Source organism: Dermacentor andersoni, chromosome 2, assembly GCF_023375885.2.
Source record: "Dermacentor andersoni chromosome 2, qqDerAnde1_hic_scaffold, whole genome shotgun sequence".
Classification (NCBI taxonomy): Eukaryota; Metazoa; Arthropoda; class Arachnida; order Ixodida; family Ixodidae; genus Dermacentor; species Dermacentor andersoni.
The window spans coordinates 246,754,695-246,826,061 of NC_092815.1; the positions used below are offsets into that span (position 1 = coordinate 246,754,695).

General features: G+C 47.8%; 2 non-coding genes across 2 annotated transcripts; both read right to left on the reverse strand.

Moving 5' to 3' along the window:
* Window positions 1–6,482: 6,482 nt before the first annotated feature.
* On the reverse strand, window positions 6,483–6,620 carry LOC126540013 (U4 spliceosomal RNA). The gene has a single exon (XR_011892965.1). It is a non-coding gene; the product is annotated as a U4 spliceosomal RNA (small nuclear RNA).
* Window positions 6,621–28,307: 21,687 nt separating this feature from the next.
* On the reverse strand, window positions 28,308–28,453 carry LOC126540012 (U4 spliceosomal RNA). The gene has a single exon (XR_007601448.2). It is a non-coding gene; the product is annotated as a U4 spliceosomal RNA (small nuclear RNA).
* Window positions 28,454–71,367: the final 42,914 nt, after the last annotated feature.

Sequence of the window (71,367 nt, forward strand, 5' to 3'; positions counted from 1 at the left end):
TATGGCAGCTTTAACTTCCCATTTGGAAATGTCCTCATCTAGTGTAGGATTGGGGCCGCCGTTGTAAGTAGGGAGCGGGGTAGGTGGAGTTGTGGCAAGGTAATGTGCTTTAAGAGCGTCTAACAAGACGTCATCCTGCAGAGGGAGCCTGTGCAGAATGCGGTTGACATTTTTCCTTTGCGCTGCTTTTGTGCCTCCTGGGTCGAGCAAGCAATGAAGAAATGTCCACGTGTCTCTGAGGCCGAGGTTGCCGCTCATACGATCGCACAGCTGGCCCCATTGCTGGTGTGCCAGTTGGCTTGCATGTGCTTCAATCTCCTTTACGAGAGCGGCTATGCGCCGCTTAAGTTGCCGATTGTGTTTGTGAGCGAGCCACCTTTTTTGAAGGCTGGTATGCGCTTCCCAAAGATGTAGTAAGCGACTATCTGCCGTCTCTGCATTTGGGGTGTTAGGGATTGTGGATGTGGCCCCAGCCACTGTCCTTTGTGAGGGTGTGTGTCCAGGTGTCCAGATGTGTGATGGTGACTGGGACGTCTCATCGGATTTGACGGAACTTGTCCCAGTCCACCACCTCCAGGCGCTGTTTTCTAACCTGGGCCAAGGTTGTGAGGTTGAGATCGGTGCTGAGTATATAGTGATCACTACGGAACGAGTGCTGCGTGTTGGTCCAATGACTGTTGGGGAGGTGTTTTGAGAGGGTTAAGTCCGGGCTGATGTTGTGTTGAATACTTGTTCCGATCCTTGTGGGTTGATCTATGTCGTTGAGCAGGGATAAGCCTTCGTTCTGGATGAAAGTCCAAAGCTAGGTGCCTTTACGACAGTTTTTACGGTAGCCCCAACTGGTGTGGTTGGCGTTAAAGTCTCCTATTATCAGAATGGGGTGGTCCGCACTGATCGTGAGTGCCTTGCGCATTGCTGCAATGAGAGGTGCCGGAGGGGCTTTTGGCGGGCTATATACGTTCAGCATGAAGAGGCTGCTGCCCTTGCGTGTGCGGGGTAAGAGTTCTACTAGAAGGCCGTCTATGTCATCAAGCTCTAAAGCGTGCTCAATTGCGGTAAAGTTACGGTGAACCAGTGTCGCTACTCGCGTTCGCGGCAGCACGCTGGTTGACTCATGAACTGTGTAGTTTCGAAGCTTGACATTACAGAGACTTTCTTGCAATGCTATAACAGTAGGTATCTCGTCTGCTGAGAGATTTTGGAGGAGAAGTTGCAGGTTGTTGCGCAACGCTCGGAAGCTCCTGCAATTCCACTGCCACACTCGAATGCAGCTACGTTGTGCAGCCATGTTGGGGGGCAACTGACGGGTCTATGAGATTTGGGCCGTGTGATGAATGTTCCTTGTATGTGGGGCTGCATTTGAGCCATAGAGGCCGCATGTGCGCCTTGACGTCGCTCGAGGGCAGTCATCCGGCCTGCAATGTTTGTCATCCATTCTGCAGTATCAGTGCGTAGGGCGTTCATGTTTTAGGTTAGCTGAGTGAGCGCAGCTCTGTCTACTGAGCTGGGGGGGGGGTCATATTCAGCTTGCGCCTAGCGCTTAACTGGGGGGTTGCGAGTAGGTGACGCAGCGCGTGAGGAGGAGGTGGAGGCTGAGGAAGGAGTGAGTTGCTTAGGTGTGATAGCTTGTACTGGGTTGGGGAGGACAGAATTCTTTGTAGGCTGTTCTCTCCTGAGAAGTAGTTGTAATTGTTGGCGGAGCTCTGCAATTTCTAAACTCTGCTGTCTGAGTTGTACTCTAAGCTCTTCATTCTCTTTAGCGAGCGAGGGAGGTCCCGGCTTCCAGCTCACCTGTTTATCCATGGGCTGGGCTTTTGGTCCCGGTAGTGGCGGGAAGGAGCCGGACCGGCTCCTGTGCTGGCTTTTCCGTGAGACGGACCTGGAACCGGTTCTGGAGTTGTTCCGAAGTCGGCTGCGTGATGACCGGGACTGATGAGCCGTGCTCTCGGTGGATGAAGACTCGGCGGGATTGTCTGTGGTGGTTGTAGCATTGGTGTTGGATTTCGGGTTGCCATCCCAGTCGAACCGGACTTTGCATTTTTTGGACCACGTGAAGTGGGAGCCACCGCACAGGATACATTTGGAGTCGCACGTGGGAGTTGAAGTTGCCGGATGGGTGTCGCCGCATCCTGTGACATCGGTTGCTGACAGCTTGCGGGCAGACGTTCGATCGGTGGTCCGGTCTCCAGCAGTTAAAAGAGGCCTCTACCTTGGCTTTGAAGGGGTGGCAGTTATAGACGGCTCCGTAGAAGTTGAGCTGTTTGGGAATCTCCTTGATTTTGACGAAGGTGATCAGGATTGATTTAGTGCGGCCCAAAGGGCGCGCGTCTGCTAGTGTGTAGTGTCGGCTAGGGTTTAGTGTGACGAGGTCGTTGAATATGTCTTCTTGGGTTTGGTTGTAGATTGCGTTGTAGAGAATTCCACGTACGGCCTTGTCGGGAGCGGCGATGTCAGCCTTTACCGGGAATTGCTTGTCGTTGAGTTGGAGCGTCTGCAGCTGCACGTAGTTTTTGGCACGCACCTCGGCAGGGGTGCTGATTGTGAATGAGTTATTGTGCGGGTTAACTCTGAGTCGGTCGTGCTGCCGGGCGTTATGGTAGTTGAGCTTCACAGCCGCGCACACAATAGGCAGCAGCGTGCCGCCGCTACATTGTCGAAGATCCAATCCGCCACCAGGTCGGAAAATTACTTTCAGATCCGTAGCCGGGAGTTTTGGTAGTGGAGCATGACGTTTAAGTTTTGTAGAAATAGTCTTGCCTTGATTGGGCGACGCCGACGTGGCCGGACCGGCGGGTGGGTGAGCTTGGGAAGCCTTCAGAGCCGGATTCGAAGTGGCTAGGGTAGGGAAGATCACATTGCGGGCTTCGATTGCTCCCGACCAGCGCGGGTCGTTAGTGAAGTCTTCGGCGCTGATTTCGTCGCCTTCTACGCTGTAAACCATCGCTGCCGGGGCCAATACGCAGTCTAGACGAGTCTAGACGAGTCTAGACGCAGTCTAGATGTCTAGACGAGTCGATGCGAGTCTAGACGCACCGGTGGCCGTAGGCCTAACCGGCGGGGGCCCTTGTTGTGCTAGGTACAACGCGAGTCCTAGCGTTCCGCGCCTGGCTCGGAGCGGTAGAGTCCTTTTCGGGCAAAAATGATCGGAATTGCACAGAAAATGGTGGGAACGGGTGCCGAACTTCTTCACTGACCGATTATGGGTTGTATCAGTCCATTTCACGTCGAAAACCCGCCGTCCCGAGTGAAAATCCACGGAGCCGAGGTGAGGTGCGTCCGCTCGCTCCGCCGGCCACCTGGCGGTCCCGGCCTACGACCTTTCAGAACTACAAAACAGCTTTGCTCGGGACCAAGATTAACTACCTGGAACAGTGCCAGGTTCCCGTTGCACATTCGGGAAGAGCCAAGCACGGGTGGAGACAATAGTTCGAAGTGCGGCGCATGAGGTGGGGTTCACCAACTTGTCCGACTGGTCCGGGAACGTGGTAGACGCGCCCCTGCGCACAAGAATTGGAATGCCACGGTGATTGGATGCGGTCGGGGAACTTGAGTGATGCCAGGAAAAGGGCCAGTATCCAACATTAGGCATCTCAACGTCTTTCTGGAGGGGGAAGACGATGAAGTCGAAGATTGTGGACGTGCTTCGCATGGGCTCCCGCTTTGAGACCGTTTTTCGGTGGAACTCCCTGTGCTGTGGACTTGCTTTTGGTGGGATTGTCCACAGGAAGTTGCCCTCTCCCTGCGGACACCTAATTTCGGCAAGTTTGCCCTCTTTTTAGGGGTTTTTCCACGCTTTTCGTGCTCAACCCCCGCGCGGCAATGTTAGGCCTCATCATTAGGCCGAGCCGCCGCCGACGGCACCGGGCTCCGGGGCAGTGACTTGTGGTTGTGGGCCTCTGTGAGGCTGAAGACAATGGAGTACTCCGTTGAGGGAGAGACTATAACGCCCGAAGAGTTCGAGGCGGGAGAATGGGCCTGGGTTTTGCGGGCTCAAGATAGATTCAAGAAATCTGTATACGGGAACCATCCCGAGAGTAGGCCTAGCGAGAAGCAGGCGGGCAGCGACGGGCGCCAGACGCACGGAGCAGAACAAGTCAAGCGCGGGAAAGCGCCGGTGTGGAAGAAACGGGGACCGTTTCTGAAGATGCCAGCCAAGGACTTCAAGGTTGTGTGCCGACCCAAGAATTGGGACTTGAGTATGGTGACGTCGAGGGAACTCGGATATGCCTTGAGAGCGGCAGCGGAGCTGACGAATGCGACTGCGGCGGAGGAAGACCTCGTGCGGGTCAACGAGACAAATAACACGATGACGGTGAGCACGCCGTGTATGCATCGCTGTGGGGCATATGCGAATGTAAAGACGCTCAAGCTGAGCGGTCATGACCTTGAGATTTCGGCGTACGTGGCGGCGCCGGAGAACTCTGTGCGCGGAGTCATTTACAACGCGTACAACGGATGCCCACTGGCAGAAGTTCGGGCGGGATTCTTGAAGAGGAATGACGGCATATAAATTTTGGATGCCAGACCTTTGGGAAAGTCGAAGGCGATTCAGATAACGTTCGGGGGGAAGCATGTTCCCTGGCAGGTTATTTACTGGAACTGTTTGTACGCGGTGATTCCGTACAGAGAGTTAGTCGAGACCTGCTATAACTGCAGACGAGTGGGACATCGGGCGGACGTTTGTTATCGTCCGAAGACTAATCTGTGTCGCCGTTGCGGAAAGGATCATCCTGCGCCACCGGAAGGAGAGCCGCTGACCTGCACTCCGGACTGCATCGTGTGCCATGGGGCGCACAACACGGGGAGCCGGAACTGCAAGTTTCGTCTAGCCCGTAAGCAGCCGACGGGCCTGCAGCAGGGCAGTGAGGACAACGGCCAAAGTGACAAGGAGGAGCGGCGCTCGAGGCCCAGGAAGCGGTCATCCAGCGGTGCGAGAGACGATAACAAGAGCAGGGACCGGTCCACTTCCTTCCCACCACTGCCCGGACCCGAGCGTGGCAAAGGAGAACAAGGTTCCAGTCATGAAAGAAGTCCCAGTGCCACGAGAAAAAAGGTGAGCTGGCCCTACGTGGCCTCCCAGAGTGAGACTGCTCGAGAGAAGGAGCTACAAAGGCAGGTGCAGCAGCAGGCTGAGACGATTAAAAAGATGGAAGTCAGGATGGCAGAGATGGAACGCGCGCTTAAAAGCGACAAAGGACAAAGGGTACAGACGCCGGTGGTCCAGGCCCCACTGAAAGCGGCACAGGCGACTGCTTCTCGCGAGAGCGAGAGCACAGCTATGGAGGTGGAGAATCGGCGGATGAGGGAGCTAATGCAAAAAGAGTGGCAGAAACTTCAACGGCGGACATGCCGCAGCCAGTCGTTAAAGTCACTAGTCTTAGGGGGGAAATGTCTGCCCTTGCGGACAGAATAGGAAAACTGGAGGAAAGACAGGATAGGTTGGAAGCTCGGGTTGACAGGATCGAAGCCAGACTAGACAAGATTGAGGAGCGTCTTGACGCCTTCACCAATGACATGCGGGCTTTCCAAACACAGGTTATGGGCATGTTTCAACAGCTCAATGCTACGCTACAGGCTAGATTGCCTCCCGTAGTCGGCCAAGCGCCGATGTTAGTGAACCTAGTGCCTAATCATGGCCCCTCGCCAGCAAATTGAGGTTTGGCAGTGGAACTGCAGGGGCTCCCGTCGCAAGTGGGGGAACCTGCAATTGCACATACAAAATCTGGACAGTAAGCCTGACATTAGAGCTTTGCAAGAGGCTAGTGGCTGGGTGAAATTACCGGGATTTAAGGCATTTACACCGCCAGAGATTGATCGGGGGGGTGTATCGAGCGTCTTCACGGCCGTGCTAGTCCATCGCAACGCCACGGTGGTTCAGCATACCATGGATAGCAGCAGAGGTGACTCCGTCCTGCTGGAGGTTCTGGGAACCCTGGGAACGAGGCGGCTCACATGAATGCTCGAGGTTTCGTCAGCCGAGCAGGTGAGCCGGACGTTCCAGGGAGGTCCACGAGAGATGGGCTTGTGTCCTTTCACGGCATTACTAACCATTACAAACTTGAGCGGAGAATTTAACCCTCCACCGGACAAGCAATTGGTGAAGGCGCAGGAAAGCGTCTGGCGAAGATTGCAGACGAGATCTTTCTATAACCCATACGTGTTAAACAAAATCTACCCGGACGTTCAGCCGGAATGCAAATGGTGCCAGGAACTGGCCACCTATGACCCCATATTATGGAGCTGTAGCATAGCGCCGCCACCGGCGGATATTATGCGTGATCCTTCTCTCGAGCAGTGGGAGGCCGTGCCGGCCAGCTCAGACCCGGTCGTCCAGACCAGGGCCGTGGAGTGGACCCCCCAGGTCGCCGTCAGCCATGAGCTGATGGCCATCTAGCACGGAATCGTCCGCACATGCGTTCTGACGAAAATAAAGTTTTTCCATCCATCCATCCATCAACGTCTTTCTTTGGTTTGATCACGAAGCCCCGTAGGGCCTTCCAAAAATTGCCAAGGCCGACGATATTTCACGTCGTCCCGGCGGGGTATTGGGAAAAGTTTTCAACTAGCAATAGTCGCCCCTCAGCACTTCATAGGGTACGACACCGCCTCTGCGCAAAGCTGACGTGAACACTGTTTCGATCTGATCCTATTGTAACACACCCTCTTAGATTGACAAGTTATTTGGGTGAAAGGATTGTGTTTTTCTGAGGAAATATTAAAATGACTGAAAATGAACTGGTTCCGATAGTTAATGTACTTACTGCGACCACTTCTTTTATCTAGAATAAATAGTTGATGTAAAACTATTTGGATAAACCCGTTATAGTGCTTACACAAGGCATTTCAACCACTTGATCTTGCTGCGACATGGGTATCGATCCTGTACTGAACTGAAACTGAACTGAACCATGCAGTGTCTGCACATGTGGCTCGACTATGTTCATTTCTAAACACTGCACTAGGTACAATGCACATATTGTAGAGAGAGAGAGCGAATGATAAATGAAAGGTAGGGAGGTTAACCAGGACTGAGCCCGGTTGGCTACCCAAAACTGGGGTAAGGGAAAAGGGAACGGAAAGATTAAAAGAAAAGAAAGTCCGCTGGGGATATTATTAGGTCTCTCAGTCCGGATCCCAGATGATGGCTCAATCCGGTAGCTTTCAAATATCGCAGCAGCGCTTTTGTGGCTTTCCGTAGCTGCGATATGCGAGGCGATGGTCCCAAGGTCTTGTTCAAGGTGAACACTTTTTTATCTAACTGATTGAGAGCTGTGCAGAGGTCATGTCTTTCATTTTCAAAAGATGGGCAGAATGCACAGTTGATGCTCTATAGTTTCCTCGACACCGCAGGCATTGCACTCGGCGCTATCAGCCATTCCAATAAAAACGTATATGCATTTGTGAATGCGACGCCAAAGCGTAAGCGGCACAGCGTTGTTTCCTCATTTCGCGGAAGCCCTGGTAACAGCCGCAGTTTCATAGAGGGGTTGACGAAATGCAATCGATCTTGGGTGAACTCAGGTGTGTGCCACTTCTCCAATGTCATACGGTGCGCTAGCTCGCTTAAGTGTTGGGCAGCGTCAAGCCGCGATAAAGGTACAGAAACAAAGGTTGCTTCTTCGTGTGCTTTCCTAGCAGCTTCGTCTGCACATATTTTAAGTACACTTGTTGCTGGGTAGAAGGCTACGTACTCCTTCACGAGGTGGAATGTGTCAGCTCCCTTACCCAAGTTGCACCTCAAACAGTGACCTGTAGATGTCTGGCCCACTATGACAAGAAGTCTTCCCTTTAAAAAAGAGTGCCAGCCTAACAGTTGTCAGAGCCGTTCCCGCTCTTACCTGAAAACGATGCTTCGTATTTTGTATATGTTATCGTGCTGGCGGAATTCTGCCGCGATTGTGACTCAGCGTTCGTATCATCTCTTGTTGAAACAAACTTTTTTTAAACACATTCCTTAAGCACACCTTGGTCGCTCGTTCCTCCGAAAGGATTCAGGGGTCGAATTCACAAAGCGTTTCGTGTTAAGGTGTTTAAGGTGTTATGAGCGCTGAAAGAAAGTGACACGTAGACACATTTAACAGTACACTAACACAAAGCTATGTTACTTTCTTACTTACAAGAGCACACACACACATATAAACAGAATGCACCAGCTTCTTGCATTTTCAGCCGACCGTCGCTCTGTTTGCACTCTGTGAAGTGTCCGTCGGCAGGTCGAAAGTGATTACATTGTACACGGAATCACACAGTCCAGGCAAAGTGTGACAGTGCAGTTAAACATGCCCGCGCAGTCGCTGTAGCACGATAGCTGGGTCACAGGGTACTAGTTGGGTATATCATGGCCTCGGAGATTACATCCGTGCAAGGTGCGCCGTTGAGATGTCGGAAGACACGAGTATATGGGGCTCGATCAGCGACCGGCCCGAGATTCGAGTTCTTCTTTCCTTATTTGTAGCCTCTTTCTCTCCGCTTGCTCGGCGTGCGAAATATATCGTCACAGAAAAAAAAAAATGAAGGCACGACATAGTTCGTGGAGAATAAAAAAATCACCGACGAATAAGATACTTACGATACTATTCGTGCCACTTGTGAAGTTTACAGAGAACAAAAAGTTAAATTTTTTCTGCTGCTGTAATACATGTTTGTGTCACTATTTGCGAGAAGAGCTCCGAAAAGAAGAAAAAGATTCACCGACGATTACGATACTCCCTAGGGCGAAATTTGAGCGCAGCTGTATACGTGTTTTCATTTCGCGATATATTGGCTGGCGCGGACAATGTCTCGTGCTGCACGTTGAAAACGGAGCTAAATGTCGCGAGACTGCCTCGCTTTTCAAGACATTGGGAGAGGCGGCGCTTGGGTGACGCGTGGGCGCGATTCACAGAAGCCGCCGCAGACAGACCTCCGCTCGTGTAATGCTTTGTTTAAATAAAGACGACGTGCTCTACTCTGGCGCCATCTCGTAGCCATCGTCGCCGCAAGGCACGTCTTACGCGGCACTACGTTTTTCTTCTCACGCTTTCGCCGTACCCTCTTCCGCCGTTTTCGACCGCATAGTTCCACTGCACCCTCCTCTGCCGCCTTCCTCCTCGCGCTCTCTTCGCTATCGCCGTCTTCCATCTCCCGCTGCGCTCCATGTTCGCTTTCATGCTTCGCTGTTTTCGCTCGCTTGGTTACGAGGGTCAACGCCGACGCTTGCCGCAGGAACGGGTGCGCTGCGCTCTAAAAACTGCTGAGCGAACGTTCTAGCGAGTACTGGCGTTAATGAATGTGAGTTGTGGTGCCATATTTGCCCGAATCTTAAATGTAGTGGGAGCAAAGAAGGATCCAATGACAAATATTTATTCAAGAGAAGGGAAAGAAATCCCAGTCTTCATTTCCTTCTGCACTGCGGAAGCAATTCTATGTCGCACTTTCTCATTACCTCAGTGGACTAGTCTGTCAGCGTTACTTGATGGCGGATGAGATTACTCCTGTCAGCGTTACTTGATGGCGGATGAGATTTGCCAGATGCTCTGGCTCCTGGTGCATGATGGCCGCAGTACGCCACCCAGAGTTGTGGGGTAGGGATATGACAGGTGTTCGAGCGGTCACAGCAGTGCTTTGCGAAGAAGAAGGATTTTCTATGATACCTCGGAAAAGGTAAGTGCGTGCTGCGGTGGGAACGGTGTCTGTCTGTGCCTTGCGGATGGTGGCGCCTTGTTGACGCGTGATGAGCACATGTGGGCCGAAGGCAGCTTCAGAACAGGCAACAACAACTGGAGTCGCACGACAAGCTATCACCCATTGCAGTTACGGTATAACGGCAATCATTCGTAATCGCCTCTCGCAGCCCTAAGCGGTACAGCACAGTTGCGCTGCGAAGCAACAACGTTAGCTAATGTATATTTAAGGCAAAGCTGGCGGGTTAAAGCGTACAAGTTGCGCGATATGGTCCGTCAGCCGTGTTCGTAGCAATCGATAAGGCGTTGCGCAAGAAATGTGTACACTGCCAGAGTGGTAGAACGCGAGCATCCAACATGACATTGTTATGCGATTTCTAGCATACGAGAGTTTCTGAAGAAAACACGAGCGTGCGCGGCTTGCGCATTGGCGGCGCTTTACACGAGGGTGCTTGAGTGCCGGTTGTTGCGGCTCGAGGTGGCGTTAGGGCAAGTAATCCGCCAAACCTATCGACGATTACTTCCGGTAGCAGGAATGAAAGAAAAGGAGTTTATTTTACATTAGTTTCGTGGCTCCAGTTACGGAAGCCCACTCCATGTAGGAGCATGTTGAACATCCGAGTTCACATCAGGACACGTCAGCCCCTCACTCTCACTGCACCAAAAGTATCCGCCTTTATTACCCTTGTCTTCCCTACGCGACTCGACTAGAGAATCTGATGACTATCGCCGCAAATCACAATACCACGATACCACGATACTACGCCCATGATATCGCATCGTTCCGCAGCATCCCCACCTCCGATGCTATGGTATGTGTGACAGGATAGCAACCTGGGAATCCAAGTTTGGCGCCGTTCTTCGGTAGCATTTGACGTTGGCCTTTTTCATCATTAGTTCAGGCTGTCAGGTAATGGTGGGGGTGCCTTTTTTGAACCCTTCAGCAGTCGGTGTCAACACTGCGTTGAATTCTTGGTAGGCGCGGAGAGATGGGTCTAATCAACGCCTATGGCAGTGTTGAGACGTAAGAAACACCTCCACCGCCAAGAGATTCGACCTGAGTGTGACCAGCTGTCAGGTTGCCCGAAGCGTCGATGTTTGGTCGCGGCTTCGGGGATTGTTCGAGACGAGGTGGCTGATGTCACGCAGCAGTTCGAGGGCCCAGCCCTCGCTTCGTTGTGTTTTTCTCCCTGAGAATACAAAGGCACGCACACAAACTGGTCGGCGTGCCCGAGCGACACGCCTATCAGACGCTATGATCCCCGCATCGCTTTACCATGTTCTGCCCCTCTCTATATCTCTCTCCTTTCTTGTCGCGGTCAGCTCTCGGCAAGACAAACAAAGGTTGCCTATCTCAATAACATCGCTAGCGATACGTACAAAACACGGTCCTAAAGAAAATTATCTAAATTCCTAAAGAATCTTATCTCTCTTTCCTATTCTTGACCTCGAAGTCATGTTCCTGCCAAATGAGACTATCCCAGCAGTCTCCCGTTCCTTTTTGACATTTGCTTCAGCCATGTGAGATGGCAATGGTCGCTCTCGACCGTGAATTTCATGCCTTCAATATAGCATCCTAGCTTTTATATTGCCCATGCTATGCAGAAATACTATTTCTCCCAGGTGCTAAACGCAACATCTCGCGGTGTCAGTTTTCGACTGAGTTACAGCACGGGATGCTTTTCACCGCTTTCGTTAATTTGGGCAAGGACGACACCTCGACCACGGTTGCTGGCGTCACAACACAGAAGCCATTATCTGCAAAAGTCAGGCGAGACAAGCATAGGCCGTCAAGACAAGGTTTTCCTCTCAAAACAATCCGCGTATTCCGAATAACCACCGCAAATCTTCCACTTTTGCACGGCTCACGCACTAACGCTTTGGTTCTCTGTGTCCGAGTGATCGAGATACCTTAAAGGAACAGTACTAATACTTCCTAAATTGTTCGGTTGAACAACGTCTCCGCTAAATAACGCGGCTTTATTTCAAAGAAAAAGAAAATCTTGCGACGACTTCCGGAAAGCGAATCTCAAGCGGGTTTCTAACGAATAACCCAGGCTTGACTAGGGTGGTTAGAACGGGGAGGTGTGAAGACCGGTCTCTGGAGGCTGGCCCAAAAATGCGATCCTGCCGCGTGACGGCGCTGCCGGCAGGATAGTGAGCGTCTACCTCATAATTACTTTGTTTAGCGCAAAACAACGGACACAAGAAAGACGACCAGGACAAGGCGCTACTGTCAACTGACATCATTTTATTGCGTCACTCCTTTATAGAAAGCAGAATCTAGAAGAACATGCGCAGTGAGCGCCATGTGCAGGAACCACCAACATCAAATCACCAGAGCGCACTCGTGCGACAGAATCAAAAGAACCATATTCAGTGCTGTACAATGTTAAAGAAGGCACACTAACGCACTGTGACCCCAATGACTTTATGAAGAAAGCTTCCGATAACTCTCGGGTGGTAGTATTGCTGTTGACGGTTGTTGTTTTGCGCTAAACAAAGCATGTATGGATTCGCACCAACTAGCCTGCCAACGCATTGTGCTGAGCTTCTATGTGTAATAACGACAGAAATGGGGAAAGAGAAACAACATGTTCTTAGGAAAGGAAAAAAAGAAACCGAAAAGGTGGTGGAACAAGAAGATACGAGAAGCGATCGTCAAACAACAGAAAGCATCCCGTGAGCACAGGCAGGCAAAGAAGCCGCCGTTGCCGCAGGATGAAGTAGCCAGTAAATGGGAAAGATACCGGGAGAAAAAATCTTATGGTTCAAATACTGGTGCAAGAAAAGATAAAAGGTGAAAGGGAACATTGGTTGTCAGAAATACGTGAGAAAAAGAAGGCCGCACCTAGAATCTTTTGGAACCACAAAGAATTATTAGGCAGGAAATCAACAACAATACAACAACATATCCTAGACGAAAATGGAAACAAACTGGAAGGGGACGCGGCATTAAATTACATCTGAAAAGTAGCAGCCAAACTTTTCCAAGGCAATGGCGAGGTTGTATTTGAAGAAAAAAAAAGAGCATGAAAGAGAACCAGATGGAAAAGGAGCTGGTGCTGACATATTTCAACTGGAAGAAAGCCGAAGAGAAAATTCCTAAGCGCACAGCCACAGGGCTAGACAAGGTTCCGGTTTGGCTGATTAACGAACTCAGAACCAAAGAGTGAAGACTGGGGAAAGCAGTGGAAAAAAACTTTAAAAGATAGACGAATACAAGACAGTTGGCGACAAAATAGAATGAATTTAATTTATAAAGGTAAGGGGGGGGGAAACTACAATTCACTCGTATGGACCGTTTACCTTTACATCAATAATATACAGGTTAGCAAAGCAGGCAGTTAAAGTAAAGCTGCAAGCATGGACAGAGAATAATGACATCTTGGGAGAACTTCAGGATGGCTTCAGGATAGGTAGGCGTTTAGATGATAACTTATTTGCTCTTACTCAGTGTATTGAAATGTCAAGAGTAGAAATCATAAGGTTATATGTGGCCTTTTTAGACATTACAGGTGCGTATGACAACATAGACCGAAGCATTTTGTGGGATATTCTAGAAGGAGAAGGCTTAGGCGACGATTGTGTACAGCTTTTGAGAGAGATTTACCTAGAAAATACCGTTTGCGACAAATGGCACTTCACTTAAAAGACGGGTCCCCTGGTGGAATAACGATTGCAGAGAGGCACGGAGGAGACAAAATAATGCTTGGGGCAGACTACGTGAATGCCCTACCGCCGAAAATTTAGTAGAATTTAAACAGATTAAATCCCAGGGAAGACGAACGCGAAGACAGGCAAAGAGGGCAAGCTGGCAGAGGTTCCTTTCAGCTATAAATTCATATACTCAAGAGGGTAAAGTGTGGGACGGGCTTAGAAGGCTAAATGGACAAGAAATTCATCCGTTGCCCCTAGTAAACGATGAAGGCAATAGCCTAGAAGATCAAGCTGACGTACTCGGGGAACATTTCGAGTGGATTTCCAGCTCAAATCATAATTCCAAGGCATTCCTAAAGCACAAACAAATAGCAGAACGTGAGACCATCAACCGAAAATGCAGACAGAACGAAATATATAACCTGCCTTTTAACATTGCCGAATTGACAGCTGCTTTGGCTGCGTGTCAGAGCTCTGCACCTGGACCTGACAGGATCATGTACGACATGCTTAAACATCTCCACAACGATACTCAAATAACGCTACTCGCACTTTTCAATGCTATATGGGCTGCCGGGTACCTCCCATCTAAATGGAAAGAAGCTAATGTGATCCCTGTTTTGAAGCACGGTAAAAATACATCATTTCTGAAAAGCTACCGTCCTATAGCGCTTACGAGCTGTCTTTGCAAGCTTTTTGAAATAAAAACGGCCGTGGCTTAGCTTGGTTAAGCCTGGTGATTGCGAAGCAATAGTGTGTTATTCTCGGATCAGCTGGTAGTATGGCTGGTGGTAGTCTTGGGTTATGCTAGTGTTACGGCTTACAGTGAATCATCTAAGAGGAAGTCATCTGTCGGATCCGTGTATGCCGACAAACATTTCCCTCACCAGCGTGCCCATTACAAAATCTTCCAGTATCGATTGGCCGACGGTGCGGTAACACTCCATTTTCTCCACGTCGTAAGATATGCCCACTCTGACCGTAGCGCCCCTGGTGAGAGGAGCGGGAGTTAGGCCGCCGTTGGTGGCTACCGCCTCGCCTCGCGACGGCGTGAGATGGGGCCCCGTTTTTACACAGCTGGTGTGACGTCACTCTAGGTCACGTGGTGTGACGTCACGCAGCGAGGTCACGCTAAAGGTCAATGGTGCCTACCACCGCCTCGCCACGGAACGGGCTGAAGTGCGACCTAAAGTAGTATTGCTTCGCAATAAAAATGATAAATCGCCGTCTCGTACATTTTCTAGAGTCCAGCAATATGCTTGACCCACTTCAATGTGGCTTCAGGGAAGGGCGATCTACAACCGGCCATCTCGTGCGCATCGAAGCAAACATTCGCGATGCCTTCGTACATAAACAATCCTTCCTATCCGTATTTCTTGATATGGAAAAAGTGTACGATACAACTTGGCGGTACGGAATGTTGCGCGACCTGTCGGCGCTGGGCATCCGCGGCAATATGTTCAACATTATCGAAAGCTACCTACACAACCGTACATTTCGGGTGAAAATAGGTAATGCGCTGTCACGTACATTCCCACAGGAAACTGGTGTACCCTAGGCAGGCGTACTCAGTTGCACTCTCTTTATCGTTAAGATGAACACACTTCGTGCTTCACTGCCACCAGCCATTTTTTATTCCATCTACGTAGACGATATACAAATAGGTTTCAAATCCTGCAACCTCACCGTGTGCGAGAGATAGGTAGAGCAGGGCTTAAACAAAGTGTCCAAGTAGGCAGACCAAAACGGATTTAAAATCAACCCCCACAAAAGTTCTTGTGTTCTCTTCACAAGAAAGAGAGGCCTGCCCCAAATCCTTGTCTAGAACTGTGTGGACAAGAAATAGCTGTCAAGAATGAACAGAAATTTCTATGTATAATACTTGACTCTAAGCTTACTTTTATCCCACACATAAAATATCTCAAAGCTAAATGTCTAAAAACAATGAACTTACTCAAGATACTATCACACACAACATGGGGTAGCGACAGGAAGTGTATAATGAATACTTACAAAAGCCGCATTCAATCACGGTTAGACTATGGCGCCATAGTATACAACTCTGCCGCCCCCAGTGCACTAAAGATGCTGGATCCCGTCCACCACATGTATATCCGTCTGGCCACAGGCGCATTCAGAACTAGCCCCATTCAAAGCTTATATGTACAATCGAATGAGTGGCCACTCAATCTGCAGAGATCTTACACCAGCTTTACATATTTCCTTAAAGTGCACTCTAATCCTGAACATCTGTGTTGTGAAACTATTAACGATTCGACATGTACTGCACTTTTCCGTAATCGACCCTCTGTGAGACAGCCTTTCTCACTTTGTGTGAGGGAGCTTAGCGTGGAAATGGATGTTCCCCTCTTCGAACACCGCTCGATGCCTCCAGCGAAGCTGCTACCGCCTTGGGATTGGCAGGTAATAGAATGTGATATATCTTTTGTAAGAGTTACAAAATACGCACCAGAGCTCGAAATACGAATGCATTTCCATGAACTCCGATTGAAGTACTGTTGTCCGGAATTCTACACCGATGCGTCAAAATCGCATGTTGGTGTGTCTTACGCGGCTGTTGGACCTTCTTTCTCTGAAGCAGGTGTACTGAACCCCCGTACAAGCATCTTTGCTGCGGAAGCCTACGCAGTACTGTCTGCGGTAAAACATATAAAGAAATTTAAACTAGAGAAAGCGATAATACTCACGGACTCGTTAAGTGTTGTAAAAGCACCAATGTCTTTAAGAAAACACAAAAATAATGTTTTAATTGAGCTTTACTCTCTCTTGTGCAATATTTATTCGTCTCGTAGACATGTGACAATATGCTGGGTCCCTGGTCATAGATGCATTGAAGGTAATGTGCTAGCCGACCAAATGGCCACATCAGTTACACCTCAAGCTGGTAATACCCCCACTACTATTCCTGCCACAGACCTCAAGCCTTTTTTTGCAAACTGCGAAGCTACTGGCAACGCATGTGGGATAATGAAACAAATAATAAGCTGCAGTTGATTAAGCCAAGGATAGGTTTCTGGACGCCGTTACAAAAACAAGACGGACTGATGTCCTATTCTGTAGTCTCAGAATAGAACACACATATGGTACTCACAATTTTCTGCTTACTGGCAACGAACCTCCTACCTGTGGTAGATGTGGTGAAAGGCTCACCGTCCTCCACATCCTCGTGGAGTGTCGGGAAGACCTCAGAACTTGTCGACGGGCACAAAGACATATACGACGTTACCTCACCAAACCGGACCAAAAAAGGTGGAGGGACTTTTGTGGGACACTCGACATACGACAACCCCTGAGCAAAATCTGGCGAGTCGTCAGAGGCATTCGCAAAGAGCCGCAACAGCTGTATCCTTTTATCGCCCTCTCATTACATGAGCGCGCATCCCTGAAAGAGGTGGCAGAGCAGTACTGCAGGCTCCTTTCTAACGGGGCACATTGCGGCAAATTGCAAGTCGTCAGCCTAGTCCACCTCGAGCTACCCTTCCTGACTTAGAATTACCATTCACCATCGAAGAGCTCACGGCAGCAATCGGCGACGTAAACAAGCGATCATCACATGGCCATGACGGCGTGAGTTATGAAGCGCTCGCAAATCTATGCCACACATCTCGCCTACGCCTTCTGGAGTACTACAACGCCTCATGGATAACTGGGGAGGTTCCTACGGAATGGAAGCTTGCGAAAGTCATTCCTATATTGAAACCAGCGAAGCAGCCAACAAATTACGCCTCCTTCAGACCCATATCTCTGCTTAGCTGCGTAGGGAAGCTATTCGAAACAATGATCTACAAGCGACTAAATTGGTTCCTGGAAACTGCAAAAGTTTACCCGGAGGAAATGAATGGCTTCCGGCAAAATAGATCCGCAATTGATAATGTCATTGCCTTGGTCTCATCAATTGAAGAGGAATTGGTCTCTGGAAACATACCTATTGCATTATTTTTAGACATTAAGGCAGCATATGATTCGGTCTATCATGAAGCAATACTTGACGCTTTGGAAACCCTTGGTCTTGGAGGACGGCTCTACGCATGGATTGAAGACTATCTTCAAGGACGCCAACTTTTCATGTGTACCCCGGATGGCCCCACGGCGCTTTATGCCGTCGAGAAGGGAGTGCCACAAGGAGCTGTGTTAAGTGCGGTATTATTTAATTTAGCCCTCATCCATCTGAAAAAAAACCTGCCCCCTGGCGTCAAAATCACACTGTATGCGGACGACATCTGCATTTGGAGTGCGGCGCGTTCCCGCAGTACCACCCAACAACGCCTCCAGAGAGCGCTAGCAAATATATCGGCCTACCTAAATCCAAGGGGTCAGAAATTGTCCCCCGACAAAAGCGTTGCCATGGCTTTCACGCGGAGGTGTACGGAAAAATACCCACTAGTGTTGGGTGGTCGTGCCCTTCCATACGTCAAGACGCAAAGGTTTCTTGGAGTGACGATCGATAGGAACCTCACATGGTCGCCCCAAGTGAAAAAACTGAGTGAGAAGATTTCCTCGGCGTCGCACGTATTCCGATTTTTAGCTGGATCACAGTGGGGTAGCGACTGTAGATCAATGGTGCTCCTCCATAAGGCCTACGTCGACGGAAGACTACGATATTACCTCCCGATCCTGCACAAAATATCTCCCACAAGCAAGAGAAAACTCGAGGCAGCACGAAACAACTGCCTTCGCGTATGTCTTGGCCTTCCGAAGGGGTCGTCCCGCTCAGGGACTGTAGCAGAAGCTGGATGCCTGCCTCTGGAAGCGCTATGTTCGCAGGAGACACTTCGGATACACCTCCGCCACGTCATTCACACGAAGGCTCACTTTTTAATGGATATTTCCAGAATCCGTGCTACATCTAGCTTTGGGCAGGCCGTCGGAAGCATATCTATTTCCATTCCTGCTCAGGCGTCACAAATTATGCCGCGAAACATTTCACCATGGACACTGTCCCCACAGGAAATCGTGCCATATATACCTGGAATCAGTGCGAAAAAGAAAATGCCTCAAGCAGCGACTTATCAGATAGCTTTAGAATATATGCACAAAGAATACGCAGCCGCAACGCACATTTTTACAGATGGCTCTACAACTCCACATCGTTCATCATGCGGACTTTTTGTTCCCTCTACAGGGCAACGATTCTCGTTTCGTCTTGAGCGAGCGACATCATCTACTTCAGCGGAGCTATATGGCATTAAGGAGGCCCTTGTGTATGTACTTCGACAGCAACCGCCAAAGACATGGGTGATTTTCACGGACTCAAAAGCAGCCCTACAAAGTATGTGGAACAGGCACAAGCGTTGCAATAATCAACCAGCAGCATTTGACATTGCTTATCTTCACCACAGGGCTAAGATTGCTGGGCATTGCATAAAGTTCCAGTGGATACCTGGCCATGCCGGCATTTCGGGAAATGAAAGAGCGGACGAAGCTACCAGAAATGGACTCCGATACCGCAAGTTCAAAAGAACATATTTTACAAAAGCCGACGCTTCAAACATGGCAAAAATATGCCTATCAAGAAAAAGACCTCATCTTGAATCTGCCGCTTCACCAAGATAACTTCCTACGTTACATTGACCCAGATATGAGACCGAAAATTCCACGACCACTTCCTCGACACTTAGAGACATTGTACCATCGTCTTCGACTGAACGTGGCATACACGAACAATTATCTGTACCGCATAGGACTAACCACTAACCCATACTGTGATAACTGTCGCAACTTAGAGACAATTGAGCACATATTACTAGAATGCCCCGCGTACCGCGACGAGAGACAATTTTTAGAGCACCAAATGGACATGATTTGCCACGAACCGTTAACGTTACCGAGCATCTTAGGTCCAATGCCCGGCCCTTCAAAACAGGGACGGGTTTTGGATTTATTGTTCAAATACCTGACAGAAATTGGTCAAATAGGAAAGCTTTAAAAATTGCATCCTTCCTATACAAAAGCCTAAATTGACCCGCCATGTCACCTGTAAATATTAGTATCAGGTCCACTCGTACATTTCATATTTACTTTTATCCTTCTTTTCTCCCACTCTTTTCTGGAATCTTTTCATCCCATTCCCCATCCCTATACAGAGTAGCATGCCAGCGGTTATATACGCGCCGGCAAAATTCTCTGTTTTTCTAATAAAGAGCCCTCTCTCTCTCGTAGCACATCCTCTCTCTAGAGGATGCTGCTGTGATAGTACTTCTGGACAGCACACACCTTCAGGTCCTTGCGCTTCAAGGACTCTGTTAAGGCAGTAGTGCTTTTTGGAATTTTTTATCGAAATGACCAATTTGAGCACATTGTCATTCTTTTACAATGCTTCTTTCGCGTCCATGGCACGCTTCATAGTCATTGTCATAGTTTTATTACATGTAGCTCTTACACATTTTACAGTGACCGTCTTTTAGGCCCTTTACAGCCCTATTACAACCATTGCTCGTAATTTATCGCTTCACTTCCATTTCATTACCATTGGCTTGGCGCACTTTGGCCATACCTGGCCCTTGCGCCATAAAACACCACATATCATCGTTTATTTTATGCGGGCGACATTGTGTTGCTAGCTAACCAGCAAAGTGATATGTAATGGCTGGCTAATATCTGTGGACAGGTAGGGGAGAATCTAGGTCTGAAATTTAGCGTTAGAAAATCAGGTGTTATGGTATTCAATAAGAACAGTGAATAGACAGTGTCAATACAGGGCCAGGAAATACTTCGGATAAAAGAATTAGATTACCTTGGTATAGGGATAAACGAAAGAAATAGATATATGGAAACACAGGAAAAATAATAACAGCAAAGGGGAATAGAAATCTGGCCATAATGAAACACAGAGCACTGTGGGGATACAATAGGTACGAGGTGCTCCATGGTAAGTGGAAAGGTTTAATGCTTTCAGGACTCACATTTGGTAAAGCGGTTTTGTGCTTGAAGTCAGACGTACAATCAGGACTCGATGGCAACCAAAGGTCAGTGGGACGCCTCGCATTGGGTGCTCAAGGGAAAACTACAAATGCAGCTATGCAGGGTGATATGGGCTGGACAAGTTTTGAAGTGAGGGAAGTTGGAATGCATCATGTAACTGCGCATACGACAACGGACGAGCAAAGAACCCTATGGGCAAGCGCGGAAGCTCAGAGTAAAATTGGTTATGAAGAACCACTGAGGAATATGGAAGGAGGTAAATGGGCTGGAAGTGTGTTCAGGTATTTGTACAGGAAAAATACTGATTCGCGTTGGAGGAAAATAACTAGGAAGGTTACGAGCAACATGCGGCCTGTATGGTGAGCAACATGCCAACAAAGAACGTCAAGCGGAATGTCAGAGAGGCTGAGATAATCTCATGCGTGGCGGCAATGGAAAAGAAACCTGCTATGAGTAACTACTTAAGAGAAAAAAACGAAATAAAAAAGGAAACAATTTATGATAACTTAAAGGTAAGTTCATTACTTTTCCAAGCGAGACCAGGATGCCTTAAAACACGCGCTAATAAGGCGAGATACAACAAATAATTTAATTATAGGGTCTTACGTGCCGAAACCACGACCTCATTATCAGGCACGTCGTAGTGGGGGGCTCCACAAGTTTGTGCCACCTGGGGTTCTTTAACGTGCGCCTGAATCTAAGTGCGTGAGTGCTTTCGCATTTCACCCCCGTCGAAATGATTGATAGATTGATGCTTGAGGTTTAATGGCACAAGGGCCAGGTATGGCCAAAGAGCGCCATGCTAGTGGTAATGAATATGTAGTGGTCTGATGGGTTCTGCGAATTTAATGTGACGTGGCTGTAAAGAGGCCTAAAAGAGTTGGTGTAAGTTGCATAAAATGTACACGTAATAAAACTATGGCACTGATTAATGACGTGTACTATGATCACTAAAATGCATTAAGAAAGAATGATGCATTATATAAAATATGCGAGATGCTAAATTGCTTAGAGCACTACTGCCTCGCCAGAGCCCTTGAAACACAAGGGCCGACAGGCATCTGCTATTCAAAATAATCATCACAGCGGCATCCTCTGAAGAGAGGAGGCGCTACGAACTAATGGGGCGGCAGAGTGATAAATCAAGGCACCATAGTCCAATCGTGATCGAATGAGGCTCTTGTAGAGATTCATTAAACACTACCACATAAAGTCTGGGATAGCAGTTTCATTATGTCCATTGTTTTTAGACATATTTCTTTAAGATGTTTAACGTGGGGGACGAAAGTGAGTCTATAGTCAAGTATAACATCTAGAAATTTGTGTTCTTTGTTTACAGGTATCTGTTTCCACACAGTTCTAAGCAAGGATCTGGGATCAGGCCTGAGCTCTTTCTTGTTAAAAGAACACAAGAACTTTTGTTAGGATTGATCTTAAATCCATTCTTGTCTGCCCACATTGACACTTTGTTCAGGCCATGCTGTACCTGTCTCTCGCACACTGCGAGGTGACAGGATTTGAAAGCTATTTGTATGTCCTCCACGTAGACATAATAAAAGATGGCCGGTGGTAATGAAGCACGAAGCGTGTTCATCTTCACGATAAAGAGCGTGCAGCTAGCTGAGCGCGCCTCCTTGGGGTACACCCGTTTCTTGCGTAAAAGGACGTGAAATTACATTGCCGACTTTTACCCGGAAGGTACGATTGGACAGATAGCTTTAAGATGCTATTAGGTTTAGCATATTACCATGGATGCCATTTCTGACAAGTCTCTTAAGATTCCGTAACGCCACGTTGTGTCACATGCCTTTTCCATATCGAGGAATATGGATAAGAAAAACTGTTTGTGTACAAATGCGTCCCGGATATTTCCTTCAACACGTACGAGATGATCGGTTGTGGAGTGCCCTTCTCGGAAGCCGCACTGATAGGGGTCAAGCATTTTGCTCATTTCAAGGAAATGGATGAGTCGCCGATCAATCATTTTTTCAAATACCGTACAAAGGCAACTTGTGAGGGCTATCGAGCGGTAACTTGCCACTGAGGAAGGATCTTTGCCTTGTTTCAAAACAGGAACCACAATGGCTTCTTTCCATGCAGTTGGAAGGCATCCTTCAGCCCAAATGGTGTTGAAAATTGAGAGTAGTGTAACTTGGGTGTCATTGTGTAGGTTTTTGATCATTTCATACTTGATTCTGTCAGATCCCGGTGCAGTGCTCTTGCATGAATGAGCTCAAGGCAGCTCTCAACTCGGCAATACTAAAAGGACAGTTGTACGGTTCATTCTGTGGACATTTTCTTATGAGTGGCTTACTTTCTTCTATTTGTTTATATTTCAGAAAGGATTTCGAATAATGGTTTGAACTTTACACGCTCTCAAAGTGCTCCCCAAGTGAGTCTGCCTGATCTTACAGTGTATCGTCCTGTGTGTTTACCAGAGGGAGTGAATATGTTTGCCGCCCTCTGATCCTATTAACCCTGTTCCAGGCTTTGGCCTCATCTGTAAACGAGTCAATACTCGATAAAAACTTCTGCAAACTTTCTTTACTGGCCTGTCGGCGGGTTCTCCTGCCTTGGGACTTTACTTTCTTAAAGTTGACAAGATTATTTGCAGTGGGAGAAGCGCGTAGCAGCCCCCACGCTTTGTTCTGTTTTTTACGAGCAATCCTACAGTCGTCATTCCACCACGGGACACGCCGTCTGCACGCTGAGCCACTTACTTCAAATATGCATTTAGATGCAGCATCTATAATGAAAGCTGCAAAATACTGCACAGCAGCATCAATTCCTGAAGAAGACATGTGATTCCATGGGATACTAGTGAGAGTTCAGTATTTCTCCCAGTCGGCTGTATCGATCTTCCACTTAGGATCCTGTGGTGGATATTGGTTTTCTTCATATGGTTTATTAGTATGGGGAAGTGGTCGTTCCCGTAAGGATTGCTCACAACTTCCCATTTGAGTTGAGGCAGTATAGACGGGGGGACTATGCTGAGATCAATTGAGGAAAAGGTTCTGTTTGCAGGACAGTAATATGTCGGTTCCTTCTTATTTAGAAGGCACACACCAGACGAAAAAAGGAACTGTTCAACAAGGCAACCTCGCCCATCTATACGAGAGTCGCCCCACAGGCAGCTGTGCGCATTGAAGTCGCCAAGAACAATGTAAGCTTCTGGCAATTCATCTATAAAGGACTGAAATTCATGTTTGTTTAATTTGTAATGTGGGGGTATGTAAAGAGAGATAATGGTGATGAGTTTGTTTAGGAGAACAGCTCGAACCGCCACTGCTTCAAGAGGCGTTTGTAGGAGTAAAAGTTGACACGCAATGCTTTTATGGATAACAATGGCGACACCGCCCGATGATGCGAGAGCATCATCGCGATCTCTGCGAAACGTAACATAGTGTAGGAGGAAATTTGTGTTTCGATTTTAAGTGTGTTTCCTGTAAACACAACACTTTTGGATTGTGTTTGTGGATGAGTTCTTGCACATCATAAAGGTTTTTAAGAAGACCTCTGACATTCCATTGAGTAATTTGTGTATCATCCATATTTAAAGTAAATTGGTGCTTTGTGTACGGAAACGGAAGTGACGGCTTAGATTACAGAGCTGTTTCGAGGCCCGCCCTGTAACGGGGGTTTTGCCCTTTCTGAAGCGTTTGAGGGAGCCTCGCCGCTCCTTAGGCGCTTGGTGCGCCTTGAGGATAGGTGTAGTGTCCATTGCCTCGTGTGAGGCGCCGGACACGTGCTCTCGCGAGCGAGAAGTTACCAGCAAGGCTCCCGCCTTGGAGGGCAATACCCCTGCGCCCACCAGCCCGGAGGTCGACGGGGCTCCCTGAGGGATTTGGCTGCGCCGGCTGTTGCCAGTGCTGGAAGGGGCCGGGGAGGTTGGGGCAGCCTCGGCTGCGCCCACCTTCGGGGTCGATGGCCCAGTTTGCTGGGTTGGCGTAGCAGCGCTAGCTGCAACCGTCGCGGGGACAGATTGCGTAACTGCCGACTCACTGCCTGTGGGTCTGCCAGCTACCGGAAGCCGTTGTGTCGCTGTCCCCTGACGCGTCACATCGGCAAAGCTTTTCTCGGGCAGGTATGAAACCCGCCTGTATGCCTCCTTGAATGATCTATTCTCTTTTACTTTAATTGTTACAATTTCTTTTTCTTTCTTTCACGATAGGCACGACCGCGAGAGCGCGGCGTGCTCCCCATCACAGTTTACACAGTGGAGAGCGTTCTCACAAGCTTCACTGGTGTGTTCATGGGCCCTGCATTTCGCACATGTTTGGCGGCCCCGACAGCTCTGCGAACTGTGGCCGAAACGCTGGCATTTGAGACATCGAAGCGGATTTGGCACGTACGGCCTAACACGGAGCTTGATGTGCCCGGCCTCGATTGACTCGGGCAGGACACTTGAACCAATGGTGATTATTAAGTGCTTCGTCTGAATCTCTTTACCATCTCGCCTCACTATAATTCTTCTGACATTGATCACATTTGGTTCGCTGAAGCCCTCCAGGAGTTCCGGTTCACTCAGCTCAAGCAAATCATCATCCGACACAACACCGCGGGTGTTGTTCATTGTACGGTGCGGGGTTACTGTTATGTGGGTTCTCCCCATATGACACTAGCTTCGGTAGTTTGTCATATTGCTTTTGGTCGCGGAGTTCCAAGAGGAGGTCGCCGCTTGCCATCCTCGACGCCTTGTAACCTGGACCGAAAACATCAGTCAAGGACTTTGACACAAGGAACGGTGAAATTGTTCGCAGTGGTTTGTCAGACTTTTCAGAGTGAATAATGTGAAAGCGGGCGAAGTTTTCGATTTGGCGTCCGAAAAACTGGAATAAATCTTCGGTGCGCCCTCGTTTCCGAGAATGATCAGGAAGTGGGGGGAAAGAAGTTTCCATGAAAATACAAAAATAATTCGGCAACAGCGCTGACCGTCCACCACGGAGCCCAACGAGGGGACGCGGCAGAGCTTGCATGCAAGTCTGCACGACGCCAGTCGTACGCCGCCACTATAACCAAATATGGTGTACCCAAGGTTGGATAGCCACACAGGGTTAACCGTTGCCGCCAAGAAGAAGGAAGTAAATAGAAGAGAGAAGGAGACAGGAAAGGTATAAAGTAAGGGAAAGACGAAGGATGTAGGAAGAAAGAGAGACAGGAAAAGGCGACTGCCGTTTTCCTCCAGGTGGGTCAGTCTGGAGGGGCCGTCTATGTGAAGCAGAGGCCAAAGAGGTGTGTTGCCTCCACCGGGGGGCCATAAAGGTCCAAACACCCAGCACTGCCTCAACCCCCAGGATCCCCCTTTCCCCATACACGGCTAAGCCGCGCACGGCTACACGCGGGAGGGTCCGACCCTCATGTGCTCGGGTCCGTTGTGTCGCAACACACCAAACGCCTGCTGACGCAGATGCCTCTGCGGGGCCCATTGAAATGCGGCTGCCGTGGCCGGGATTTGATCCTGCGACCTTAGGCTTAGCAGCCCAACACCATAGTTACTAAGGAAGCACGGCGAGTGAGATAAAACAAAGAAGAAGAAGCATATGCTTGCTGCGGTAAAGCTAGGGAAACGATGGAACACGTTTTGTTGAAATGTGAAGATATCTACTCAGCGGTCGATTAAGGCACCTCTGGCCTCCTTGAAGCCCTTGGGTTCAGCGAGACCAAGGGGAAAGTAAACACGTCGGAACTAGATTAATAAGATGCGATTCGAAGATTGGTGAAAGAAAAGTAGGCAAACGACAAACAACGGAGGTACACAAAAACAAAGTTCTTCCATCTATGCATCGCGGCCCACGCAAGAGGCCGTGATTCTAACCAGTAAGCTGGCGTTCGTGGATAGCGTTCGCCGCCAGTGTTTCCTGGTAAACATAGCGGTTACATACAAGAGAATAGACTGGGCTAATTGGTACTGTACGACATTAGGAGCGTGAAAAAGAATCGTGCTGCGTCCACCAAATTTTTGACCGAAAAATTGGAGCCCGTTGCATATCTGAATATCTTTCTTTGGTTTGAGTACGAAGCCCCGTAGGGCCTGCCAAAAATTGCCATGGCCGACGTTATTTCACGTCGTCCCGGCGGGGTATTGGGAAAAGTTTTGTGTTTAGAAAAAGTTTATTTCGACAAGAGACGATACGAACACTGAGTCATAATCACGACACAATTCCACCGGGACGATAACATGTAAGAAACGAAACACAGCACGTTTTCAACGTAAGTAATGTCCGAGTCCTCACGCACTAACATATAAACACATATACCCACGGAAAGGAACAGTTACACATAAACTAAATGCCACATGTACAAAATGATTTTCAATATATACAGTGTACACAATGGTTATGTACAGTGATGATGTGATAGAACACTTTGCACAATTTCGAAGTGATGTGCACGAGATGTGTATATACAAAAATGATCATGTATACGAGAGGACACACACACAGAAATCACGGGCACCTGCATTCTATGTGCATTAATTGAATACTTCTGATAGTCTGGCTACAAGAACCAGGCTGGACGAAAATTCAGCCATACGCGTCCATCAGCCACCGACAGGAAACGACATGACCATTGTCGAAGGAACTCTTCTTCTCCAAGGAAGAACAACTCCTCCGACAGAAACGACAGTAGCTCAGAGTAGAGCCTCCCCATAAGTGGAAACAGAGCGCGGTGACGACGTCCCGTGGCAACTGCCTCGCACCGGTTACGCCATAGACAGAAGGCCCCCGCAGCAATTAAAAGTCGCGCGAAGCGGCCACGTGAGCAGCGACCAGACGTAATAAAGCGGTTAACTCCAAGGCCACGAAATCCAGTATGCACGGCCCTCCAAGATATCCTGGCAACGACGCATTGCAGCAGTACATGTTTATTGGATTCTTGAAGGGGGCAATTGGGACACCGCGAAGATGGGACAACGCCCCACCGCTCAAGCCTGTCCCGAGTTGGAAGCACTTGCCACCCTAGACGCCACATGAAGTCGCGTAGGTGGCCAGGCAGGAATGATGCCGTTATCGCATCCCACGACACATTATTTGAACGTGCGAGGCGCGCTGGGGGAACTAGAGGAAGCAGTAAGGCTGACATAGTATCTACTACACGGTTTTGGAGAACGTCTACATCAGGACATACCTGTTGTATGTGGCGATAAAATGCCACGGCCGTACAGTAAAATGTAGGTGCGTTTAACACTTGTGGTCCGCGATTTAAGTGTACGCCCGGTAACATGTAGCGAATTTTTGTGCCAAGGAAATAGCAAGCGAGTTCACGCGCTGGACACTGATCATGCTGTAACAGACGGAGCAGAAATCGCAGAGCAAGCAGCCGGCAGCGGACAGACACGGATGGGAAGGCAAACCCACCGCGAGAGCGTGGTTGTCCAAGCGCCGCGCGACAGACCAGTTCTGTACGGCCCAACCAGAAGAAGGCACCAAGAAGGGACTGCAAGGACCTAGTAACCCGTAATGGTGGCTGTACGACGTGACAAACGTACCACACTCGGCCGCAAAATACAGACTGCGCTAAGTACCTTCTTTCTGATAGGGGTAAATCATACCCTCGAACCTCTTCAATATTTCGCCTTACATCTTCAAGAATTGAGAGCCACACATAGTCTGATATGCCATTAGAGGTGTAGTCAAGGCCTAAAATGCGAAGAGAATCGCTCTTTTGAAGACGGAAAAGGGGACTTAGGCGTGTCTGTGGCGAACCAATGAACAAATAACGACATTTTGAAAAATTTAGCGCAGCACCTGAAATATTTCCGTACTCAGTGAAAATTCGGAGGCTGCGGGTTAAGCTATCTTCATTCCTGAGATATAATGTGATGTCATCGGCGAAGGCTGTCACCTTCACAACACCGCTACCAGGCAGTGGGAGACCGCATACGCAATGGTCTCTCACTATTGAGCGCAGAAATGGTTCAAGGCTGAGCACAAAGAGTACTGGGGATAGAGGGCACCCTTGACGAACGCCACGAGTAACGGGAAACGGTGCACTTTCTCGACCATCAAGGAACAATGTACTTCGGATATTTGAATAGGTATTCCTAATAAGTTCAACAAAATTTGACGAAAAGCCGAACGAGGTCAGTACATTAAAAATGTAGTTATGTTCGAGGCGAGTTTTCAACTAGCAATAGTCGCCCCTCAGTTAGCACTTCATAGGGTACGACACCGCCTCTGCGCAAAGCTGACGAGAACACTGTTTTGATCTGATCCTATTGTAACAGACCGTCTTAGATTGACAAGCTATTTGGGTGAAACGATTGTATTTTTCTCACCAAATATTAAAACGATTGAAAACTAACTGGTTCCGATAGTTAATGTACTTACTGCAACCACTTCTTTTATATAGAATAAATAGTTGATGTAAAACTATTTGGATAAACCTGTTATAGTGCTTACACAAACCGTTTAGACGGCTTGAGCTTGCTGCGACAAGGGTTTTGATCATGAACTGAACCGAAACGGCTTCTAGACCTAAGTAACATACGCTTGAGTGCAGTGCGACCCAGAGTTGCGGGGTAGGAATAGAGAGGTCGGTGTAGGTAGTATGGGAGGCGGATGGGGGCATGATCCACAGGATACGACAGGTGTTCTAGCGGTCACAGCAGTGTTATGCAGAGAGGATGGATTTTCTATGATACCTCGGGAAATGTAAGTGCATGCTGCGGTCGGAACGATGTCTGTCTGTGCCTTGAAGATGGTGGCGCCTTTTTGACGCGTGATGAGCACATGTGGGCCGAAGACAGGTACGGGTGCGTTTAGAAAAAACTTTATTTTGACAAGAGACGATACTAACACTGAGTCACAATCACGGCACAATTCCACCAGGACGACAGAGTATAAAGAACGAAGCATTGTATGCACGGCACGTTTTCAAAGTTGTGTCCGAGTCCTCACTCAACAACATATAATCACAGAACCCACGGAAAGGCACAGAGACAAATAAGCTAAATGTGACATCTATAAAATAATGTTACATATATACTGTGTACACAATGTTTATGTACAATGATGATGTGACAGAGACACTGTACCCAATTTTGAAGTGATGTGCATGAGATGCGTATATACAAAAATGATCATGTATACATTAAATGAATACTTCTGATGGCCTGGCTATAAGAAAGAGGCTTGTCAAAAATTAAAGCCATACGCGTCTACCAGTCACCGACAGGAAACGGCATGACCACTGCCGAAGGAACTCTTCTTCTCCAAGGAAGAACAACTCCTCTGACAGAAACGACAGTAGCTCAAAGTATAGCCTCCCCCAAGTAGAAACAGAGCGCGGCGACGATGTCCCGCGCAACTGCCTCGCACCGGTTACGCCACAAGCAAAAGGCACCCGCAGCAATTAAATGTCACGCACACAAAAATCACGGTAACAGAACAGAACAACTACTGAACAACAACCACAGAACAACAGAACAACTGGAGTCGCACGTCAAGCTATCAGCTATTGCAATTACGGTATAATAACAACAACAACAGAACAACAGCAGGACAGGTGACAACTACTGGAGTCGCACGTCAAGCTATCAGTTATTGCAATTATAGTACAAGGGCAAGCATTCGTAATCGTCTCTCTCAGCCATAAGCGGTACAGCCATGTTGCGCTGCGAAGCAACAACGTTAGCTAATGTATACTTAAGGCAAGAATGCCGGATTAAAACACACAAGTTGCGCGATATGGTCCTTCGGCCGTGTTCGGAGCGATCGATAAGGCGTTGCGCAAGAAATGTGTGCACTGCCAGAGTGGTAGAACGCGGAGCATCCAACATGACATTGTTATAGCATAAGAGCCTGGAGGAAACACGAGGATGCGCGGCTTGCGCGTTGCCGGCGCTCTACACGGGGATGCTTGAGTGCCGGTTGTTGCGGCTCGAGGTAGAGATTAATCAGGTAGAGACCGATGTGACCACCTGTTTCGTACAGCTGAAGCAAGCTCGTTGTTTCCACGCTTGCCATTTGCGCCGGCGGCTAGCTTTAGCCTCGCTAGCTTTAGCCTTATTTGCGCGAGCTCAATTTCTGCCTGTGTCTGTTATATCTCTTCCTGCCACTCCTTCTCTTCTTTCTCGGGATCAATTTCTGCCCGCCTTTCTTTCCTGTCGCGCTCCTTTCCTTCTCTTCCTCCATTTCTCTCCTCTCGCGACATATATTTTCCCAGGCATCCGTGAGCTCGTCCTCCTCGTAACCCACTTCTTCAATCGCAGTACGAATTTCGAGTTTCCTCAACTTGCGGTTAATATCAATACTGAAGCAACAGCTCCTCTTTCTTAAACGATGTGATATCCATGCTTTTCAGGGAGCTAACTACAACTTCCCCTGTATTGACCACCCACCCGGTGGCGATCAACTATAGCTAATTTCCCGATAGAACCCTGTCTTTATCGTCCGGCAAAACGTAATCGCTCAAGCACTCACCCAACCTGGAGCTTGCGAAGGTCGTGCCTCCCGGAGCCACGTTCCCAGGTCCGCCGATCCCAGATCGTGGAACTGCCTTCTGCTGGTCTTCCTTCCAGTTTCCTCGAGTCGTCCAAGACTCTACGCTGTTACTGCTACGATTGTACCTCCCTGAGCCACGAAGAGGAGGTCTGCTGATCTCGGATCCACCGAAGTCACTCTTCCTCACGTAGTTTTCCTCTTTCTTGCGAAGTTCGTGTCTCCTGGAGCCACGTTCACAGATCCGCCGATCCCAAATTGTGAGGTCTACCTTCTTGATCTCACCGCTGTCAACCAGTTTGTTGCGGCTCCAGGTGGCGTTAGGGCAAGGAATCCACCAAGTCCATCGACGAATACGTCCAGAAGTAGGATTGAAGGAAAAAGGGTCTATATAACATTATTTACACAGCTCAAGTTACGGAAGCCCACTCAATGCAGGAGCAAGTTAAACGTCAGAGTTGACATCAGTACACGTCGGTCTCACTGCACGAAAAGTCTGCACTTTTAATACAGTCGTCTTCTCTAGGCGACTCGACTAGGAAATCTGATGACTGTATCGCGGCCAATCAAAATCGTTGAATCGGTCGCGATACCACGCCCACGATATCGCATCGTTCCGAAACATCCCCACCTCCGATGCTAGGGTATATGTGACAGGATAGCAACCTGGGAATCCAAGGTTGGCGCCCTTCTTCGGTAGCATTTGACGTTAGCCCGTTTCATCATTAGTTCAGGCTGCCAGGCAGTTGTCGGTGTGCGTTTTTGAACCTTTCAGCAATCGGTGTCAACGTTGCGTTGACTTCTCGGTAGGCGCTGATGGATGGATGGGGTTTGCCTCCTGGTAGAAGTATAATTATCGCCTTTGGCCATGCTGAAAGGTAACACGGTGGAAGCCGCCTCACTGCACTGCGCCTGCATGCACTGAGAACCGTCCGATGCAAGGTCGCAAGCTTCGCACCTGAGAACAAAATTTTATCGTGCAACTTACATGTGTAGCCAGATATGTATCTGTGGACCGCGCTCTAGTGTACTTATCCCCCATAGAATATGATATGTAAGTTGTGTACGTTTTTATGTTTTTACCTTTAGGTTTACTTGCACTCTGAGCATTCTCATCTCCTCCGTTGTTTTCAAGGACTATTTTCTTGCTCGAGCGTCGTTAAAGGCACACTAAACAGCCAGCTTCTTGGGCCAGTCGACCACTCAATTTATTACTCGCTTAGCCGCCAAAACACCACGCTTGCATTGACCGTCGTCTTAATTTATTCCTGGTATATTGTATTAGAATGACTTTTACAGCGGAACCGGCTTTTCTCGAAGTCTCCCACGCATTTCCGTTTCATGGAAACTATACGTCATCGGCCAAAACGGCACAGGACACATGTATGGTCGGTGTATATATATACGTATACACGCCATCTGTACTATATCACCAGATGCGCCAGTCCTCGACTCTATTCTGTTCGGAATTGGGCTAAGAAACACCAAACGCTACCTATAGCGTAGTAATTGGCTATATATTTAATTCAGACTTAAATAACTAAACAAAAAGGAAGGGAAGGAAAGGGAATTTACTTCCGACCATGGTGTGTAAGTACGTTGTTCTTACACCGTGCTTCTGACCACGCTATGACATCCTAGCGCAGGCGGCTGACACTTGAACGGTGGTCAGCAGTGGTGGTAGGAGTAGGGGAGCAAAAGGACACGGCTAGAGAATACCAGAGAGGAGAGAGTGCAGTGGAAGAAGTTTATGTATACAGCAGAGCGACTAGGTCAGAGTTTACATATGCAGTTCGCATGCGGAGTGATTCCTTCGAGGCCCGACCCCGCACATCGGCACCGTTAGGTCACACGGAGCGGCCGGGTGGTCAGGCCCGGCTGCTCGAGGAATTAATTTTGTGAGCCGCTGTCTTCGGGGCAACTAATACACATCTGCAAGCTCATCACCCCTTTCAATAGACTCATTTCTTTGGCTCTTTATGCAATATTAGAGGGAATTACTTTCCTTGTTTCTTTCAGCCGTTTTTCGTACTCGAACGGGCGCGTTTGTGGACAAATGCCAGCATTTTGACATGCACGTGTCCCCGCACTAGAGCTATGTGGCGTATGAATGTTTTGATGCCGTGGTCGGCGGTGGCGCTGTGTCGCGTTTCTCCATCGTTAAACATTTCCTTGCGTTCTGGCCTTTGCTTTCGCAATGCGGTCTTCTTCTATGTGTAACACACATAACAGTGCCATATCATCATCATCATCATCATCGTCGTCGTCGTCGGTGGCGTCGGCGTCGTCGTCGTCGTCAACATCATCATTATCATCATCAACACCAGCCTATTTTTATGCCCACTGCAGGACGAAGGCCTCTTGCAAATAACTATTAAGTATACTTGCAAATTATCGTTGAGAGGGAGATGCCAGCTTTAATGATATGCTTGACGTGTCAGGCCCATGTATTATTGTCTATTATTGTCTGCTTTCCGAGTTCGTATGGCAGCTCTGAGGTAACCTAATTTCATTTAGAAATCAATTAGTCCAAATTTTTTTTACCTCTTCTTAGTCGTGCTCCATTTAGGGGAACCATCCTTTAGTTGATACCGCATTGAAGGTAGTCAAAAATTTTCCCGAACTAACCAACATCGTTCAATTAGGTGTGGTAATAAGAGGTAATGTGATTTTTTTTATACATGCACTATATATCTTCTGCTATAGGTTATTCCGAAGACCAGGAGTGGGCCGCCCAGCGGGCCAGGGCCGTCGCAGAGGATCTCGAAAGGTTTTCCTCGGGCGATGGACCCCTGGCAGCCTGGCCCCGGGCACCAATATCAATAACCGTTGGACAAATAAAGTTTATTCCTATCCTATGCACAACGCCTTTGTATCGACAGCGGGGAGTTGGGAGGGGGGGAATCTCAGTTCCTTTCCACTCTTTGAAGAAGGAAGACCAGCGAAGCTGTGTATGTGGGCCCTTTAATGGCGAGCTGTACCTCCGCCGCGGGTCGGCCGGGCATTGCACTATTTTCAGGATCGACCCACGTATGGGTAGTGCTTAACGCCTGATTCACCTCCACCGCGTGTCGGCCCGGCATTGCACTACCTTCGGGATCGGGCCACGTATTGGGATTGCTTAACGACTGTTTCACCTACGCCGTGGGTCGACCCGGCATTGCACTATCTTCGAGATTGGCCTACGTATGGGGAGTGCTTAACGCGTGCTTCACCACCACCGCTGGTCGTGCCGGTATTGCACTATCTTCGGGATCAGCCCACGTATGGGGATTGCTTAACGCCTCCTTCACTTCCGCCTGGGGTCGGCCCGTATTGCACTATCTTCGGGATCAGCCCACGTATGGGGATTGCTTAACGACTGCTTCACTTCCGCTTGGGGTCGGCCCGTATTGCACTACTTCGGGATCGGCCCACGTATGGGGATTGCTTAACGACTGTTTCACCTACGCCGTGGGTCGACCCGGCATTGCACTATCTTCGAGATCGGGCTACGTATGGGGAGTGCTTAACGCCTGCTTCACCACCGCCGCTGGTCAGCCCGGCATTGCACTAACTTCGGGATCGGCCTACGTATGGGAAGTGCTTAACGCCTGCTTCACCACCGCCGCTGGTCGTGCCGGTATTGCACTATATCCGGGATTGGCCCACGTATGGGGATTGCTTAACGCCTCCTTCACTTCCGCTTGGGGTCGGCCCGTATTGCACTACTTCGGGATCGGCCCACGTATGGGGATTGCTTAACGAATGTTTCACCTACGCCGTGGGTCGACCCGGCATTGCACTATCTTCGAGTTCGGCCCACGTATGGGGATTGCTTAACGCCTGCTTCACCACCGCCGCTGGTCAGCCCGGCATTGCACTAACTTCGGGATCGGCCTACGTATGGGAAGTGCTTAACGCCTGCTTCACCACCGCCGCTGGTCGTGCCGGTATTGCACTATATCCGGGATTGGCCCACGTATGGGGATTGCTTAACGCCTCCTTCACTTCCGCTTGGGGTCGGCCCGTATTGCACTACTTCGGGATCGGCCCACGTATGGGGATTGCTTAACGAATGTTTCACCTACGCCGTGGGTCGACCCGGCATTGCACTATCTTCGAGTTCGGCCCACGTATGGGGATTGCTTAACGCCTGCTTCACCACCGCCGCTGGTCAGCCCGGCATTGCACTAACTTCGGGATCGGCCTACGTATGGGGAGTGCTTAACGCCTGCTTCACCACCGCCGCTGGTCGTGCCGGTATTGCACTATATCCGGGATTGGCCCACGTATGAGGATTGCTTAACGCCTCCTTCACTTCCGCCTGGGGTCGGCCCGTATTGCACTATCTTCGGGATCAGCCCACGTATGGGGATGGCTTAACGCCTCCTTCACTTCCGCCTGGGGTTGGCCCGTATTGCACTATCTTCGGGATCAGCCCACGTATGGGGATGGCTTAACGCCTCCTTCACTTCCGCCTGGGGTTGGCCCGTATTGCACTATCTTCGGGATCAGCCCACGTATGGGGATGGCTTAACGCCTCCTTCACTTCCGCCTGGGGTCGGCCCGTATTGCACTATCTTCGGGATATGCCCACGTATGGGGATGGCTTAACGCCTCCTTCACTTCCGCCTGGGGTTGGCCCGTATTGCACTATCTTCGGGATCAGCCCACGTATGGGGATTGCTTAACGACTGCTTCACTTCCGCTTGGGGTCGGCCCGTATTGCACTACTTCGGGATCGGCCCACGTATGGGGATTGCTTAACGCCTCCTTCACTTCCGCCTGGGGTCGGCCCGTATTGCACTATCTTCGAGATCAGCCCACGTATGGGGATGGCTTAACGCCTCCTTCACTTCCGCCTGGGGTCGGCCCGTATTGCACCAGCTTCGGTATCGGCCCACGTATGGGGATGGCTTAACGACTGCTTCACCTCCGCCTCGGGTCGTGCCGGTATTGCACAATATCCGGGATCGGCCCACGTATGGGGATTGCTTAACGCCTCCTTCACTTCCGCTTGGGGTCGGCCCCTATTGCACTATCTTCGGGATCAGCCCACCTATGTGGATTGCTTAACGACTGCTTCACCTCCGCCGCGGGTCGTGCCGGTATTGCACTATATCCGGGATCGGCCCACGTATGGGGATTGCTTAACGCCTCCTTCACTTCCGCCTGGGGTCGGCCCGTATTGCACTATCTTCAAGATCAGCCCACGTATGGGGATTGCTTAACGACTGCTTCACTTCCGCCTGGGGTTGGCCCGTATTGCACTATCTTCGGGATCAGCCCACGTATGGGGATTGCTTAACGACTGCTTCACTTCCGCTTGGGGTCGGCCCGTATTGCACTACTTCGGGATCGGTCCACGTATGGGGATTGCTTAACGCCTCCTTCACTTCCGCCTGGGGTCGGCCCGTATTGCACTATCTTCGAGATCAGCCCACGTATGGGGATGGCTTAACGCCTCCTTCACTTCCGCCTGGGGTCGGCCCGTATTGCACCAGCTTCGGGATCAGCCCACGTATGGGGATTGCTTAACGACTGCTTCACTTCCGCTTGGGGTCTGCCCGTATTGCACTACTTCGGTATCGGCCCACGTATGGGGATGGCTTAACGACTGCTTCACCTCCGCCTCGGGTCGTGCCGGTATTGCACAATATCCGGGATCGGCCCACGTATGGGGATTGCTTAACGCCTCCTTCACTTCCGCTTGGGGTCGGCCCCTATTGCACTATCTTCGGGATCAGCCCACCTATGTGGATTGCTTAACGACTGCTTCACCTCCGCCGCGGGTCGTGCCGGTATTGCACTATATCCGGGATCGGCCCACCTTCGCTGTAAGAAGGCGCTCATTATCTTCTTCAACTCGTTAGAAGTCAATAAAATTTGCTCTCATAGCTAGCGCTGGCTACCTCTGAAAACTATCGGTCACGCATTATCCACGGAGGCTACCCGCAGTGCAAATTACTAATCTCTCCAGCTCCACCGTTCCGTGGCTTCTGAATCCCATGAGCCTCTCTCGTGATGTCGGAATCAGAAAGGTTGTGCATGTGGGTGTTAACTATATGGGATGTTGCCAGATCAGGACAAGCGTGTACGAGTTACTCAAAAAAAAAAAAAAGATGCAGAGAAGGAAGAGAACAGAGTAATTAAGTTGCGACAATGATTTAGTTCATTGATTAACTGCGCGGAAAACTAACCGAATAGAGTACGAATTACTCTGGTTCGAAAATTACTTCAGTAAACTAATACTTCCTGAGAACAGTAACTCATTGCTAGAAAGCTAGTCTCAAGCTACTTGGTAATCACATTGTCCTATAGGGAATAGAGCTCAGAGAGAGAGAGAGAGATAAACGGTGTGGGAAAGGCAGGGAGGTTAACCGGAGAAGATTCCAGTTTGCCACCTTGCACTGGGGGAAGGGAAAGGGAAATGAAAGACTGAAAGAAGAGCGGTGAAACAGCAAAGACTAGAAAAATAAATAGAGCAGGGTGGGAACGTTCGTAAGAATTATAGTTTCTCTAATAGGCCACTCGAACGCAAACATTTCAAGAGTGCCTTGACTGTCTTGTGATGTGACGACTGTGTAGTTCGGCGTAATAGATATCAGGATTACTACAACAACCTACTTGCCCTTAAACACCGCGACCTTATAGCCGGGTTTTTAAATATTGAGCAAATAGCGAAAGAAGCGGGACCGAAACCTCGACGAATGACCCCGTCTTTCACGCCGAGGATCATCACTAATTATAGAGTCGAAACATGGGCGTACGGGTACGACCTTTAGGCGAAGCAACAGTCGCTGTAGTGGGAAAGAAAATAAATTATGATTTGTAAGTGCGAGAGCATTACTTGTCGCCGAGTGTGTCGCTGAGTTACGTGGCCGACGAAGTACGAGACGATTGCAACGCAGCTAAACGTGCGAAGTGAGCAGCTGCAGCGAAACAACGCGCATCCCCCCCCCCCCCCCCCCCGAGCCCCCGACAAAGCGAAAGGCAGAACGAGCGGCTGCAGACGATGAAGACTTCATAGAGCCGACAGTGACGTCGCTCCTATTATGCGCCAAGTAACTCAAGCAGGCTAAGTGACGATTTGTCCTCGCCGCGTTTCAAAGAGGATGCAAACAAGTCATCATCATCATCATCATCATCATCATCATTCATCTAGCGAATCGCCGGCCAGGCCGAGCATCACCAGTGCAACGGTGGAGCAGTGATTAGCGCGCTCGGATACGGAGCGGCACAGTAGTGGCGGCGGGATCCTCACCGTGGCCACTTCTATTTTTTTTTTAAAGAAAGGTGAATATGACGTAATCTGTGTGCCATTTTCCCGCCACGGCTTTACCATCAGGGCTTTCTGATGGCGGCGGGGTCGCGCAATATGAGCCAAGTAATTAAAACCCAACGTCTCCACTACCGAAGAAAAAAAAAAGAAAGGCTGCGCTTGTCCGCAGCTCGACAACGTGCATGTTGACAGCATCTTTTTCGGCATTCCCGCTATTGTGCATCAGGAATTCGTCCCGAATGCCCAGACTATGAACAGCGAGTTGTTTCTTTTTTTTACGGCTGAATGTTTAGCGCTCCTGAGCGAGGATGTTTAGCGAAAACGGTCCGATCCGCGACGCACACGAGGAGCTGATGCTGCACGGCGACAATATGTACCCTGTGACAGATCACTCGGCGAGTTTGTCGCCAGAAATGATGCGGTCTCTCTCTCTCTCTCTCCTTTCTTTTTTTACATTTCCCCCTACCCTTCACATTTGGCTCCTGCTCATTCCACTCTCTTCCCAAAATGAAAGGACCATGGTTCAAAGGTAGCCGTTCTGACACGATTGCTGAAACCAAACTCGAATCGCAGAGTATGTTTAGAAAGCTATCGTGCGGTTGGCATCTTTTTCATATCGCGTTCGGTTAATATTTCCATGCGTATCTCTATTACGAAGCAGTTCGTCTGGGTCATACCTGTTTTGTAAAAGCCATTCACTGCGTTGAAACAAAAAGGCATCCTAATGGGCGTGAAATACTTTCTACATTCTTTTTTTAACTGCACTGGCTCAGCGAAAAAAGCCGACCACTCCATGAAGGCGCTAATTGGGACACAGCGGGGATGCACCGCACTGCAGTGGCAATGCCTACTTTTTCTCTCTCTCTTTCGCTGACCTTGAGACGCGTCTTCTGTGCACACGTGCCTTTTAGATTGCTGAGAAACAAATTTCAAGGTCGAGCGCGATGCGTGACGTTTTCGGCGGATATATCCACTATACAGCTTATACGCATATAGGGAAAGTAATATAAGGATAGTTGCACGAATATAGCCTATATTGTTGGCTAGTTCCTGGTCCGCAGTATAGAATATACATGCTAAGTCAGCCTTAGAAATACAAGATAGTAATTACACGCCACAGTACAGTAGCAGGTCGCTGTAAATATAACAACTAATACAATTATTAGTCGTTTGCTGCACAAACATACAATAAAACTGCAGGATACTTCCTACACGATACAACACAGGACTGTACCTAAACATACAACAGACGGCCTGTTGAGTAAGGTAGAAGATTTTCAAAGACATGTCAGAGTAATATCGCGAGCCATATTTTGTTCCAAAGGTAAGTCGTCGCATGTTTTTCGCGCCAATATATTCCATAAGCATTTCACCAAAAATAGTAAAACAAATTGGAATATTAAGGATTTCCGCTTCAGGCGTTCGACTGTTTCAGGGAGGAGTAGGAAACAAATGCTTTTGAAATTGGAAATCACTAGCGATGCTGCTGTGTAACAGCGATGGAGTTCCGCAATTTCGCAGCGACGGAAGCGAGATTCACGATGTCGATTGCGCAATATGGTATCTATAACAGAAGGTATGGTATAACAGAAGAGAACGTTGCTATTCGCAATGATCGCCGTTTTAAGCTTTCCAAAGGCTTTAGATAGCCTTTGGAAAGCTCTTGTAAGTCTGCCCCCAGGATTCAACCCAATAACTGAGCATCTATGGCAAAGCGAGAAGTGTAATGACCGTGGTAAATGCGGATGAAATTGTTGACTCACTCTATAAGGCACACTAAAAAGAATCACTGAACCAGTTTAGGCGGACAAATTATTCTCGAAGCCATCTACTTTCGTTAATTTCGCGGCGGTAGGTTCATTAATAATGAAAGAGAAAATGCTAATCAAAGTGACATTTTTTAAATTAAGATCCGGAACCCAAGTGTGGCGTCGTGGATTGCAAAGGTTTTTTTCTTCTTCGGCATTTGAGGCATTTTGGCTCCGTAAAAGTTATCGAAACTACTCAAGTTCAGTCTCATTTAGAATAAAACGTATTCCAGTTTGACCCATAGACACTTAGTTAAGCTCGAACGGGCAGTGACAAAATCCGTGACGTTACAGCAAGCTGGCGCAGGAATTTCAAGGCGGCGTCGCCGCCAGTATTCTGCTTTTGCATCTGGCTTATCAAGCGGCTCCTCGAGGTAAGTGCTTTTCTTTGTGCGTGTGCGTGTGTGTTGTGGAAGGGTAATTTACCAAAAGAGCTAAAATCATTTTTTTCCTCTTTAATGTGCCTTTACGGAAGCTGGGAGGCACATTACGCATACCAAGTAAACAAATTTAGAAACCACTCAGTCAGCATATCGCGCCAGAGACTCATTTCATGTTTAATATCCGGCCATAGGACATGCAGTTTCAGGGGCAATTCATCAGACTAGAGCCTTTTCGACTAATGCGGCTTTTAATATTCGCTGCAAACTACGGCCAGAATGAGGACACTGAGGTGTGCCACACTGCTTGCAAAAAAATAAAAACGAAAACGGTGGTTTTAAGCTGCGCTACACTGAAGTACCCGGAAGACAAGAAAAAGAAATTATGACTTAAAAAATAAAAGTGCTACCGCTCTTTTAATGCGAAACATTCTTTGTGAACTCCAGGCGCTTTGATTGCATCTGTCTATCCAACTAGCCTGCTACGTCGGGATGACGGCGTGGCCGTCCCTTCAACTGGATGTATATCGAATAGACATGGGAGGAGGGGGGTGGGCACGGCGCATGCATACATAACGTGAATATCATGTCGTGAGACCAATCGCATTACATATCATCATGTCATGACATAAGAGGTATGAATGACACGATGCCGTCGTGGACGCTTCTTTAACTCAATATAGTATATCAGAATATGAATTACATGCATGCAGGAAATTATATGGATGACATGTCCGGCCATAATTCAGGTCATCATCAGGGCATGACATGGTATGTGTGATTGCACAAGTGGTATAAATGACATAATGAGGTCATGGTCGTTTCCTTATGGATATATGTCTGGATATGAATGAAGTGACATGCGTGCATGACCTGACATGAATAACCTGACATAAATGTCATCACACGAATGACCTGCGTGCCGTGAAAATAATGGCACGAATTGCATGACATGGCATGTACGTCATGACATGCCATTAATGACAAGACATGTATGAGCATGTCATGCCATATCATTCCTGTCGTGTCGTGCATGTATGTCGTGTCACATATCCACAACAAGCGACCACAACACTGTCACCTCAGGTCATTTTTGTCATTCATGACACTGACATCATGATATGCAAGTCATGTCATTTATCTGATGTGTCTCGTATGATTTCGTTTATCTCATGGATATCCTGACACATACCGCGTTAACAAAATTATGGCAGATCTCACTTCACGATGACTGTCAATGATAATACGAATAGAAAGCGAGGAATGTAGCGCCATATGATATTCCTGAAGTTGCGTTTATTTAACAAGTGTAGATGAAATTATGAGGCTTTCGCTTATTCGGCTATATGACACATACTTCTCCCATATCGTCCCACTTTGCTATGGCACTCGCTTGCCAAGGTCGCCCATGATCATGGAGGCATGACGACCACTGCGTGACGCCGACGCAGCGACGACGGAATCTCGAAAGAACGACATCGATCGAACGACAAAGACGTATAACGACGAAGGGCACGACGACAATGAGACGGCGTTACTTAAATTATGACCATGGTATAGCGACGACAACGTGATGATGACGATCTGAGCACACTGAGATGACGACGAATGTATGACGACGATGGTGTGACGACGCCGGTATGACTGTGGAGGCATGATAATTAGGAGAAAATGTCTCCTAGTTATCAGTTAGGAGATAGTTCTCTCCTACATTGCACATCCGTCGCTTTCAGCGCGAATCGTTTCTCTGTGCTTTATTAGGATACTCCGCAGATCGTCACTCGGAAAGCGGCTGCCATGGAACTTTTGTGCGTGAACCCGGACTCGCATGTTTACTTTCACTTACTTACGGAACTGCGTGTGTTTCTGAGTGTCCACTGACTGTCTGGAGTGCCTTTCCTTTATCGTGTGCGGAACTTCTGAAATGTTCATGCTTTTTTTACTCTTTGCGTTTTTGTTTTGTTCGCATCAATCGACGAGGTGTAGCAGGCGTCTGTGAAGGCAGGTACGCCACTTACGTGCCTTTAATTTATATCATCATTCATATCTCCTCTAAATTCATTTCAATAAAAAAAATCATCGACTGCAGGCACTGACATGTGGGACACCCGAATGTAACCCTCCGTGCAGTCGCAAAAGAACCCGGCCCCAGAGCTATAGCAACTCCAGGAATGTTGTAGAAAATGCAGAAATTGCTTTCACGAGGCTGCAGTCTTAATATAAGCACACGTCCTACGTAAGAGCATCAGTGACACTAGATATTGAAAGGGAAAGCGTACACTTGGCTACGTATTACTCGACTCATCTCGAGTAGTCGCTGTTTAACGCGGTAACGCTCAACATATAATTTTATTTTCTGTACGCTTAGTTTGATACTTCAAAATTATCGTTTGGGCGTAGGAAAGTGAATGCTTAACCAACAGAGAGTAGCGTTTTCGATAGGTCGAAATTTAATTTATGGATATTGAAGCAAACGAATTACTAATGAAACAAAAATCAGGTTTCCGCTGAAATAACACTTCATTGCGCATTAGCAGAAAAGCGAAACAAAACAGCACAATGAACAAAACTTTAGAAAATGACAATGGTGCTTTGTCTGTACCTTCCTTATACGTCTTGTCCATTGCGCACTTTTTCTTTTTTTCCTGCTCTCGTCGTGAATCAACCAGCCCGAATGTTCGTACGCATCCGCAAAGCATTTCATTCTTCTTTTACAAATGTACTCTCTATGGAAAGAAATAAAAGTTTACGGGTTCTAATTTTGCTGGATGTGGAACTATGTTTGGGCACTTTGCAATTTTAATAGACGAGTTCGGTGTTCGCTCTCTTTCTTTCTTTCTTTCTTTTTTTCCACGTAGCAGTGCGTTGTGCTAACCTACAATGCAAGGCCCAAGAACGCTGCTTAGAGAGACCCACCCAGACTCGAGCGCTGTTGCCAAGGCGACAGAGATCCGCCGCCGGCTAGAAACAGCGGGAGGGAGCGTGGATGGAGTGGCCAGTGGGAGCGCGGAGGGGGGCGGAAGAGAAAAAGAAGAAAATCGGTAGCGATCGAGCGCCTCGGCAGTTTCCATGATCGACAGGGTTTTCTTCCACGCACACCAGCACCACATTTCGGCGAGCGAGGCGAGGCTGCGATGCTGCCCTTCGCCCCTGGAGACAGCCTCTGCGCCCGGGGAAGCGCGCTGCTGAACGAACCTCAAACCACACGGCCGCCCTCGCCCTCGCGTTTCGCAGTTTGCGCTCGCGGCTTGGCGCGCAAAACATCACGCGATCGCGCCCCTAATGGATGCAAAGCGCCTTCAGATGCGCGCTCATATTTGCGCAGGGCAGATTTTGACAGATGGCACTTGACCGGAGACGGGGAGGAGAAGGGAGGGAGGGGAGCTGGGAAGGCCGCATATTAATGGCATATTAACAGAGAGACTTCGAAAGGGGAAGAGGGTTGGGGGAGGGGTCACATGCACCGTGTGCCACCCCCATGGCTAAGCCACTGGTCCTTGGCAAGCTTTACACGCAGAAAAATTCACACACGCCGCATCTTTGCAAATTACCATCGGCAGCCACTGTGCGCTGTCGTCGCAATGAAGGCCGCCGGGGTGGTTTTTTTTGCTTTTATGCATGAAAGGAGGAATCAAATATGTTTGTGTTGTGCGCTATCTGTGAAACGGCAGCCGATGTCGTTTCAGTGCAGCGATCGCGCGGCCGGATTCTCAACGAGCGGTTGCACGTGCGCACGCACGTTATCGCGCGATATTTTCATTTCGCCGCGAAATATTGCAGCGAGACAGCGCGCGATGTAGTGTCGTTGCTTCTGTTTTTTTTTCTTTTAGTTGGAACGGATTCTGTCAAGGTCGCCTGTAAAGGCAACCTGTCATCCTGTAAACGTGGATTATATGGAGAGGCGGACATATCGGATGCAAATTGAAATGTCCAAGCAGTTTTGAATAAAATCATACACGCTTAAATTTGTTCTATGCACTTGCTAAGTTCTCCCAAAGAAAGGATAGCTTGATTTCAACAAGTGCAGTAGTGCGGAGGCTGTGATGACTTGCATTGATCCAGCACATTGGTCTACTTTGCCATATATTCCTTCTTTCTCCTTCTTTTTTTTTTTGCGTTGTTGGGCACCTTTTCAGAAAACAAAAAAAAAAAAAAGGGGGGAGCTGGCCTCTAACGTTCTTCTCATTTGAACTTTCGCGTGTTACGACTACCACGGCCAATCACGAGACATTTACCAATTACCACGGCCAATCACGAGACAGGCTTCTCGGCTTTGAGATCGCCAACATCGCAGCCTATATAGTCTCGCCTATTGTTAAATAACGTCCGAGCAGCAGTCACCACGTGCCGCACGCTTCATCATACGTACAGGCATGGCCTCCGATATCGGAGCGGCACGCAACAAAAGTACCACGTCCGATCTCGGAGCCCACGATATGGTGGGCTCACTAGACCCGCAACGCCCGTTCAGTGACCGTGGCATCTCGAGGCACGAGGTCTCGGGTTCGATTACCACTCGCAGCGGCCGCATTCCGACAGCGGCAGATTGTACTCACGTACCGCGCTTTAAGAACACCCAGGTCGTCGCAAATTAATCTGGAGCTGCGGATTCCCTCGGGACCCACCGTGCAGCTTCTGAAAGTTAAACACCGGCATATTATTTAATACAGGCTCTCTATCAAAATTATGAACCTAAATTAGCACATTTATTTTTTTTCTTCATTTAAGCCAAGTGACGGGTACACGACGGTGGACATTCCGTCCTGTTTCATCTCATCCCTGCAGTGCGCGAACACAGCTCCACGTCAAGGAAGATTAGAGCAATTTGTTCACCTGCCCTTCTGGACACGAACAGTTCAATCGGTAGAATTATTAATAAATAACTATTTAGTAATTGAATGGTTGGACTATCGATCTACAAGTGAACATTCGCTCCGGCGTATCAAAAACGCCCCTAGGTAAAGTTTCCATGCTGTGCGTAAAGTTTCCCATGCTTAAATTAGAACTCAGATTAAAAGGTTAAAGAGCTTGGTGGATTTTCAGGAACTATCACACCGACTGCATTGGTGAGCTAAAATGATAATAATAATGTTTGTTAGCATAGAATAACACTACACAAAAGCACACCATCAATGGTCATCTCCTCATTGCCATGTCGATGCATGCGCGCGAGCGGTCGTGGGTGTCCTGGGCTACGCCGCATAGTACCCAGGTGTTGCGGGTGAGTCACCCATTTCACGCTTTGTTGTGCCTCCGCTAATTTCGTCCTCGCGAGCGCATGAGAGGGTCGGCGGAGTACCTTTGTGACAGCTAATTAAACTTATCAAATTAATTAAGCGATGCGAAGGAAGCCACAGGCCGGCGACTTGTATTCAGAACAGGTGGCAACGAAGAGGCGAGTAGCGAGCGAGCGAGAGACAGCGGACTTCGGCACAACGGGTTTCGCAGCGAGCGCAACTGCGGTGTCATAGAGCAGCACGCCGTGAGTTGAAGCGAGCGAATGCGACAACTGGACAGCTGAGACAGAACAATGGGGAGAGTGGAGATGGACGTACGCGACAGAACAATGAAAAGAGGTCACAATTGCTTTACACTTAGGTCGTTTGATAAGTGTGTTCTGAAAATGTGAGATAAAGGCCGTTTTCTCAATTCTTTTTGAAAAGCAAAGTAGTTGACACTGTCTCCGCCAATAAGGTCTATACACTTAACCTATGTAAGGCGCTTGAAATTTATCATCTCGTCGCAAATTGTTTTTTTCAGGAAAGTTTTTCTTTATATGGTATGTGCTTATATTTCAGATAATTAATTGTAGTTTACTGCTGATAAACCTTTGCTCACGGGGAGATTATATTCCCCCCTCCGAGTTTTCAATAAATACGTTCTGTACCTGTCACTTAATCTTTGGCCAATTTCTCTCGATATGTGTGCGCCATCCAAACCTTAGTTACAGGCGGGGGGGTGGAGGGGGCGCTATAGTCAACATCGGGCACGTACCCCACACCCTCCCCACCCTGACATTTTGGTGTACCAGGAATGCCTCGGATGGAACGACGTGCTACAACGCCCGCCTGGCCAGCCCTACTTAAAGCCCCTCCATACACGTTTCCGCCGACCAGAAAGCGGCGGTGACGCGTGGATGGAAGGGCTTTAGCCCCACTCACCTGGTCAAGTGCGAGCTCCTCCGCGAGAACAATTGCTGGCTGCACCATTGTGCGCCATGGCTTGAGGTCGTCGTCATCTTTATAACATTCCTAGTATGCACATAATGCTTTTGTTCTGTGCGGGTGGTGAGCGTTCTGTTATTTTCCAAAGTCGCTCGAGTTGCACAAGAGCTACAGATTAAAAAAAATGTATCGTACTGGAAGCATCGTTTGCGTCTCCAGTCGTTGACCCTCAAAGAGCGGGCACGTGGCGTCGGGTCTGCCTGACGGCACGTGAGAGAAGAACAGAGGGATATGATTGCAGACAGATCGTTATTGAAACATGGAGAAGCGCAATGAATGAGTGACAGAGCAATTGGGACAGTGAAGCGTGCTCCTGTAGCGTTCGTTGAAATCGGTACACTTGTCACCGCCGCCTACATGCGCAAAACCATAGAGAATTTCTCCATGGCAGAACTGTGTAGAATGTGTGAGTGAGGAGGTAGCTGCGTACCTCTAATCAGGGACGCAGGTAAAAAAAAAATCAAATTTAAGTTCCTGAATGGACTCAGCTTACGTCGCTTTCTCCCGAACAGTGTTTGGAATAGCCCTAGAAGTTTTTCAGATAATCATCTGACGTATTTTTGGTAAAAGCAAACACGTTTGACTTCGCTCTTTCTCGTCACATTTGGGTTACACGCACATACGAACGTGAGCCGTATATACGGTGCAATTACGAATGAGCGATTGTTGTGTTGAAGTCCGATAGAACCAGAACCCACGGATGCCCCACTCTGTGGGAATCAAAATGAGAACTGAAAAATAAAAAAAAAACGTTCATTTTTTTTTTCGGTTTAGCACGTCAATAATTTTTCCTTGCTAATATGATCACTGCGAATTCCCCAACTTTCTGCAGGGCGTACTTGATCGTGGTGATCACCACCATTTTTGCGAGCGTTTATCGCCCGTAGTGTAGGAGCACCCAGCTGATCGCGTCAGTTAAAGCACTCGAACGTTAATTGCCAACGTTGGCATGCCCACACTGCTTGGTGTTTCTGTCTCCGCGGCAGTCACGTGATAACCTTACTTCACTCTGGAATCAGCGACGACTGCAGAGCAATGGCGGGAGAGCCGAGTGATCGGGCACAGTATACATACTCGCGACGCTATTAAACGCAACCGGTGAAGCACAGCTATATGAAGAAAAAAAATTATAAAATAGGAAAGAACGACACTGAAGAGGAAGTATTTTACGATAACTGAAAGTGCTTCCCTTTAAGTTTAGGGAAGGCTCTCTAAGAACGCCGAGTTTAAAAAGCAGCTTTACCAATGAAGAAGAGATGTGCGAGGCACCCAAAAAATTCTGCGAGTACAATTAAGCGATCTTGTTAAAATGGTTAAAAAATCTAAATTGTGGGGTATTACGCGTGCCAAAACCACAATATGATCATGTGGTATGCCATTGAGGGGCACTACGGATTAATCTGGCCCACCTGGGGTTCTTTAACGTGCACCAAATGCATGGTACACAATGGAGTTTTTACATTTCACCCCCATCTAAATGCGGCGACCGCGGCTGGGATTCGATCCCGCACCCTCGGGCTTATAGCAGCGCAGCGCTAAGGCTACTATACAGGGTGTCCCAGCTAACTTTATCCAGAGTTTAAAAATATGCAAGTGCCACGTATCTGAACAGAACAAATGTAATGTTGTTTGCCGTTGCTTGGAGATATTTAAAGTATTTTTTTTTAATTTCGCCTAATTAGATAATTAGTCTTGTAAAGGCGTCTGTTAGCCACCGGCGTTTGGGACCGACCGTTAGAGCAGAGAGGAAAAGCGCTGGAGAGCTGGACCCACTAGAAAGCGCTGGACAGGATGGCCCACTATAGCGTTCCAATCCTTCTCTACAGTCTTAATTAATTAATCAACTTCTGAAATAATATAATAATATGAAACGTCTCCATGAGAAAATTGTAGAGTGACGTGAAAAACTCCCAATACAGTTTTCTGTTGCTCAATACGTGGTACACAAAAGTCTTTCCGTATCCGAGCGTGAAAGAAGCCCGTAAATGCACGCAAAATTGCCGCGCCTAAAATGTTGCGCCGAAACGCCGTGCCGAAATTTGTGCCGTGAGAAATGCCGTGCCGAAATGCCACGCCGAAATGTTGGCGCCTTTTCCTGAATATAATGCACTAAAAAAAATGATACGAAACGCAGCGCGGTCTTTCACGTAGTGTTCCCTACAGAATCTACTATAGGTGGAACGAGATCCCGGCAACCGTTCCGCTATCATGAGAATGCGGGCATATAACGCGGACTTGTCTAACCTTCAGGCTATTAGATTCGGACATTCTCACGGCGTTAATTATAGCGCTTCATTGTCGGAAATTTCGAATAAATTACAGCTTTCTAAACGCAGCAAAAAACTTTCTTCGCACGTGCATAATCGTGGCTATGTGTTGCATTTGTAAAGAAATATTTTGTTGAGAATGGCATGAAGCCGCTTGAAGCCTCAAGGGCAAAGTTTAGGCAAGTCCGCGTGCTCCCCATCATTCCCTGACAGCTGAACCACCATATTTGCCGCTCCTGTTGACACCTATGTAAACCATATAGACAAGCGCCAGAGTTTCCTCTGGGAATTTTTGTGGTAAACTCTGTGGTTTCTTTCCCGGCATCTGCCGGGAAAATTGCAGATTCTTCATGACCATGTCGGCAAACTTGAGCACGCTTGAAAGGAAGCGCGTTGCTCACAAAGGTATACGAACAACTTCACCAAGGCTCGGTACTCATCTCAAATTAGATTTGACGACCTCGCTCGCGCCGCGAGGCTGAACTATAGCGTTCAGGAGGCCTCCCGACAACTTTCAGCGGCCGCTAAATAAATACATATACTTCCTCTCAACCTCATTCTTGCTGTTCGGGTCGGCTGCTGAATTTCAACCTAACTTTCTGCTTTCGAGTCCGGGGTGCTCCATGTTAAACGTACTTATTTCTGTTTTGCTTGTGCGTAAGTGGGTTCAACGTATATGACGTCGTTTTTTACGTTACGCGCATGATTCCTCAAGAGCATGTATTTATAATATTTCATGTATTATAATATTTTATGTAATATGCAAAAAGCCATGCTCAGTGATCAGCAGGGGCTATATGAGAAGGCTCACACTCCCGAGGCAAGGTTTCTACAAACACAATAATGAAATAAGCGCCAGAAGCAAGATCACAGAGAAGGCAGGACATTAAGACAGGACGCGCGCTGCCCTGTTCTCCCCTGTCAGTGATCACGTTTTTGGCACTAAATTCCTTATTGTTCGACATGGACCGACTAGTGCAACAGCAAGTACTACTATCGACAGACAGTTCACAATGATTCGAAGCGGTAAAATACGCCTGTGTATATATCAAACGCACGCAAAGAAAGGCACATATGCTTCCTTTCACACACATACACACACACAAAAAAATGAAAAGATATTTGGCAAACTGGAAAAACATGTGTAAAAGTACCAATAACCGATGTATTCAATGTAATCGGCCTTTTGGAAACGCGCTGTGATGTCAGCGCTTTCAAGCCTTGCCAGAGTTTCTGGAAACCAACTTTTCTATGTATAAATCGTGAGACGAATGTAGACTTAATATGTCGGACCCTAAACGACATACTAGGAAGATAGAGAAGAGTACAGCATTAAATTTAGCCGCCAAATGTATGACAACAGGCCGCAAATGCTGCTAAGATGTGCGGCATGTGATAGTCAACTCGAATCTAAATCAGATATATATATTTTCTTTTCAGTTTCTTCGCGGATTCAGAAAAAAGAAAGGGAAAAGCTTTGGTTCTTGAGAAAACAACGTTCTTTCTTTTTTCGGATTTTAGTTCGGGACAGGTTGGACACGATTTTTAAAAATTTTGTCCATCCTGTCCATCCTGGCTGGACAAAAAAAAAAAAGTTAAGGAAAAAGCAAACAAGAAAAAACCTATGAGTTGGAAGGATGTGCGGACACGGCAGATGCACGTCCAGCAATGTTAAATCGAACATGAAGTAGCCGAAGCTCCAAGTGGCTTAATTAAAAATGATCGAAGGGAGGATAAAAGAACGTGAGAAAGAAAAACCGCGGACAAGCGAAAGGAACACACAACACAGCATGAGCACTGCGTGGTGTGCTGTGTGTTGACACAACACACAGCACACCACGAGTGTGTGAGCCTTTAGCTTGTCCTCGTTTTCCTTTTTCACGAACTTTTAACTTTCCTTCAAGTATGAACCAACTAGCCCTCAAGAACGTCCCACTAAATATTATCGACATCGAGGTTGTAGAAAACACTCAGCGATGTTTGCCTAAAAACAGGCACTAAAGAGCATTGGTCATGACCTGAAAACCGAGAAAGGTGCTTCGTGAATTTGTGGTTCTATACAAAGTGACAAAACAATGGAACGCGCAAATTAGAAGAATACAAGACTGCAGTTCGTTCCTTGCTGTCCATGAGTACGCGAAACATGCAAAAAGAAAGGCACGAAAATAGGCTCATCGCGTTGTCGTAACAACCCCCACACTATATGGCGTACTCGTTGAAATAAAGCAGTTCTTCCTTTAGGAAACAATGCCACAGCCGCGCTCCGACGGAGTTATCACATTCAGAGTGAACACAGGAGAAAAGAAAAGGCTTCAAACAATGTCCTTATCGGCACTTCGGCTATTTTCCGCCTTAAAAATATAAGGCGATAGATATGTCAGACCTCCAGTCACAGCATTATTAAATGAAGATAACTGCTGTATTCGGACGAGAGCTTGCTCCGTGCACGTATAAATGCGCGAAATGTGCGAACACTTGTATCGATAATGTAACAGTGAGATAATGCCGCCTCTTCAGTTTGTCGAAGTTGTTTTTCGGCCTGGGCCCTATCGTATGCCAGCTGTCCGAACCTGGGCGCTAGATCAGGTCTTTTGACGGCGTGCACACCTTTCTCGGTTTTGCCGCAAAGTGCAAAACTTAGGCCTGGGGGCAGTAATGTGCGAGGATTATTTTCCTTCATTTCATGTCTTGTCACTAAAGGCCGCATTACGTGAGCACCGGGCACTAGCGAGGTGGCGTTGCGGTTGTTTCAGCTTAGCGAGGGCTATATAGCGCTATAAGCAAAGAACGTGACACACACGTGACACACAATGTGACAGGCGACGACAAGCGCTGACTTCCAACTGAGCTTTATTGCGCACGTCAGAGCGCGGAAATCAGGAGACGAACAAAAAGAAAAAAACAACGTGGAGCTGAAGCTAAGAAAGAACAACAAGCGAATCCGTTCTATCGCTATAGGTGCGCGCGTCGGCACCAAGGAGGATATATAGCCTGGTCGGCACCTCCCAGAACACGAGGACTTCCCTCAAAATGCAGTCACCACGTCCGGGAACGAACACGTGACCTCAAGCTCGGTATGTGCAACGCCAAGGTAGATAAGCCTCGTTTTCCTAACCGATTTTCTATGGCGAGTGGTTCAGCCACTGCGCGAAAGAGGGCACGCGCCCTAATTTGCAAGTCGTGTGTTTCAGCACTCGGTAGTCCACGGCAAATGCGTGCCTCACAAACGTTTCACAACGGTGCCACGGGAGAACGCGTTTTTGTCTATGCGCGTCAGATCAAATGCCCAGCCAAAAAAAAACGACCTCCGCCGATCGCTTAGTATAGGCTCAGCCATGCCTGCATGCAGACTCAATTGAGCTGCTTAATTAAGGCACTTCCATCCAGCGAAACGCTCTAGTTCGGTCTACCCTGCTGGGATCGACACTCCGCCAAGCATAGTGACACCGGCACACGACTTTTTCGCGCTGCGAACGTGGCCAAAAGAGGGTTCTCCCCCTTTAAGGCGAACGGTAGGGCGTGTGTGATCTAGCTTGGAGATTGGTTCGAAACGACACAACAAAGTTTGCGCCATTTCTTTGGTTTAAAACATGCAAGCCTGGGCACGCGATCGCGTTGCTTGATCCGTGCGGGCAGCCTGAGGAGGGTGGTCCGTCCGTCTCAGTATTGACGCAAGATGCCGCGAGAGGCGCTGACTATCGCTGCTCCGAGGCGCCGCCTGGGCAGTGTCAGGAGCCTAAGGTGCCTATTGCCTATCGTGCCTGAAATGAGGCGTCGAGTCCCTCCCTGTTTTAGGCCTCTAAAGCGCACATTGTCAACTCCTAAAAATCCGACCTCTACTTATCACCCATCCCAGCAAGTGGTCGGCACTGACGAAACGAAGACCTGGAGCAATGCCTGTCAATAATTCAGGGTAAAAATAGTAAAAAAAAGAGGCTAATATTTATATAATCCGGCTCCTGACGAAAAGAACTGCCAGAAAGCGGGTAGTTTGTGCATAATTAGCCAACTTATTTCTCATCTGTACTGCCCGTTTTACAAGAAAAGGCTTTGAATAAATAGTAGTTGTTTTCAATGTGTTATATATATTGTTAAATACGCTCAATTCGTGGCACTTGTGAAGTTTGCAGGAAAAAAGAAGTTTAAACTTTTTCTGCTACTCTAATACATGTTTATGTGACTGTCTGCGAGAAGAGCTCAGAAAAGAAGAAAAAAATTCAGCGACGATTACGATACTCCCCAATACGAAATTTGAGCACAGCTGTATAGATGTTTTCCTTTCGCGATATATTGGCTGGCGCGGGCAATCCGTCTCGTGCAGCACATTGCAAACGGAGCGAAGTGTGGCGCGAATGTCGCGCTAATCGGGACTTTCCAAAGATGAAGCGCCAACAGTGACGGCACACTAGGAAGGAACAGAGACAGGACAAGGCGCTACTTGCAACTGTTTATTGAAGTCAAAGGTGGCTGATTATGTAGCCATGGGGAGAGGGGGACGAAAAAAGAGGAACGCTGATTATGTGAATGCGCACGTGCGAGAACACTGAAGATATATATATAAAGGGAATCGCGATTAATCAAAATCTAAAACTTATCTAAAAACATGCTTTCATTTGTGTAAGTATTCAGAGACGCGGTGATGACAGAGGCTCTTTTCTTAATCTGGTTGGCCTCCAACAATTCACGTGCCACAGAATCTTTACTTTTAAACATGATTGTTGTATCACGAAGCCTTGCTTTACATGTTTATTCTCATTCCCGCAGGCCTTGCAACGAAGCGGCAAGTTTGAACGATATCCATTTTTCAATGAAAGCTTATGCTCCCGCAGGCGTTCATTAATACATTGGCCAGTTTGGCCGATATACTCTTTCCCACACTTCATCGGTATACGACCCCTTCTTCGCACTTAACGAAAGGGTTCGTATGTTTAATAGACACCCTACTTTCTTAGAGTCATCAGAACCAATTAGGCGGCACCAAGTAGCAAGTTTTCGGGCCGCGGAAAAAACCACAGGAATTTTGTATTTCGCGGCGACGTGTTTAAGATTATGCGCCACTTTATGAGAATACGGTATCACCCCTGGTTCGGCTTTCTTTTCGAATGTTTGACCTTCTTCACTGCTTCTTTTCCTTTCTTTTTTCACCTTCTTCAATAACGCCTCCGAAACTGCGCTTAAAACCAAACAAGGAAAGCCAGCCTTCCTCAACATCAAAATCTGTCCGTCAAAGCTTGCTTGTGCCTTATAACAGCACATTCTTTCAAAGGCGGATTCGAGGCACATAGCGGCAACCGCACGTTTAACAGTCTTGGAGTGTGTAGACTCCAAGACTGTTAAACGGTGTGTGGTATTAAGCGCAGTTTCGGAGGCGTTATTGAAGAAGGTGAAAAAAGATAGGAAAAGAAGCAGTGAAGGTCAAACATTCGAAAAGGAACCTAAACCAGTGGTGATAGCGTATTCTCATAAAGTGGCGCATAATCTTAAACAAGTCGCCGTAAAATACAAAATTCCTGTGGTCTTTTTCCGCGCCCCGAAAACTTGCTACTTTGAGCCGCCGAATTGGTTCTGATGACTCTAAGAAAGTAGGGTGCTCTGTTAAACATACGTACCCTTTAGTTAAGTGTGAATAAGGGGTCGTATACCACATACCTTTGAAGTGTGGATAAGAGTATGTCGGCCAAACTGGCCAATTGTGTATTAATAAACGCCTGCGGGAGCATAAGCTTACATTGAAAAATGGATATGGTTCAAACTTGCCGCTTCATTGCAAGCCCTACGGGGATGAGAATAAACAAGTACGTCAAGCAAGGCTTCATGATACAACAATCATGTTTAAAAGTAAAGATTCTGTGGCACGTGAATTGTTGGAGGCCAACCAGATTAAGAAAAGAGCCTCTGTCATCACCGCGTCTCTGAATACTTACACAAATGAAAGCATGTTTTTAGATAAGTTTTAGATTTTGATTAATCGCGATTCCCTTTATATATATATCTTCAGTGTTCTCGCACGTGCGCATTCACATAATCAGCGTTCCTCTTTTTTCGTCCCCCTCTCCCCATGGCTACATAATCAGCCACCTTTGACTTCAATAAACAGTTGCAAGTAGCGCCTTGTCCTGTCTCTGTTCCTTCCTAGTGTGCCGTCACTGTTGGCGCTTCATCTTTTGAAAGCTAGGCACCAACTAGCACCGCAACGTGTTTTACTGCTGATCGGGACACGGCAAAAAGCAGCGCGTGGGTGGTGCGTGGGCCCGACTCACAGCCGCCGCCGCAGGCAGACCTCCCGGACGGCGCGCGCTACTCTGGCGCCATCTCGTAGCTATTGTCGCCGCAGTACGCGTCTTGCGCGGCACCACGCTTTTCTTCTCACGCTTTCTCCTTACCCTCCACCTCTGCTTTCCTCCTCGCGCTCACTTCGCTCTCGCCACAATTTTCATCCCCCGCTGCGCTCCACGTTCGCTCTTTCATCCGCATAGTTCGCTCTGTTACGCCGTGAACGCCGGTGCTCGACGAAGGAACGGGCACCCGTGCACTCTAAAAAAGAAAAGAAAGAGCAATTGAGAGAGACAGTGCTACCACAGCTCTCTAAATGGTGTTTTTACTTCCATTTCACCGTGCATTTAGCACTTAGAGCGGTTCCAACACCCCGCTTGTGAGTTGGTGCGCAATATGCAGCAGTGTGTTTCGCCGCCGATAAGGTTTAGTATAACGTATTTCTGTGCCAGGCAATAAAATGTTTATTTCAAAATCCCGCACCAACCACTCGGTGAAGGGAGAGACAACAGCTCAGAGCATGAATGAAGACAACCCCGCTAATGTAATGACTGCCTATCGTATTGGTTAAAACGAGCCATGTCTTTCTTACAAAACGTGGATTTATATTTTTAGTTCTTCACCAGATGCCTCGAAAAGTGACCTTTGGCGCCCAACGCGACAAAAACATGAAGATGCATAAGAGGCCTGTCACGTGTACTTCTATTAGCTTACGCGGTTTCTGGTCTTCATATTAGTATTGAAATACAGTACACTTTTTTTTGTTACAAGTTTTCCTAACTTATGATGTGCAGATAGGCCTTCGTTTGTAGTAAGCAGAAAAGTGGCGTTGTCTTCGCGTTCGTTTTTGAGGAGTTGGCTTGGCTCGTCTATCGACAGAACAACGACGACGAGGGCCAGCCAGCCATGACGTAGGCGTGTACTTGGAAAAAAACGCGGTACAAATGTGAGCAAGGTCTTCACAACAACGCAAGCTTATGGAACCTGCTTTTTATTTTCAAAAAGTGGCTGAAAATGCCAAAATGTAGGTGGTTAACCACAGTTGCACTTGCTCCTGTGAAAGCAGAACGATAGGCGGCTTTCACAATTTGCGAGGCAGGCTATCGACATGGCTCTCACTTCTCAGCGTTGGTGCAGGAGGGTCTCTTACTTTTTTTAGAGGCTGCTCAGATCGAAAAATTCTGCTTCCAAAATATCCATGCGCTTTTGGACGTAACCGCTGCAGGTGTAAACAGTATGCCGAGGGCGAGCTTTGCGTTGCGCCATAAAAAAAAAAAAAAAAGGTGTCCTTAAAAATAATTGGTCAATCCCTTTAAGCTTTGCTTTTATTTCTTATTCACCGCAAAGCCTACTGGTGGCAAATGGAAATCGAGATAATGCATCTTATATACACTATGGAAATTGCGTGCGATGGTCGACGGAAACATGGTCGTATAATAAATGGTAACACTGCGTTGGCGTTCGAACTTTTTGAGGGCCTGTTGTGCATTTACAGGCAGATGCTTTCTACTTGTGCCACGAGTTATTTGCATCTAGCTCGACGCTTTCATTTTTCTGCTCTCCCTGCTCGACATAGCTCGCTTAATTCGCGCACTTTTCTCAACGAGTTTCATGCGAAGCACAGGAAAAACGCGGACGTCAGAGGTTACGAAAGCAAAGCGCTCTGCTACTTCAGCTGTATAGTTCCCGAAATAACAGCTAAATTCGTATTGCTTGCTCCAAATACCACCTAAACCAATGTTCCACATTAGGGACGTGTTTCAATTTCCCGGTTGTCACGCCACCGTTTTGGATGTTTTCGCGTGTTACGCTATACGAATTCTGCCCATTCGAATTATGCGCCTCAATTGGAGTTCAAGTTCCGGAGTGACTCGCGAAGTTTCCTGTGGCAGGGCCAGATTTATTGGACAGATATTTTTTATACCACAGTGCCATTGTTAGAATAAGCCTTCGCGATCTCCTGCTCGATGCCGTGGTGCGCGACTGGTAATGTTACCATTTTTCGCTCATTTCCACCCGCAAGTACGGATTTCTGAGGAACTTCGAGGTTGCCAATTGAGATGCACACAATTATTCCCTCTTAACTGATGCAGCCTTCCAGTTATGCGCATTGTGCCCGGCACCCTACTTATTCAGTTTCTATTTCCGAAGTACAGGCAGAAACCGTAGTTGTCAAACATAGCTCATGCGGCTTTGCGCTGCAGCACGTGTGTTTACGCGGACGGCATTGTGTTCTCGTGCGGATGATATCGAAAACCTCTACGATTCATCACAAAATATGATACCACTGACATAAGCGTATCATCAACAATCCTTCCTGAATTTCAGACGGTACTAGGCTTTTTGACGTATAAATTACAGGAACCTAACTGGTTCCCTCACGTTGAACCCGTAACTATACTACAAAGGTGTTCGGGTATATAGTTGGTCTTCTAGGCTGAATCAGCCGCCGTCACTGAGATGTGCGTGAGACATTCTTTAGTGATTTCTTAATACGACCGAAGTGTCACAGAAACATGTGTCAGTGGGCGATTAACGGAAGTCTTGTCCTGCAGCTAACTTTCAAATTAGAGCATTTGCCTCTATCGGACAAGTGAACTTTCCTTGGCAGAACTCACTGTACGCCAACAGGCGCGAGATGTCTGAGCGCGCACGAATGATGGCTGAGTAAAGGAAGTGGAAATGTCTAGAAGGAGGGAGTCAAAAAGAATAAGAAAAGGCGTGTGTGTGTGTGTGTGTGTGTGTGTGTGTGTGTGTGTGTGTGTGTGTGCGTGTGTGTGAGAGAGAGAGAGAGACAAACACATTGTAAAACTTCGTTTAAGTTTGGTATAGTCGAAATGGAGTATGTGGAATTACTCTGTATATCAATATGTATGTGCTCATTAAAATCGGTTTCGACTGTACTTGATGGTCACCAATATCAATCTCACGAGTTACGATTATTGTATTACGAACCTGCCTGTCTCTCGATAGGAGATGGGGTTGGGTGGACCCATCGAAATCCGGCTCGGGTAAACATGAAGCTCTTTTTCTTTCAGTTTTCAGTAGGGTACATGGCGGGATACTCTGCTTGCACGATATTTTCGACGTTTCATTTTTTTTTTATTTACACGATGGTCGACCTGGAGATCCTAAAAAGAATTCTGAAAAGCCTACGAGTGGTCCTAAATAATTTACCATGTTATCGTTTTAAATGCGTAAGCACTTCTACGCCTACTCAACGACGAAACCTGCCCGTCCGTTCGTCCGTCTGTCAGGTAAGAGGAATCGCTACAAAGAAATTAGTGTATAAAATAAAAATAAATTCGGCAGAGGCCCTTTAGACTGCTTGCGTGTGGGAATGCGAAATCATCATACACTCTAAGAAGAAAAGGAGGAAATGGGGTATTGAGGTTACTCCTTTAGGGGAGGAATTGATCTACCACAACCATTCATTCTTCCCTTTATAGAGTGTAAGTGCAAGGGGATCAACTGTTACTCCCCATGTTGTTACTCCTTGGAGGACTAACAGTTGCCCTTTTCCGATGCTCTTAAGGGAGTAACGGTCATCAGAGACTTTTAGCTCAGCGGGTTTACGTTTCGCCCCGCTCGCGGTCTCCACCGTTGCGCCAGCGGGGCGGCGCGCGAAAAAAGTGTTTTAGCCCGGCGGATCACTCACCCGCTCGAGCGGGGTAGTGTTCCTGTATATGCTCCAGCATATACAGGAACAATAGGCAGCCCACCGAGCAGCTGTTCACCGATATCGCGCCGCGTTTAGACACGCACGAGCCGTGCCGCACTGTCTGCGCATGCGTAAGCGCGCGAACGCGAGCTTGATCGCGTCCGCAAGCGTACGTATGGCGTGGGCTTAAGACGAAATCAAAACGCGTGAAGCGTCTCAACGCGCTCGCTTGCCCGCGAGAAGTTCATAACTCAGCAGCCTTCAATTGGACATTCATGTTTTTGATTTTATACACTCATGACGTGGCGCCACCTCCTTCCCATTGGCTGCACCGTCACGTGTCTAATGACGTACGCGCTAGGCACACCTTTAGTCAACCAGAACCGAAATGAAAACATCGCATTATCGCATCCGTGCGGTCATATTTCTTTGTGAACTTCAGACACTTTGAGTGTGTTTATCTAGCCTCCGGTATGCCGCGGGCTTGGTGGTGCCTACGGACTTGAGCCGCTGGGTATACGCTCGTGCTCGCGTTACCGGCGTAGTCGCGGCATCGTCGTCGATCATTCAAACTCCGTCGTCTTGACTCTCGCCTCTGATTCTCGCGCACTATACCTGCGCCGAGCCAGGTGGCCCGAGTGAGAAGATCCGGGCATGTCGGCTTCGGAAAACCGGGTGGTGGTTGCCTCCACACAAAAAGCGACTCAAAAGCAAGTTTCCCATCCAGTGCGCGCCAACCGGCTCTTGACGCTAACGAAAAAGCTCTTGGAAGACCGCAGCTTCGTCCAGAAATGCGTCAACTCGGACTTGGCGTTACCCAGCGGTTTACTTGGGCAACTCGAGGATGGCGTACCATGAGGGGTACTACTTGGCGTAGAGGCAAGGGGACGTGTTAGAAATGATTAAGCAGCTAAGCAAGACCCCGTTCTTCTTTTTTTTTTTTGGCTCTCGGCATGTTCGAGCTCCTCAATGAGCGCCTGCTAGAAGTCATCGAGGGACTCAAAGAGCCGGTCGGGGCGCGCCGCCGCAGAGTCGATGCCATGTAGTCAGCAAGCTGCTGAATTCTTCGCATAAATTAGATTCCCATGCGCAGTACGTGTGACCTGCATTTTCTTTTTCTTCAGTCGTTGTTTCTGGATAATCATCTTCGATGCTTTGTGCAACTTATTTTTTCCCTTTCTGCAGTCGGTCAACCAAATTTTGTTAATAGCCAATGCCTTTTCCCGCACATCTCCTTTTGGCTTTCAAAAAACCACTTATCAATGAACTTGTTCACTATGAACTATATAAATCTATTGATCAGTCTATAAATCTATCAATACATAATCTGTAAATATATAGATCAGCCCCCCCCCCCCCCCCGTTTTTTTTTTTTTTTTTTTGCTGCTACAATCAAAGTACGTTCAAAGCAAATATGTGCTCACGTCTAAATGTGTTTAGTGCCCATTATGTGCTCCTGCGCGGTGTTTACGAGCCAAGGCTGGACGCATACTGTGAAATGCGTGCCGCGGTTCGAACGATCGCTTAATAGCGCCCCTGCTGGGTGCACGGCCTCTCCATCGGCGGCGGAGCCAGCGCGGCCTTGTATCGTCGCCAAAACGTGGTGCCCGTGTGGAATGAATCCCATCGATCAAGGAAAGTGCCGAGGCGTTCTTGTGTCGGTGTATAATCTTCCTTCCTCCGCCACCCATGCCTTTTCACTCACTCACTCCATCCGAAACTCTCGCCCGCTGTTGCGCGCCGAAGGCGGATCGCTGCCGTCTTGGCAGCAAGCGGATCGGTCGCAGATCTCTTTTATTTGTACTCTTGCGTCATCCTTGTGGCTTACTGTTGTTTTTTGTTTTTTTCGTGACAACATGGCTTGTTGTGCCCGCCCGTCACTCTGTCCATCCTTCGCGTCTATACGCCGTCGTGCGCAGGCAACTTCCACGTCTGATTCAGCTTCACCATTGCCATGGTAATGACAAACAATACACTACTGCCGCCCACGGGAAAATGGTCTAATGTTCTTACGGCGACGCACAGTTGGCAGGGGGACACGCTTTTATGAGCGTGCAGAAAGAGGTCGCACAAGTAACAGCACTCGCGGTTAGTATTTTGCGCGGTGCTTCGCGCACCACACAGACTGTAACAGCATAGTGTAATGTACATGTATATATATACTATGCGCAATTTCCGATACCACGGCAGCAAATACTGACGTCGCACGCATCGCAAGGAAGTCATCGAGCAGATGGCGGCGTATGCTGTGAAAATGCTCCGATGCCGTGCTAGATGTGCGTTCAGAGCCAGGGGAATCATTGAAGCCTGCAATTAAGTTCGCCGACATAAGCAGCCCTGTATGCATTCAACGGAACCGTGTTGAAAACCGGTGCCGGGGGGCGTATGCATGTCGTTCGCGCAGGTCACAGTGGGCTTCGTTGACGGTCCCGCCTACTTTGAAAAAAACTGATCGGCAGAACTAATGTGAGCGAGCAGAGCTAAAATGAGCGTAGCACCCCATTTCTCAGGGGCATTTAAACGAGTGCGTAGAGCTGAGGAGGCGGGAAGCGAGTGAGCCGATAATCAGCCGCCGCTAGTCGATGTATGCCACTTTGTCCTATAATAAACCGATCTATAGTTGGCCTTTCCGAGTGCAAAGTGTCGCCGGACGTGGCGACGAAGTCTCTTCGAAGAATCATCTGCCTTGATGTCCTGGAAGAAGAAACTTAACTCCAGCTGAGGGTTTTCTTCTTTTTTAGTCGTATTAAGCGCTGCATTCATCAGTAGAAACCAGATGTTCAGGCACTAATAAATGCTGTTTTAGACGTCTATAATAGGCAGTAAAGTGCATATAAGGGCAAAATAGCGTCTTGTAGGCGCCCTTCCATGTATAGGCTCAAATAATAAGAACTTCCGCTGTGCAGCTGGCCATTCTTTAGGATTTTCTAAGGATTCACTTAACACCGGTTTGGTGAAACTCATCTTATTTTCTCGACCAATGTGAATGTGACAAGTTGCGTATAGGTTACTAGTTTTATCTGAAATTTAGTGTGACTAGACACCGCGAGAAAAGTGGTGAAAACAGTGACAAAGAATTTTTTTTTTCATTCAGTACTAGTTTGTATGCAGAAATGGAACGCTGAACATCCATCGAAGTAAGGGGAATATATTTGTACTTTGAAACATTCGACGATCGCGTGGCTTCTGGCATTACAGTATGTTCGCCAGTCAGAACCTTTTACAGTTCTTTCACTAAAGAAAAAAAAAAGAAGAAGACGACGAAAATGGTATTTTTGTTCGAGGCAGATTGGAGTGTCGAACTAACTCTATCAGCAAAAGTCCCATTGGGTATGGTGCCGAGTTTTTCCTGAACGTCCAAAGTGAGATCCACATTCCGAGTCAGAGCGGCACCCGAGTATTCAAGGTTCTCGATGATGTCGGCCAAAAACGGGAAGTCAGCGCGGAAGTGCGCTAAGTGGCGTTCAAGTGTATCGTCATGAGCCCTTGTCACAGCGATGCTATCGTTGGCTGCAAAGCTGTTAATATTAATGGTACCCGTCGTGGTGGCATAAGTGGCTTTGGCGTTGCCCTGCTAAGCCCGAGGAACACCCCCCCCCCCCCCCCCCTAATCTATTACGGCGGGCCTCATAATCACATTATGGTAAATCCCAAAACCATAGAATTAAAAAAGAAGACTGTTGACAACAGCATTTGCACCGGCGAATTGTTTGGGGCAATTATCGGCTGCCTTCATCCATGCACTGAAAAATGACTTGCACCCTTAAAAGCGAAAAAGTATGTAAATCAATCTATAACTCACACCCTTACATCCAAAAAGGGTTAAGGGCGTGAGCTATAGATTTATTTACACTCTTATGCACTTGTAAGGGTGTAAATTATTCTACAGTGTGTTTCACAACGGGTGATAACATTCCAAATCATATATATAACGCTAAACAAAGCACCGGAATAGTCATTTTTAGGCTCTGAAATTCCAATATAAAGGTACTGACATCGATATAAGCATTTATAGGAACAATAAAAAGTGTCACTAAAACGTTCCTAGACATGATCCTGATAACATGAGTAAGAAATAAGTCTTTTGCCCAAAGTTCCGGTGCCTACTCATCAGTCCCGCGTGGTATACTGCCACATTCGCTTTCGAATTATGCGGAATTTCCTGTTTCCTTGAACAAAGCAATACGGATCGTGGGTGAAGCGACAAAAAGAAAACGAAAAAAAAAAAACAATATGACAGTAGCGTTCTTACAAGACACTATTTTCCTCTCATGAGACACTTCTGAGAGTTGTGAACAGAACACACCAGCGATATTCCTCCCGAAGTGTCGCTTGCTTTAAGTTTCGCGCAATCAACCGTCTGCTTCGCGTAGTTATACGTAAGACAATTTCGACGACACAAGGCGACTGGTGGCGGCGGGTCGCTAGAAAATTTGACTTATCTTCTTCAATATACGCAACGCTATTTGGAAAGCCTGTGCAGCCGGGCAGCTTGTAAATGAGCGTAAACTATAAAATGTAAGCACGCGGTTTGCTTAACAAGGAAACTTCGAGAGGGCTGATGGGCCGCATTCGTAAGCCACGTTCTACTGCGGGCAGACTCCGCAGAATCAACGCGACGACCACGTATACGTTCGTTCATAATCTAACCCAGTTTCCCTTTCTCGAATCAAACGTGCGTTGGATTCGAAAGGGAATCGTCCTATTAATTTACTCAAACTTTCGAATGTTCGGGCGTCCCCCGCGCGAGTTCCCGTTCACGCTGGAAATCTTCCGCTCAAGCATGGCCGCATGTTTTACCCGTGACTTTGATAAAGCCCCGAACAAGCAAAACGAGAGTACACAGTACGGCGCGCGCGCGTCCTCTCGACTCGCCCTTCGGTCGGCCGAGCTGAACCGCGCGTACCTCGTTTGCGTCGCCAGCCGCGTTCTCCGCTTTCTAGTTTCCCTCCCACGTCCGAGCGAAGGAAGCGGCTTCGGCCACGTGCGTCGTCAAAGGTGCTCGGCGCGGGGAAGGGGCTCCTAAAACGTGAATGTGTCGCCGCGGGCCATCAGTTTTCCAGAGAGACACCGAAATCAAAAATAATAGGCACGCTGTATAAACTCACTCAGCTCTTTTAGTCGTAGGTTAACCGACTGCGAGACGCATGCGAACCATTAGAAGCCGTTGTTGTTTCGAGTAAACTTTAACCGATGTATTAACCCGCGCGCAACTTTTTTTTGCGTCTCCCACATATCACGTGGAACATGTCCCATGTGGCTTGTGGTAACATGGGGGGTTTTATGGCATCCCCATATGACTTTGCTAATTGATTGTGGAGCAATTCAATTTATTTTCCATAGGGTGTCTCATTTGCATGTGGGAGCGTAAGGGTACTTACACAGTACCGTTTTAGGCTCATATGGGAGAATAGGAAAGGGACATGTGTTTTTTTTTTTTTTTCTTTCGGTACTGCTATATCTCCCTCATCCAAGTAATCTATTCCAAAGTTCACCTCCTATAGCGTTTGGTGGCCACGCAATCAGAGATTTATTTCTGGTTAATAAACCCTCCTACTCACACACTTTTTTTCCCTCTCCCCACTTCGCAAAAATGAAAAGCGGCACTTCTCGATAAAAGGTTGAGCCGGTGCGAATTAAGGAAACCAAAATCTGACGGGGGACCACACATTCGCAATGTTTTTCAAAACACGAAAACGGTCACAATACGTTAGATACCGCCTATTTTAGTCTTCCTTTTCTTCTTTTTCGGATCGTGCGAGTTTGCTCGTTTCTGCATTCGCAATCCAAACGGGAAAGGCGACCAGCGATGGCGTGAAAAGTAAGAATTTCAATCATATACGTGCATCCTCAATGTGCCGCGGCAGTTCTGAGATATCACTTATTTCTATAGTATAAATCCTTGTTGTTTCTATTGCGAATCATCTTTTGACTCGTCCCAGGAACTTTGCATGCAGCGAGTAGGTAGGTTGCTGTCTGCCTTCGTTCTTGGGGTCTTCCTGAATAAAAGGAAATTTATGCAAGTTCTCAGCGGTAGCATCGAACCGCTGACTGCGCGAGCGCAGCAGGCGGATGGACACTCTAACCGTTAGGGCACGATCACACGCGTTTTCGTGCCAACGGCAACTGGCTCTGCGAGACAACAGGCGCGTGCATCACGTGTCACAGCCCGCGCACGCCAGTTTCCATGTACACGCATAGCGCGTCGCGAGCGCGAGCGTGCAGACGGCATTGCCGTCGGGATCGGCCAACATACCACAACGCTTTCCTCTTAACAGATACAAAGACGCTGAGCTAGGTTGCACCACATTCGAAATTAATTGACCCAGGTTGTGCCAGGGCAGGTTGCAACCGTTTATTCCATCGATGGAATAAAACAAAGTCGCAGTTTCGCCTGAAAGGCGAAGCATCGATTGCGATAGCAAATTAGTGGACAGCTATACGAAGCAAAGGTTTTATTTATTTATTTATTTATTTATTTATTTATTTATTTATTTATTTATTTGTTTGTTTGTTTGTTTGTTTGTTTGTTTGTTTGTTTGTTTGTTTGTTTACAGATACTGCAGCCCAGAAGGGCTATTGCAGGAGTGGGTGAATACAATATGTGGAAAATACTAATCGCAATACAAAAGAAGCATAAGTGAGTAACATGCCTAAAGGGAGCACTCAATAGCATCCCCAAATTCTTTATGTGGTAAACAACGGATGGAACCAGGCAGGTCATTCCAGAGTTCAATATTCCTGGGAAAAAAAACTGTATTTAAATGTGTTGGTGCGAACAAAAAAGACCGATAAGTTTAAGTGATTGCTGTTTCTCGTGATTAGGGGCTTTACACGGGTCAGATATGTTAGGGGAAGCATAATGTGGAGAGTAAAATAGAGAGTGAAGAAGTTTCAGAGAATTAATGTGACGACGGTGGGAAAGAGGGGTTAAACAAAGCATATGCAGATGAGATGACGGTGAAAACATTCTGTCATAGCGGCGGTATATGAAACGAACCGCCTTTTTCTGAACAGATTCAATCTTGTGGATGTCCGAAATTTTGTAAGGGTTCCATATGGTAGCCGCATATTCAAGAAGAGGTCTTACAAGTGTTTTGTATCTAATGAGTTTAGTTTCTTTCGGGGCAGCACGTAGGGTTCTGGACCGGTAACCAAGTTTATTTAGTGCTTTGTTGCAAGTTGTTAGAATATGTTCTGACCAGGATAACCTTGGTGTGAAAAGGAGGCCTAAATATTTACATTCATATGCGCGCTGCAGAAAAGTGAATTTATAGGAGTAATTGAAATATAAGCAATTAACATGCTTGTGAAATGACATGATTACTGTTTCTTTAAAGTTAATGTTCATTTGCCAGTGTTCGCACCATTCACAAAAACTTATAATATATTGATTCAGAGTGTTATGATCGTTAGGTCTAGAAATGACATTGTAGAGAACGCAGTCGTCAGCGTAAAGCTGAATTTTTACTGAAACAGAGTTTGGAATGTCGTTAATATAAAGCAAGAAAAGCAATAACCCTAAAATAGAACATTGGGGTACTACGGAAGATACTGATGCGTCAGGGGAGTTGAATGAATTAAAAGAGACATACTGTGAACGATCATACAGAAAACTACGGATCCAGTCAACAAGAAGAGGGTTATAAGGCTTAGTTTATGTAATAGTTTAGGGTGTGGTACAGTATCAAATGCTTTGGAGAAATCATTGAAGAGCGCATCTACTTGATGACCTAAATCAAGAGCAAAATTGATGTCATGTGTAAATTCAGTTAATTGAGTCACTCTGCTAAAACCACTACGAAATCCATGCTGAGCGCTGCGTAAAATGTTATTAGACTCGAGAAAAGTGATAATGTGTGTATAAATTATGTGTTCAAGGAGTTTGCATGCATGAGAAGTTAAATAAATGGGTCTATATAATTTTAAAAGAAATAGCTTCTACCCAGATTTGAACAATGGAATGACTCTAGCCCGTTTCTATGAACAAGGAAATGTACAAGTAGACACTGATTTCTCAAAAATTAATGTGATGTATTGACACGTCCAAAGCGCATAACAATGAAGGAACACATTGTTGACATTGTCTGGACTGCAGCCTTTTTTGGTTTCAAGATTTAAAATAAGGTTCAGGACTCCTTGCTTAGATATTGTAACATTGTCAATTGCACAGGACAAATTAGTTGTCGTGGAGCAGGGAGGAATTACGCCATAGTCCTGTGTAAATACAGACTGAAAATATTCATTGAATGCTTTAGCAATAGCTCCAGGATCACTTATTTCGCAATCATCTAATAGAAATGTCTGGGTGGTGTTTTTCATAGGCGAAATCGAGCTCCAAAATTTTCGTGGGTTACTTTTTTTAAAAGTTAGGTAGAGTGAACTGATAATAGAAGTTCTTAGCTGCATCAATTTTTTGGTGGGGTTCTTCTTTCTTAAAGCGAAACTGTTCATTTGTTTCGGCATTCATGTGGCGCTTCCGACGTGCTCTGACTACTCGACGCTTCAGATGCAGTATTTCCCTTGTCCTCCAAGGAAAGTCAAGATTTTTTTTTTGTTTTTAATGGCACATAGCGCTCTACGCAAGTATGAACAATGTTTTCAAAATGGGATACTATAGTATTGATATCACTGCTGGTGCATAACCGGGAGAATCTGTCGAATGAAATGCTTAATGTATCAAGTATGGACGTATCATCCGCATGATTATAATCGTAAAAACTGGTATATTCATAGTGTCGCCTTGAAACTGAAAGATTAGTAGTAGCAATAACAGCTTTGCGATCGGAAATACCGTCAGTAATCTCACACTCAAAGCCACTTGTAAAGAGCGGTGCCTCTAGGAAAATCAAATCTAGTATGGCGGACCATCTAGTAGGATTAGATACAATTTGTTTCAATCCAAGGGATTGTGAAAATTCAAGCAACTCTCTAGAAAGAGGGAAGTTATAACTAGTTACCGATAATGAAGCCCGCGAAACGTTAGGTACATTGAAGTCCCCCATGCAGATTAAATTTGAGGAGCCAAAACCACGCTCTTGGATGAACACGTTAAGGATCGTTATTTCATTTGAGGCATGTCTGGGAGGTCGATAAAACACACCAATTATTACATTCGTTTTATTAATGTGCACCTTACACCAGATCGTCTCGATTTCATGTGGGGATTGTATTACAGAAAACCGTATGTCAGAGCGCAAAAACAAAGCAACGCCTCCACCTGACCGCTTTTCTGTCTACTCTTAAGACATTAGTAGTTTTATCGACCGAATAAAATTTTAAAGATGCGCTTACTAACTAAATTAACAAGCATAGTGTCACGCGCGCGCAAGGAAACATGAACGCATCATACTCGATAGATGACCGCGGAAACTCGCTGTCAGAACGCTGGAGTGAAAAAGCGGCGGCAGCAGCAGCGAGCGAATTGTCCCCGTCGCAGATGGTTTTCAACATACAGCGTCCCGGGCCTTCCGGAGGGGAACTCCGACCCCACCCCCCGGAGCCTTGCGCGCGACCGAAGATGGCGCGCTTCCTCCCCACCTTCCCCGCTTGCGTGCGCGAAATTAAGCTGCGATCGCGGGCTCAGCCCCCACGCTTTCACTCGCGCATACGGCGTACGGCGCGCGGTCACTATTTTATCGTCCATGTACTTTATACGGAACCTCACGGCGACGCCAAAGACAGAAATGCGCTGGAGTCTCCATATAATTGCTATGGAAATAAAACAACTGTATGGAAATAAAACAACTGTAGCCATGCCGTCGCCTCCACGCCGTCGTCTCGCTTCTGCCGTCACACTGAGCCTCGCGTAACACACACAATTGCTTGATTTAGGCGAACACCTTCATCTGCCACTTCAACCCCCGCCCCCCAGGAGGAGCAGTGGGACACGCTGCTGTCTAGTTCCTGCTTCTCGGATGAGATTGTGTTCATTGAGAGGGCGGTCGTAGCTAGGACGGTGGATGGATTCCAATGAAGAGGCAAACCCTCCTGAAAAACCATCCTCTTGCTCAATAAAGATGTTCTCTCTCTCTCTCCATCTGCATGATAACTGGCTCTTGGAGGAACTGCAACCGTTACTGGATGGTCAGCTTCCTGCAAAATTATTCACATAACATCGGTTCCCCCAACACTTGCATCTGCAATATTTTTACAGGGAAGCTGTATATGGCTAGCAGATTCGTCCATCCGTCTGTCGCCTGTACGCCGAAAACTCCTCCGGCGCAACGCCATGCGCATGCGGGAAAAAGGAAAGAGCAATAGGCGCGCGATTGGCAGCGCCAGTAGTGACGTCGTTGCTCTCCGTCGCAGCCGAGCGCGCGCACAACAGCTTCTCTCCGGCTCCGAGGTGGGTATAGGTCACGCACCATACGTATTCCTTAGGAGCAGGCAGCTTTCGATCAGCGACGCCTCGAGCAGAGCCAGAATAGATCTCGTCTACGCCGTGCCGATGCTGCAGCCCGGGCACAAGAACAGGCTCGTGCAGCCGAGCACAAGCAGCAACTGCGTACCGAGGATCCGGCAGCCTACCGAGCCGTCGTTTAATAAGAACCGTCGGGATTAACCCAGGGATAAACACCGGGGCCGAACGTTTCAGCTTCGCTGGTTCACGAACTGTACGTAGGGCTTGGGCGGTGATGCTTCTTTTTAATTTTTCGTTCTGGCAATCGAAAAATAAAATTTCCCGAGGGTTCCCTATTCGAAAAATATTCAAATCCCAAAGCGTATTCGCTTTGTTTACACTTAGAAAGCTGTAAGCACTATATTAGCTCATGGTTTTCACCATGCGCCATGGTTTACGTGTGGATTCTTGTTGATATATATTGTATGGGAAAGCTCTCTACCTGACTCGTTTAACCTCATCCATTGAGCTCTTATCTAACACACTATTTTTTTTTAATCCGTTATGATTCATAGGGCACTTCCCGCACTTTCCGGCGGCCAACTGTTTGTGCATGAATGTTGCTAACTAATTTCCTGCCTACCTGGGTAGCGCATCGGATCTGTTGCGTTGAGGAAACAAGGTTCGAAACCAACCGTCTGACCAACTTGGCTCATTGAGTATGTGGCCGTGCGCACATATGTGCCGCTCTTCGACGAGCCTCTTAAGCGCCGACATGGTTCGCTGTAGATGCGAGGCGGGGTAGGTACTGCTGTTCAGTGAAACCATTTGACGCCGACTTAAAGTGCTGCTTATGTGCCATTCGGTCTGTGTGCTTGTACTTTAATGAAGCCTTCTGATGCCAGCATGATTCACTGGGTATGTGCCAGTACGTGTGCGCCGCTCTTCAATGAACGTCTTTGATACCAACTCGGGTAACTAGGTATGGGGCACAGAGAATGTGCCGCTCTACACTTAAAAAAAAATAAAGATCCTTTAAATTTCTACGGTGCTGGGCGGAATAGAACGCATGTCAGAGCGGTTCCTCAAGGACATCTACCCGACGGTTTAGGAGGCTGTCCCGCAAGCGCACTGGGTATGGGACACTTTTCGATGCAGCTCTTGCCAGCTTGGATCACTGAGAATGTGCCACTGGGTGTGCGCCAAGCGAGGGAACAATTCTCAGCGTTCGCACGCGCCGGCGGGCCATGCTTCTCGTCTCGAAGGGCACGCGCTGACTTCTGGGCAGCGCCACTAGATGGCGGAGCATGTCCAGAGAGAAGAGCGAGAGAGGAGCCCGGTTGCCGCTTGAAGTATTGTTCAGCCACGGCCGCTCGATCCAAAAGCCCACCTTTTTTTGCATCGAGCGGCCGTGGCTCAGCGTTCGCAGGCTCCGGTGCGCCATGCATTTCGGAAGCCACGCGGAGGCGGCGCTAGATGGCGCCGAGTGTTCTTAGGGAATAAAACCCCCCAATCTCAAAACATAGTGCCAACCACAACCACATTCCTCCTCCGCTCGGTGCGGCCTCGACGGTGGCGCCGCCCGTGTTGGCCCTGCCGTAACAGACGACGGCTAACACGCTACCGGAGGAAATCTGCGGAAAAGTTCGTTCGAGCCCTGCGGAGCAGTTTCTTCAATCGAGATTTGGCTTCGTCAAAGTCGGTAACTGGCCTTAAGAATGTCGCATTGGAATTGCTGACAGAATAGAGAAAATGAGCATTATTTAAGGCGTAAAGCACGCGCACGTTGAGAGTTCGTGTTACTGAAACACGACGCATGCACGCCGTGTGCTCAAACACGCGCGTAATTACCAGAGTTTCCGGTTTTGACAACGTGAAAGTATGTGTACGGGGTTTATTAGCGTTCACATACAGTGCATATGATGCATGCGATACCCATTTACTTAAACGGACGTATAAAAATGTTAACGTTAAGCAGTAAAAATTTTAATCCGTATCAGTGGGCCTGCGGTCCTTTGCGACCTTTCTCGGCCATTATAATCCCGCACATAAAACGTGAGAGTAGCTGCTGCTGATGCCTCCAATATTGAAGACGCGTCCCGCAGTAGCCAGGATAGAGGCGAAAAGCAAGAGGCCTGTGGAGACATTCCTCGTTGGTGTTCAGGGGCGTAGCTAGGGGGGGGGGGTGCTTATGGGGCTTCAGCCCCCCCCCCCCGAAATTTTTTCGTGCTGTGATGCACCGCCGGCCAAAACAACCCACGGCGCCGGAAATCATTCTGGATTTTCTCTAGAATGTATTTTTCACACCCGAAAAGACATTTCGGCGCGAATATTGTGAACTCGGGCTGGATTTCGCGGCAACGCCCATGCACCTGGAATCACATAACGCAAATATCCCCATCCGAGCACAAAGTTTCAAGGGCGCTTTAATGGTGAGCGGGC